We start from the raw sequence: 72,089 nt of genomic DNA, 5'->3' as shown, positions 1-72,089 counted from the left end.
AATAGCACCAAAATTAGCATGAGGGATGCTGTCTCTGACATGAGCATCATTAGTTCTATAGAAGTTTGGCGCCAGATTAATGAGGTAGCACACTCCAATAAACATAGTAAGATTAATTACTGGTGAATAATAGAACATAAAATTGCCAAAGCTACAGTTCACAATTTTACTGACACCATCAAATGTGCAGGCAACCATATGCATGTGAATGGAAAGTCATGATTTTTCTATGGTACACGAATAGCATATCTCAGACAATCAAATGTATGCCAGGAAATCATTTTCATGGCTTCTTATTTGTTACTATGTGTGAGTATTCCTTGAAAAATTTTATGTATTTCTTGTAGCTCAAAACAGAAAAGGGCTTCAGCAGAATCTGGAATAGTAAACTTTCTATTTTCTATTATAACAAAATTAATTTCAGAATTAAACTCAAACACCTTTAAAGAGATGGCCACATAAAAACTATATATGAAGATGAGTTAACGATCTGACCTAAATGCCGAAGAAGAAAGTTGATGATTTTGAAATAAATCTGATTTATAAGGACCAAAGGTTGTGATGCAATTGCCCAATTATCATATGCTTCCTTCAACATCAGCAAAGAAGGTATAATAATAGACATGCAGTTGAGCGAATCAAGCTACTTCTTTAACAAATTCTTCACTCTACACTTGATTTTAGTTGTCCATATACTTTGTTAGGTTGCCAAGAAAAATAAACAGTGCAGTAAATAGTGCATGTTTCCAAATCCTTCCAGTTATTCATATTCTTGGGCATGGGATCTTGAACAAGATATAATACACATGCCTAAACTAGCATTAATAGTGCCTCTCATAATTGAAGGTTGAGATCATACACTTTAGTCCAGCACAAGAAGCATATCTCCCTCAATAATCTTATTAATAATTGAAATCCTACATGTCGCAATTCTGTTTTGATGGGTAACCTCCAAGCGGGCACTCTCTGTCACCATATGCAATTTTTATTGATATACTATGACGACTCTCCTTGCCCTTGATACGAGCAATCTCTTTGGGAAAACTAATATTTTATCCTACAGATCCTCTAACATAAAAATAATCTCTTTATTGAAATGGAAACACTAAGTCTTCATGCTTTCTTAAATAACAGCGATCATGTAACCACAAGAATTCACTAATTTAATATTGTCCTATAAAGGATGCGAGAGATCAAATGCAAATACCAAGTCCAACCAATGAAGAAGAAAAGGAAAGTCTCAAGTTTACAAATGTGAAAGGAAAGAAGATTTCGATTTTTGTCCAACAGCACAGGATACAATAATACAGAAGCAAGAGTGCAGAAGTGGACTTATTGCAAATTTTATAAGAATAAAATAAGATTGCAAGAATTGATTGTAACTAGAATGCTTCCAAGCTTCCCAATGTAAATTTTATAACTGTTAAAATTTGTAACTATCCCATCAGGCAAGTTATGTGTGAGGTAGAATCAGCAGTCTGAAATGTTATAGGTTAGACTGGTTACTATATTTCAGCCGATCTTTGGGTTAAATCTTATTGATATAGGTTGGCTACATACTTTGTAAAACTCTATTATCATTTGTTTCCAGGGATCTTAAACAAATGGCAGGTTCTTCCGAAAACTTGAGAATCACATAATTTTTTTTGAAATTTTTTACATCAAAGTCATGAAAATACACAAATGCAGAATAAATTTCTCAACACTAAGATATCCACTATAAAGAATTAAACAAACAAAATTAGGAAGCTGATGGACCAATAGAGATATATTCGTATTTGGCATTAAACATCCATCCAGAGTGATATGAAAACTCACCCAATACTTTTAAGCGGAAGCGTTTATAGATGGGGCTTGTGGTATCTACTTTAAAACCCATTTCTTCAAACAATTTTAACTGCAATTATTTGAAGGCAGTCGATTAAAATTTCTGTGCAAGACTGCTCTTTATATTACTAATTCAGTATCAAAAGATAAGGCAACCTGATCCAGAAAACCATCATTTGGGCAAACAAATTCGCAACTTTCTCGCAAGGATTCAAGTGTATCTGCAACAAAAGAAAAGGTATGACACTAGTGAGAGAACTTGATCAGTATCAATCCACCTTTTCTGTAAGTTTAGTAATGTTCTATGCAAATAGCTAAACAAACAGGAAAAAAGATCCAAACCTTCTAAGGATCTTTGTTCTGTTCTCATCAGATATGCAGTAATGACAGCAGCACTGCAACAAAACACATAATGCAAAAAAAAAAAAAAAAGGAAGTAAACCAGAGATAGATAAACTGAAACAGGATGTAATGGAATAAGCAGACATAGTACTGATGAAATAAAACATTCAGCATGATCAACCTGAATAGCAAGCCAACATTAGGCACTGAGAGCAAAAGTGTTAGTATGGCACAAATAATACTCTTAAATGCAAGGTCCAAATTGTTTAATTTCTAATAGCTTCCAAAGAAACACTTTCATTGCCTTATCAGAAAAGCAACACTTTCATTAGCAAACTCTACTTTACATCAAAAGAAAAAAAAACTAAAGGGAATGTTTGGTTTAGGGGAGTTGGGCTCTGGAATAGGCACGGGAATGAATAACTCCTATTCCAGCTGTTTGGTTGGGAGGAGTTCTATTCCCATTCCAAACCCAATTACGGGGGAAATGGGAACCATCCAATCCCCCAAAATCCAATCCAGACTTTCCCTTAGGATTCAAATTCTATTCTAATTTTGCTTCTAGTCACGAACCAAATGCATCGGTGAATATGGCCATTCCGATTCCCATTCTAATCACTTTGATTCCGATTCCCAGGGGACTAATGGCCATTCTGATTCCCATTCTAATTACTCCGATTTCGAAACCGATTTGGGTCACGAACCAAACGCACACTAAATGGAATCTGATAACAAAAGATACTTCACACCATCTATGGACAAAGAAAGCCAAGAATCAAGTTCCCTAAAACTAAAACCAGTACTCAAAGAATTAAATTCTCTCAAAACAAAAGCAGTAACCAACATCCACTAGGTGCTTGCTCGGATGATATTACCTCTCACCCTTTGAGGGTGAGGAAGGGAGTTCAATTGCAAATGGCATCAGCCCACTCTTTGACCCTGATTTGCAAAGCGCCAGTTCTGGGGGCTTGACTCAAGTCTGCCTGGGGACCTGGGTTCCAGCCTAGGCAGCGTAGGGTCAGTACAGGTATGCAGGCGGGCAACTAAATGATGAGCATAAGTAGTTAACATCACAAGGAAATATTCATTCCTATTATTAACTTAATGTGCTATTCCAGGTACGTTATCGAAATGAAAGTTTCCTTCTCCTTCCTAACCATCTGGCAATTGTGGGATCAAGTGCTTTGCAACAAGAAGAAATCCTAATTCCATCAAAAAGAAGACGAAGAAATCTTATTCCTCCATGGTGCAATTTCTCAACATAATTTAGGTGTTTTCAACCACCCGTATAAGCAAACAGCCACAGAGCATCTTCAAGCAATATGGTTGCCATTTTACCAATCATGTTAGTAAGGAAGCAAGAAATAAAAACAAAAACCAATCTTTCATAAGCCTATGGATTACAAAACAACTGATTACTCTCCAGGAATCACAAAATGAGTGGATATTTAAAAAGGAGAAATCTTGACCACACCAAAGCATTTCGAATCCAAATCGAATTTATACTGCAAAAAGGGCAATACTAGTCAAAAGCAAATGGCAATATCTAACTCTGATCAAACAATTTCCCCATAGAACTATTCACGTAAACATCCATACCTTCTCGACACACCAGCAAAGCAATGCACCAGAACCGATCCCTCTTTCCTACTCCCATCAATGAAATCCAAACAAACATCCAAATAATCCAGCAAATCCTCATCTTCCGTGTCCCTGAGAGGCACCGCCATCCTGACCAGCTTCAGCTCTGGCCCGGCATACTCCAGCGAATACAGTAGCTTCTCCGGCGCCAAAGACTTCTTTGGCAGCGACTCATCCGCCCCAACAAACACTTTCCGGATCTCCTTGGTGGGGATCGAGAGGCCCGGCCGCCAGTCCGAGAAGAAGGAGATCGATGCCGAGCTTAGGAGCGAAAGGACGTGAGTGAACTCCGTTCTCGTGCCCTGGAGCACCTCCGACGCGTCGCTGATGTTGCCGAAGAAGAGCCGGTCCCGAACCAGATGCGGCATCGCCGGAGATCCCCGTCTCTTCTGTGCCCCGATCCTAAAACTCTCTTTGTTTTTGAGGAACTCCTGCCCTAACCCTGATACTCCCTAACTCTGATCCCAGACTTTGAGAAGAAAAGCAGAGAAATCTGATCTAAAATTGGGCTTCTCTGTGGGAAATGAGGAATTTTTTTTTTTTTTCTAACTCTACTTTTGATTCGGAAATACGGAGATTCTTTACTGCAAAAAGAAAATTCTCTTTTTTTTTGTCGTTTGGAAATTGATATGGGGAATCTATTCTCCAAAGTTCTTTGTACGATTTTTAAAAAAAAACAATAATTTTTACCCCCCTTGCTCCTATGCTGTGGACTAGGTGTTGCTTTTGGAGCTAGTTATAGGCCCTCGCACGTGTGAATAAATGTGGGAGAAGGCTCACACGTGTGGTTTGTGAGAGGCCATCCAGGTTGTGAGGGGTGACATGGCCTTGCGTTCAGGGAGTCCATACCTGCGTTGCAGTTACGGGTCTTTGGTTGGCTGACATAGGCGGTGTAAATAGACTGGATTATATTGGATTATACGTAAATTTAATTTTAATTCAAAATATTTTAAATTTGAGACTGAATTAAATATTTTATTAATCTAATCTAATCAGATCTGAAAAATATGAAATGGATTAAACTGAATTTTTAAATTTTTACATATATTATTATAATTTAAAAAAAAATTATATGAATTCAAAATATATACTAACTTATAAATATCCCATAATAGCGCCCTATATCTAACAGTTAATATTATAATAATAATAAATAAAAAATAAAAAATATAAATTTCAATATCAAAGATCTCAACAAGTCGTACTATAATAGCATCATATCAAAAATATAAATTTTATATTTTAAAAAAAAATTATATTGTTAAAATATAATAAAATTCATAATATTTAAAAGAAATTAAACTCGAACCATCCATACACACACATTGCCAATCTAATATATATATATATAAACGGAGACCTCTCAATGGAGAAGCCTCAGTCCGCCACGTGGCAGCAATACAGAGTTTCTTTGGCTATAAAATACATGTCCCTCCATCCGCCATGCGTGAAGGAAAAAAAAAACAAAAAAAGGGCTAGGGTTCCATCGTTTCAGTTCGATCCTTCTCTCCTCGCCGTCTCTGCTCCTGTCTCAACTCCTCTCTCTCTCTCTCGCTCGCTTTCTCTCTCTATGGTGGATCAAAAAATGATGGAGAATTCGGAGGAGTGGATTACGATCTTCTTTGGGCAGAGGCCTGGTCTCGACAGGCAAGAAGACCTCGAGCGGCAGATCGGGGAGGACGAAGTGGCCGTGGAGGTCGAGGACACCATCGACGAGGGGGGAGAAGTCGTTGGCAAGGGGGGGGAGTTCGCGGAGGAGGTCTGGGGAGGGGCCGAGGAAACAGAGGCCGACAAGGGTGATCCGGGAGGAGTGGCCCGGATCACGATCTTCTTTGGATGGAGGCCTGATCTCGGCAGGCAAGAAGACCTCGAGCAGCAGCTGTTCCTCTCACGGGATCTGGGACAGAGCCTTCACGAAGAATGGTGGAGGGAGAGCGGGCGAGGGGCAGCGTCATGGCTGTCGATCGGTGAGGGTGGCAGCAGCTTTGGGGAAGCGATGGCGCCGCAGCTAACCGGCTGCTTTTTTTTTGGGGGGAAAGGTTCTGATCGGAGAGGACGAAGCGGCCATGGAGGTTGAGGACGTCGTCGGCGAGGGGGAGAATTCGCGGAGGAGGTCCGAGGAGGGGCTCAGGATGCGGATGCGATCGCCATCGATGACGAGGGCGCCATCTATGGTGACTATCACAGCATTGTGGAGGAGAAGGATGCCAGATTTCTGGGTCTTCTCTCCACCGCCGCCGTCCATTTTCTTCGGCCCCGATCTTTGTCGGATTTTTAGATTTCTGGATCCTTTTGGGAGGCCTCTGTTTTTAATTTTTTCTGTCTTCCCTTTTGCTTTCGTTGATTTTTCTTTCATTTTCCCCCAATTTTTCTTGTGTTTTTCCATCCTCGGGAGCCTTGATCGGGTGGGAGATCCTGAGGTCGATGATGAGAGAGAGAGAATGGAAGAGAGGCAAAGAGATAGAGAAAGAAAATGGGAGGGAGAGAGAGACTAAAAGAGAGAAAAGAAGAGGGAGGAGGGAGTGAGAGGGAGAGGGAGAACGAGAGGACAACGAGCGACCCGTGAAGGATTGGGGAGGGGTGTGAAGGGATGGAGAAAAAGCCCCATCTCATTCCCATATTTGGTTCGAAACAAATCTTAAAAAAAAAATTATTTTAAAAAAATTAAATAAAAGGAGTGGATCATGATCTTCTTTGGGCGGAGGTCTGGTCTCGGTAGGCAAGAAGACCTCGAGCAGCAGTCGTTCCCCTCACGTGATCTGGGATAGAGCCTTCACGGAGGACAATGGAGGGAGAGAGGGCGAGGGGCGGCGGCGTGGCTGTCGACCGATGAGGGTGGCGGCGGCTTTGGGGAAGCGATAGCGCCGCAACTAACTAGCTGCTTTTTTTTTTGGGGAGGGGGTTTGGATCGGAGAGGACGAAGCAGCCATGGAGGTCGAGGATGTCATCAGTGAGGGGGGAGAATTCGCGGAGGAGGTCCGAGGAGGGGCCGAGGATGCGATCACCGTCGACTATGAGGGCACCATCTATGGTGACGATCACAGCATTGTGGAGGAGAAAGATGTCGAATTTCTGGGTCTTCTCTCCGCCGCCGTCATCCATTTTTTTCGGCCGCAGTCCTCGTCGGATTTTTGGGTTTCTGGATCCCTTTGAGAGGCCTCCATGTTTAATTTTTTCTATCTTCCCTTTGCTTTTGTTGATTTTTCCTCCATTTTCCTTCAATTTTTCCTGTGTTTTTTCATCCTCGGGAGTCTTGATCGGGTGGGAGATCTTGAGGTCAATGATAAGAGAGACAGGATGGAAGGGAGGCAAAGAGATGAAGAAAATGGGTGGGAGAGAAAGACTAAAAGAGAGAAAAGGAGGAGGAGGGAGTGAGAGAGAGAAAGGGAGGACAGCGAGCGACCCGTGAATGGTTACGGAGGGGTGTGAAGGGATGGAGAAAAGGCCCCATCTCATTTCCATGTTTGGTTCGAAATAAATCTAAAAAAAAAATTATTTTAAAAAAATTAAATAAAATAGATAAAAAAATTACCTTCTTCACTTAAATATTTTAAAAAAATTAAAAAAATTTTCCAACTCTCTGTGGATCAGTTATCGACTTCCTCTCTCTTTTTCTCTCTCATCTTTTTTTATCGATTTTTGATGTGAAAGTTTGAATCTTCTCAATATGAAGGATAGAGTCGTGCTAATCCACCATCTCTACAGTCTGATACATCCCAAACTAGATGATTTGAGATAGTTTATATGACGTCCACAAAAGAAGAGAAAAAGAATAGGGAAGGAAGAAAAAAAAAGATAAATTTGTTTTAAAAAAAAATAATAGTAAAGATCCTTTATTATAGAGAACTTTATTGTTGAGACTTTTGATTTTTTTTTATTTAAATTTATCTAAGCTTGATAGTTAAATAAGGAATTCAAGAATAATAATTAAGATTTAAAAGATAGTTATCTAATATATGATTAATTAGAAATTATTTTTTAGATAGTATTAATTAATTATAAATTTTTAATTATTTTTTATATTTAAAGAATAGATATCGATCATATGGCATTTCGTAGATTGGATACATCAATCTTAGGGAGAGGATCAAAGCAGTAAAAGAAGAGATGAAAAAAAAAATTAAAGTTTAGATTTTTTTATTTTTTTTAAATTTTTTTTATAATTTAGATCTTCAAAATTTTAATATTAATTTTTTTTATTTTTAAAATTTAAATATCTCATAACTCATTAATTGGAGGTACACTCACCAAGATCCTGATCAGTATCTCACAAAACTATCATTTATCATTATATTGCTATATTTTTGCTTCATCTCAAGCTCAAAGATGCTGCGATCATTGATGGTAGTGGTGGTCGACGATCGATATTGCTAATTTAACTATTGAAAGAGTTGGATGGTGTGCGAGAAGAAGATTAAAAGCGAAAGAAAATGAGAGATAGAAAGATTTAAAGAATAATTAAAAATAAAAATAATAAAAAATTATAAATTTATGGAAGAATTTTGTAGAATCAAAATTGTTGATTATCATAAAATTTATTTGAAAAAAAATAATCATATACCGTACATTATAAATTTAAATTTAAATTTAAAATTTTTTAAAATTAATTTTAAATTTAAAATTATAGTCAAAAAAATCTGATCCAACTATCTAATTCAGTTTGAATGGTTTGAATTTTGAATTTTTTTTTTAATCCACTTACACCCTTGGATTGATGGATGGGTGTAAGATGTGGACGGGGCCTAATGCTGTTGTGGAACGTCATCTTGGTTTTTTTTAAAAAAAATCTTGAAATAGTGACAAAAGATGACAAGAGGTTTGTTTTGATGTTGTGTAGGATGGAGAGTCTCTTTCTCAATCTCATGCAAATAAACAAAACTAATTTAATTATAATTACGCTAAGAATAAAGAAAAATTAATATGACTTCACGTGATCAAAAGGCAAAATTGAATTAAACAACCACAATTGCATCTCAATTTACAATTACACGAGCTTTATACAGTATGTGAATAAATGCATGATCTTATGAGGCTCATGTAGTCAAAAATCATCATATGATATACAAACCACCGGTCATAACAACGAGAGTAGATCTCTCCTGCAATCGCAAATTGAAAGAAGTTTTTACTTAGGGGATGATTGAATCAAAAGCCAATATGCAAGCAATCAATATTAGACCTCTTTAATCAAATCTCAATTTTTTGTAATAATTTACGATCTCATGCAAAATTTATTCAGAAGATATTAGTTAGAATTTTTTATTCTATACAAATAGTCAAAATTTTTTCTATAAATAATTAATATTGGATCAAATACACATCTACATGGGTCTTCATATTCCTCCTGTTTAAGCCCTGCATTTGTGCCAAGTTAAAGATTTAGATCTATCGATCTATGGTCAATCTCAATGAATCTATGCTACAGTATCTTCTATTCCATATAGATTACAAATTAAATTAATTTGAATATCATTTATAATAATTCAAAATTTTATTAAAAAATTAATAAAAAAAATATTATTTTTATTTTTTATTTTCATATAAATATTTAAAAATTTTAAAATAAATAATCAATATGAGACTAAATATATATCTCTATGAATCTTCAATATTAGAAGAAAGATTACATTTCTGTAAAATAAAATTTATTTTCTCCAAACAAAATATAATTTTTATGTAAATAAATAAATAAATATATATATATATATAAATAAATATATATATATATATTATTTTTTTTATTTTTATTTTATTTTTTTATGGAAATCCATTGATCAAGCACTCGCAGAGAGTTCAAAAGGTCTCAGGCAAGTTGCAACCCGGAATGGGGTGATATAGCATCCAAGGTGTACCAACGCCACTCAGACCTCCACCTGCAATGACACCAAATTTGAGGGCGACTCGCGCAAGACTCCAACGAGCAATTTATTAAGATGGAGACTCACAGATTCCCTTGAGGTGACGTAGAGATCGGAGAAAATAGATAGAGATGGAAGGGTGGGGTCAACAATCCAGTTCAAGACAGGAGACAGCCTTTTCCTTTCAGTAAGATTATGGACACTTGTCCAATGTGTGAAAATAAGAATGCATTTTATGCATGTGTTTGCTGAAATGCTGTCTGCTGTTATAGCTGAATCAGCCAAATCTAGCCTAGTCTAGTGGGGCCCATGCCATGTGATGGAGTTGGGGGCTAGGAATGTTTGCTAGCCAATTGATTGGGTGGCCCACTGATTGGACGCCACTTGCCATTTAGGACTTTAAGGTGGGAGAGAGGAAGAGAAGGCAATCAGTTAGTGGCATATGCTGCCAAAATAATAAGATAGGGCCTTTTACCAAAAAATAAATAAATAAATAATAAGATAGGGCGCACGAATGAGTGGGTCAATGGCAATGCACCAATGCAGATTCTTTCCTTGAAAGTATTGGGTCCGTCCTTTCGTGAGGATTTCTTTACATGAACTCAAAATCATGACATCCAATAATAAAAAATATGCAACTTATGTCCAAATAATAAAATGATGTCAAGTGCCAACTGACGGTTAAAAATTATATTTTAAAATTAATCATCAATTTATTAATAATTATATTTATTATTATAATTATATATAAATTATTAAATTAATAAATATTATTTAATTTTTTCATCACAGCGTACATCTCATTTTAAACTTCTGTTATATGATGAAGTCCTTAAGACTATTTGATTCGATATAGGAGGATATATTATTTAGTTCTTAAACCTTAAGTTCATGACTAAATGATATATTATTATTAGAAGATAGCTATATCAAGTAAAGATCGTTGTGTGCCACGTACGTTGGTTGTCCTCTTAATCAAAAAATGTGAAGACACTAGCATGGCATGTAAGTGAGACGTAGGAGTACATTTCACTAAACATGACAAATTGCTGAGCACTCTGCTGTCAAGAGTAGCTCGCAAAGGATATGGATATAAGTGTCCCTTCGATTTAAAATCACCACGATGACTTACAAGCAACTCACTATGCTTTGATGCCAGATTATCTGAATTTCTAATTCAGTGATGAAAGATTTCTAGGCATAGTCAAGTACTTGTGAAGTCGGTATGTGAGTCAAGATGGAATTGACCCCTCCGAATAAGTAGGAGTTAATGTATCAGTGTGTTTCAATTCAGTAAAATCTTGATCGAGGTAATCCATGTGATGAATTTTAAAAATTGAAATACAATATGGATGACCATATCAGGGTTGGCAGTGAAACCCTAGATCACCTTGAGTATTTGAGTCAAAAAGATGAATTATACGGTAACCATATGCCAATAGGTTCTTGAATCATGCTTTACAATCTTTTGACCTATCCGGACATCGGGTATCATTGTTAGATGGTCACTTTGATTGGTATAGAAAGATTGTTTCCATACTATCGACTTAAGTTTGAACCTATAGGGTCACACTCAAAAAAAATTTCTGACTGATCATATGGCTGATCAACGATTAAGAATCGTTCCAAGATAAAACAGTCAATTCGATTGATAATTAATCCTGTGTAAAAATTATAATAAATTAATTCGCTAATTGTTGATGAATTAACGGAGGATTGATTAGTAATTACATTGCTAATTAACTTAATTTGATTGAGCATTGAGGTTTGGATCGAATCTAATTGAATTGAATTCAATTTGGTTTGATCCGATTAGGTTATGAGATGACCTAATCGCTAAGGATGTTCGATTCCTGATATGATCAGGACTTCAGCTCGATTAATTTTTGATTTGATTAGAATTTGATCAAAACTATTTACTATCTAATTAGATTAGGTTTAATGGTCTAATTGGGTTTAAGCTAATTTGGTTGGATTAAGAATCTAATTGGATGAGAAAAATAATTCGAATTCGAATCTCTTGCACCTCCTTTATCTGTGCCTTCTTATTCTTTACATGAGAAATATTTTATGTGATTTTTTCTCATGTCCAAAAGCTTTTTTCATGTCCTCATCTGAGTCCTTTTGAATTAGAAATTGGTTTGTTTAAATTTGAGTTCAAATTGATTTGAATTTGAATGAAAATCTAGAGTCCAAATTGAGTTGGACTCTCCTCTTCACGCCACCATATTTCTCCATGCATAAAGTATTTTTGCATTAGATTTTTTACACCATTCTAATGTTGGTTGACCCCTCTCTAAGTTTATAAAATAAGGATAAAGTTTGGTTCAAAATTTAATTCAAATTTGATTTGAATTGGTGATAAGGATCAACCAACACTTGAATTTGAACCGAAACTACCTTATTCTTATCCTTATCTTCTATGGGACGCCAACCTTAAAAGGAGATCAGTTTTGTGAGAGATTAGAAGTAATTTTTTGCATGAGAAATCTAAGAGAGGGGATATAAAAAGTTGAGAGTAGGTTGGGCTTTCATGCGTGAGAAACAGAGGAAGTGTAAACAGAGGAAGTGTTCTTCCTCTCGGGCGTGAGCTGTGGGTTTTAGAGTTTCATCTCTAAGTTTTACGAGAAGAAAAATACAAGAGTGAGTCTTGTCCAATCTTTCACACCATCATTTTTTCATAAAGCTTCATCTTCTGATCCGAAAGAGTTCGGAAGATTCAAAAAAAAGAGCTTGGATCAGCCATCCAAAGCCTTTGACGCAAGCTAGCACTCCCACGAAAGAAGATCCAATCAGAGCTTCGAGTTAACGATTTGTAGAGATCGGACGATCTGTGCAGCTGCTCGACATCAGTGAGAGCTTTGTACTATACTTACTAACAGTGAAGATCATCGATCCGTGAAAAAGTAATGAGTTCTTAACTCTACCGACATAATCTAAAAGTTAGATCAGATTCAAGGCATCGATGTGATCGATGCAGTTTTTTTATTTTATATCAAATTTTATATGTAAATTTTTTATGTCATAAATTCTTAATGGTAGTTTAGATCTGATCTAAGATATATTTAAAAAATTAAAATATTTAATTTTTTATTATTCTGCTATAAAATTTTAAAAATACATGCTTTGAACTAATTATTTTTCTTTCAGATGGTATCAGAGTCAGTTTTCTTATGACATGAATTTTTTACATATAATCTGATTTTAATTATTTAGATTAGATCTAAATAGTTAATTTTGAATCTGAGTAGTATAGTAATCTGATGGATAGATCCTCATAGCCATCGGTCATAGGAGAAATCAGGATTTCACTATCTTATTTATCCATTCGATGGGATCTTCTATGGCATGTAGGGGTGCTGCACGATCTTTTCTATAATGATGAACAATAAAAAAAATTTTAAAATTTTATTTTAGATCTGAAATAATATATATTAGATCTAAAATTAGAGTCTTGATCATTAGATGATTGATTGTAAAAATATTTTATAAAATTTAAAACTATTTTCAAACACCGAATCTGAAACTATGTCAGTCCAAAACTTAATTGAGAATTAAGCGATCTAGATTTGAGAATCAAAGATCTAAGGTATTAATTTCATAACTCATGGATTAATGGGTTAGCTCGAGTCAAGTCTATTTAACTGGGTTAGACCTTGGGTTAGAAATCATTGATAATGGACCATATTAGTAATTGATCAAATCTAATTAAAAGTTAATTTTGATTGGATCAATTTCTTCTCTTGATCAATTTCAATAGATGTAGTTGGTCAAATTCATATATTTGATTAGACCAATACGGACTTTGATCGTAGCTCCGTGATCAAATTCAAGTCTATAAGTTGATCAAATTGAAAATGACTAACCAGTTGGTGTTTAAGGTCAGTATGGCAGCTTTGATCGGTAGTCATTAATTGGGAGCTACTTGCATAGATTGAGTCTATATCGAGTTAATGGCATATCCCTCCCATCGATCTCACTTATCTGACCAACATAGTGAATCATATTTTAATTAGATCACTTAATAATTGGAGTTGATCCATGCTAACTAAGAAATCAGTGTGACTGATTTAGGTACTCCTAGTTTGACTTATCTTGAGTCCTCTTCATGATTTGGTGAAGTCAATGGAAGGATTTATGACTGATTGGCTGGACCAATTTTTATCTAATCTTTTTTAATTTGACTTGGTGAGTCAGTAGGAGGATTAAGATTAACTGATCAAGTCTTTTCTTATCTCTCAATTCAACTAATTAAATCTTCTAAAATTGTTAGATTCTTAAAAATAAAATAGTTATGGCGATAACTAGATCATAGCCTCTCATTAAGTTGGGTGATAATGAGTCCAATGATTTAGATGATCATTGAAGACGCCACACGCCTGGTGCTCATCTGGCTGTCGAAATTATCATTCATAATATGTTATTTTAGTTGTATCTTTTTGATGATGGTTAGGTTGGCCGAGCCACACTCGGGTCTAATCATTAGTTTGTTAAATATACTAAATTCTGACATATTAATGGTTGGACCTAACCAAAATTTTCAGTGGAGGCGCCATATGCTTGCTGAAGAGGTGTCTAGGACAAAATTGAATACTAAAAATTGTTTGATGAAACAATTGATTAAGAACCTATTCATGGGTACATAAGGATTGATCGAGCCATACTCTGGCCCATGTGCAGTCCATGTGGATTCTAGTACCCACTAAAGAATTAGTGTAATTTCTCGAATTGAAGGTAGAGGCTATCAATTCGAATAAAATAGTGAGAGAACTTTTAGACTAAAATCTATGTCTTTAGACTTAATCAATTCATATACTAATTAGATTTTTATTTTTTTTTACAGTTATGGCCACCACCTTGTCGCTCCGATCACTATTAGATAGTGATAAATTGATGGAACCAAATTTTGATAGCTGGTATCGAAAGCTCAAAATTATCTTGAAGCACGAACGGATCTTGTATGTATTAATTGATCCGGCACCTGAGGAGCCAGCTCCAAATGGACGTAACTCGATCAGAGACACTTATCAGAAGTGGCTCAATGATTAGACTATAGTTGTTGTATTATGCTGGCGGCGATGAATGATGAGTTTTGCTGTTGTTTCGAGAATGCTCAGCCACAGGACATGTTGTAAATATTGAATGAATCTTTTAGCATACCCGACGATGTTGAGAGTACAAGACTAGTTGTGCTATCTTCAACACTCGAATGAGAGAAGGAGCATCAGTCATTGATCATGTATTGTATATAATCGAGATAATTGAGCACCTAAGCAAGCTCGACTTTTCCCTGCATGAGCAGTTAGGGAAAGATGATATTCTAAACTCTCTGCCCAAGTACTACCTCCCTTTCCTTATTTTTGAATGACAAAGCCTACAGTTAACTACCACGGTTTGCTGGGATTGCTGCAAAACTTTGAGAAGGATCACCAGCTCCAAAAGGAGTCGGTGAATGTTGTGGGAGGGTCTTTTTCTGGACGTCGATCTTTTAAGAAAAAAAAGAAGAATAAGAAAAGGATGCAAAGTGTTGGGGCACCCAAGCTCAGTCAGACTAAGAAATCTAAATTCGATCAGAGTCAGACGGAATGCTTCTACTGTAAGAAGCAGAGGTACTAAAAAAAGAATTATCCTCAATACATTGCCTCTCTAAATCCGAACAGGTCGAGAAAGAAGCAAGTTATTACTGGACAAGATAATTATATGATAACACCTTGTAATTTCTTAATTTGTAATTCTACTACCTATGTATTAGATACCGAAAGCTCTTTTAATATTTATAATTTGTTGCAGGGTCTGCAGGTCAGTAGGAGATTTAAAGAAGACAAAAGGTTTCTAAATGTTGGAGATGAAAGATCAGTTTCAGTTCTAGCATTAGAGACTATTAAGCTTGTTTTCAAGTCTGATGTAATTATTCTAAGTGAATGTCACTTTTGTCCTTCCTTTTTATTGAATATTGTTTCTGTAGGCCTTTTGGCCATGTACGGTTATAAAATTTTAATAAAAAAAAATAATTTTAATATCATTATGAATGGTATTAATGTGATGAATGGACAGCTAAATAATGATATTTACATATTGTCACAATCTGTTAGTGTAATGTACACATCTAACAAACATCCTAGAATTAGTAATGTCTCCGATATCTACCTTTGGCATTGTAGGTTAGGTCATGTTAACAAGAACAGAATAAACAGATTGACACAAGAGAAAATCCTCGAAGTCAGTGATTATGAATCACTCCCAACCTGTGAGTCTTATCTTCTTGAAAAAATAATCAAATCATCTTTTACTGAAAAAGATGAGCGAGCCAGTGAAGTTCTAGGTCTGATACATACTGATGTATGTGGACCAATGAACACTAGTGCCAGAAGTGGATATTATTATTTTATTATATTTACAGATTACAATAATGATGAATGAAAAAAAGAAAAAATCCTTTAGCTAGATAAGGGGCGGATGTAGCCAAGTGGATCAATGCAGTGGATTGTGAATCCACCATGCACGGGTTCAATTCCCGTCATTCGCCCATCACATTATTTCAAATTCCAAAAAAAAATTGATTTTCAATATTTCTATTTACGACGATGAAGAATAAAACTATCACTATATTTTTTTCTTTTCCTACTTCTTCTTCCAAGCGCAGGATAATCCCAAGGGGTTGTGGGTTTTTTTCTACCAATTGGGGCTCTCCCTTCACCACCCCCATGGGGATGGTCTACAGGGTTCATAACTACTCCTCTTACTACAGGACGTTACTGAATCACTTCCCAACAGTATGTTCTGGGTCCGTTTAGATAATGAAGATCTTATTCTAGGTTATGCTTCAGGGAGGATCCGGCGCAGTTTTATACGGATACTACCAGGAGATAGAGTAAAAATTGAAGTAAGTCGTTATGATTCAACCAGAGGACGTATAATTTATAGACTTCGCAACAAAGATTCGAACGATTAGGTGATTTTTTAAACATTCCTTTCATGGGGACACAATTCGAAGTTAAAAAAAAAAATTCAAGAAACTTATTTTCCTCAAAAGAGTAGATTCAGAATTAAGGTAAGGAATAAGAAATATGAAAATAAGGACTTCTGTTCGTGAAATTTGTGAAAAATGTCGACTGATCCGTAGGCGCGGATGAATTATAGTGATTTGTTCCAATCCGAGACATAAATAGAGACAAGGATAATCTTTCTAAAAAAGAACTTTCTTTTCTAAAGGGGAGGACCCATGTAAGAATAAAAGATCTGTTTTAACATGAAATGGATATCTCCGTATCTTTTCTTTCTGTATATTTCTGACTCATATTTATGAGATGATAAAATATGACAAAAGCTATACCAAGAATTGGTTATCAAGGTATGGGCATGTCTACTTAATGACACATAAGTCAAAATCATTTGAAATGTTCAAACGATTCCGTAATGAAGTAGAGAAACAAACTGAAAAGAGTATTAAAACTCTTCGGTCCGACCGAAGAGGAGAATACCTCTTCAGTGAGTTTCTGATATACTTAGAAGAGAATGAGATCTTTTACAATGGATCCCTCCTGAAATATCACAGCATAATAGTGTATCGAAAGGGAGAAATCATATCCTGTTAGACATAGTTTGGTCCATGATGGACTTTGCAAGTCTGTCGATTTTTTTTTAGGATACGCACTCGAGTCGGTTTGTTATATTTTAAATAAAATTTTGAGTAAGTCTGTAAGTAAAACACCACATGAGATGTAGATAGGGCATAAGCTAACACTCTATCACCTTAGGATTTGAGAATGTCCGGCTTATGTCAAACGTTTGAAAACTGATAAGCTTGGACCTAGGTCTGACAAATATCTATTTGTAGGGTACCCAAAAGAGATCAAAAAATATTACTTCTACCTTGCTAACGAACAGAAGGTATTTGTCAGCAATATGATAGTCTTTTTAGAAAAGAAGTTCCTTGGTGAAGGAACTAATGCCTCAAAGATTGAACTTGATGAAGTTCGATCGGTAGAAAAATTGACACAATCTAGTAAACCCATAGAGTCGGACTTGATTAGATCAAATCTGAAATATATTGTAGAAACATCTTTAAGGAGATCCGATAGAGTACCGTATCACGCATCAACTGGATAGATACTACGGTTTCTTAGTCTGAGATGGAGATCCAGTTGAACTCGATGAGAACAATGAGGATCCGATCACTTATATGGATGCGATATAGAGATCTAACTCCGATAAGTGACTGAAAGCCATGAAATCCGAAATGAAGTCCATGAGAATCAATAATGTATGGATATTGGATGACCCACCTGAAGGGGTAAAATCCATAGGGTGTAAGTAGATCTTCAAAAAGAAGAAGGGCACAGACGGGAAGGTGGAGACCTATAAAGTTCGTCTGATTGCTAAGGGTTACCGTCAGCGTTATGATATTGACTATGATGAGATATTTTTTTCTGTGGCAATGCTAAAGTCTATTTAGATTATGCTTGCGATAGCAGCATATCTGGACTATGAAATCTAGCAAATGGATGTGAAAACAGTCTTCCTAAATGGAGAGTTAGAAGAAGAGATGTATATGATACAACCTAAAGATTTTATATCTACAAATGAGTCTAAGGTGTGCAAGCTTCAAAGGTCTATCTATGGACTTAAGCAGGCATCTCAGAGTTGGAACATGCATTTTGATAAAGTGATAAGAACGTATGGCTTCATTAAGAATAGAAAGGAATCTTGCATATACAAATGGGTTAATAATTCTATGGTAGTATTTTTTGTTTTGTATGTCGATGATATTCTCTTAATCGAGAATGACATCCCTGCATTACAGAGAATAAAAGTTTGGTTGTCATCACAGTTCTCCATAAAAGACTTGGGAGAAGCATCCTTCATCCTTGGGATGAAGATCTATAGAGATAGATCAAAAGATTGCTTGGATTATCTCAGTCGACGTACATTGATACTGTGTTGAAAAGATTCAGCATGAAGAATTTCAAGAAAGGCTATCTTTCGATAGGTCAAGAAATTTTTCTCTCGAAGAGTGATTGTCTGACAACTCTTCAAGAGAAAGAACGTATGAGTAGAATTCTATATGCTTCGATAATGGGATCTGTTATGTACGTCATGACATGTATGCGATCGGATGTGGCATACTCATTAGGAGTAGTGAGCAGATACCAGTCCGATCCAGATGAGAATCACTAGAAGGTCGTAAAGACTATCCTTAAGTATTTGAGAAATACTAAGGATCAGTGGCTTATCTATGGAGAATCCAACTTAAAACTTATGGAGTTTACAGACTCTAATTTTCAGTCAGATCATGATGACAGTAATAGCATGTCGGGATATATTTATATCCTGAACGATGGAGCAATCTGCTGGAAAAATTTCAAACAGCACACTGTGGCCGATTTTATTTGTGAGACGGAATATATCGCCGCATCCGATGCTACAAAGAAAGCTGTATGGCTACGAAAGTTTATCAACGAGCTCAGAGTGGCACCTTCCTTTGATGGCCCCATCTTGTTGTACTGCGACAGTACTGGTGCCTTTGCTCAAGCGAAGGAACCAAAGTCACATTAGCGGATCAAGCACATTCTGCACCGCTATCACTTAGTCTGAGAGATCGTGGATCGAGGTGATGTCAAGCTTCAAAAGATCGATAAAAAGAAGAACCTGACCGACCTATTTACTAAAGTCTTTGGTGTCAAGGAGTTCGAAGACTATAAATCAAAGATGGGTATACGATTCAGCATCGATTGGCTTTAGTCTAAGTGAGAGTTGTTGGGAATTGTGTCTCAAAGTCAATCATCAGCCTGTTGACGGTTGTGCTTATCATTATAATTATATATGAATTATTGAATTAATAAATATTATTTAATTTTTTCATCACTATGTATATCTCATTTTGAACTCCTGTTATGTGATGAAATCCTTAGAACTATTTGATTCGATATAGGAGGATATATCGTTTAGTCTTTAAACCTTAAGTTCATGATCAAATAATATACTATTATTAAGATGATAGCTATATCAAGTATAGGTCATTATGTGATAACCCAGTCCGATGGGCCAAAAGCCCACTAAGCCCATTAAACAAAAAAAAACAGGGAGGAAGACTCCCGATCGGAGTCTTCCTCTTCTCCGGTTCCGATCAGGAATCAGAGTCCTAAGGCCATTAAAAGACCCTAGGACGAGCTCTATAAGAACTCCCCTCCTCTCCTCTAAGAGTAGACCCATCAGTCACCGACGATCGTCGGAGTTCCTCTCCGATTTTTTCGATTGAAGCCGTGGCCCCTCGACTCGTGCTCGCCGCGATTTCACGCTGGTGGGGGTCATCGGAGGCTGTGGTAAGGCCTTCTTCCTCTTCCTCTCTTCTCTCCCTTCTTTTTCATGCCTGTGGGCACGATTGCCAGTGACAGGTATCGCCGGATTTTGTCGGAAAAGAAAACTCCTGTTCGGCCTCTTCTTTTTTCTGATTTTTCGGCATCGACGGTCACCACCGACCGCCGACCTTGGCCCCTCCAAATTCGAAAAGCTCTCTCCTCGCCGTCGGCCACCGTCATGATCGGGGGTGGCTACGAACAGCCGGTCAAAGGGTATGGGGACCTCTAGGTCCCCTGTTTCGACCAAAGAAGGCCACGGAAAGAAAAGAAAAAAAGAAAAGAAAAGGAAAAAAGAAAAGAAAAGGAAAAAAAAAAGAAAAAGAGAAAAAAAAAGAAAAAGAAAAGAAAAGAAAAATATATATTTATATAATAATAATAATAATAATAATAAAGAAAAAGAAAAGAAAAGAAAAATATATATTTATATAATAATAATAAAAATAAAAATAATAATAATAATAATACACATGAAAGGAAGTTTCTCTCATCCCTCTCTAAAATCTTTCTCTCTCTAGAATTGGACTCTTTCTCTCTCTACTTTCTCTCTCTAAAAAATTTTCTCTCTCTAAGAAGCCCTATGAATCTCTAATTAGGCCACCTTCTCCATTCCTAGGGACCTATGACCTTAAGTCGATTTAGAGCCGAAGGGAGAGATTTATTGGATTGATCATCATATCGGTCATTTCTTTATATTATGAAATTTTATTAAATATATGAAATAAAATTTATTGATGATTTAATATTTTAAATAGGACTGTCGATTCTTTTAAGAAAAATTAAAAGGTCCAGGACGATCGAGGTAAGTAGATCTTATGCTTCTTATTTATTTTTAAATGATCGTATTTTTATACAAAGAATTACTATTGATGAAATCATAATTTTTCATAAAATAAGGATCGACATATGTGATATGAAAAAGCATGTTTTCTTATGAGCATTGATTTCATGAATAGATCTTATGAAAATAGCATGATTATGAAGCATGAATTTTATTGTTTTTCCATCTATGTATATGTATGCTTTAAGAAAAAGATATAATAATTTCAAAGGCTCTCAGATCGCTATGAATGAATCCTTTCGGGAAGGTCGACATCCGGAGCTAGCATCCATACGAAACATGGCCCTGCCAGCGGGTATAAAGTTGGCACATGAATTAAAAACTCTGTTGATTAAGAAATATGGCCTTATTACGGGTACAATAGTGACCTTAGCACGTGTTGGTGCAAAAATCTGCTTGCGCCGGAGAAGCTGGAGTCGGAGAAGCCGCGGTCGCCGTCGGGACCTGCAAAGGAAGTCTAAATCGGAGGTGGAGTTGCTCCGGCAAGACCCTCCGACGCTCAAGTCAGTTCTCTGCCTCAACAAGAATGGAGTGCTCGAACGGAGAATTTAGCAGAGTTTTGAGATAAGAAATGAGCTTATAGAATAACGTATCTGGGTCCCCTTTTTATAGGCGGAGGAAGCAACGGATTGATGGCGACGTTTGTAACCATCTGGCAGTGGACTGCCCGGGGTCAGGCGGAGTTTGCTGCGAAGAGTAGTGGAATGGACCCGTGGCTATCACTGGGGCGTGCCACGTGGAGTTTACCGCGTGAAGTGGGGCGACGTTTGTTGTCGTGACTTGCCAGCGGATGGAAGAATCGCGCGGTATCCGTTGCAGGAGGTGGAGCAGGATCGCGGCCGTTTATCGTGGCCTGTCAGGTAGTAATGGAGCCGCGTGGGATCCGTCGCAGGGAGTGGAGCAGCGCTGCGATCGTTACTGTGGCCTGTCAGGGAGTGGTGGAGCTGCGCGGAATCCGCCGCAGGAAGTGTAGCAGAATCGTGGTCGTGATTGTGGCCTGGGAGTGCAGATTTGTCGGCTGAAGTTCGGCTGTGGTCGGAGTCTGACCCCACGTAAGGGTCCAGGCGGAGTCCTCCTTGCGATTGGGGTAGTGGGTGGAGCCCGGCTCCCGTGGGAGTCCGGGTGGAATCCCCTGCAATCAAAATCAGATGCAAAGTCCGGCTCCCGTAGGAGTCTGGACAAGGCTTACCGGCAGTTGACGTCGAGGGCGGAGCCTGGCTCCCATCGGAGTCCGGGCAGAGTCCACTTGCGGTTGAAGTTGTTGACGGAGTCCGGATCCCGTAGGAGTCCGGACGAAGTCTGCTTGTAGCTGTTGGAGTTGAGGACGAAACCCGGCTCTCGTAGAAGTTCAGGCGGAGTCTCCCTGCGATCAAAGTTAAAGGCGAAGTCCGACTCCCGTAGGAGTCCGGACGGGGCTTACCAGCAGTTGACGTTGAGGACGGAGCCCGGCTCCCATAGGAGTCCGGGCGGAGTCAACTTGAGGTCGGAGTTGTCGGCGGAGTCCGGCTCTCGTAGGAGTCCGGACGAAGTCTGTCTTGCAGCCGTTGGAGTCGAGGACGAAGTCCGACTCCCGTAGGAGTCTGGACGAAGCTGCCCTGTAGTCGATGTCGGCGGCGGAGCCCGGCTCCCGTAGGAGTCCGGGCGGAGTCTGCTTGCAGCTGAAGCTGTTGGCGTCGAGGATGAAGCCCGGCTCCCATAAGAGTCAGGGCGAAGTCTCCCTGCAATTAAAGTCAGAGGGGAGGTCCGGCTCCCGTAGGAGTCCGGACGAGGCCTACCAGCGGTTGATGCTGAGGGCGGAGCCTGGCTCCCGTAGGAGTCCGGGCGAAGCTGTCCTGTAGTCGATGTCGGCGGCGGAGCCCGGCTCCCGTAGGAGTCCGGGCGGAGCTGTCCTGTAGTCGATGTCGGAGGTGGAGCCCGGCTCCCGTAGGAGTCCGGGCGGAGTCTGCTTGCGGCTGAAGCTGTTGGAGTTCTCGGTGACGGAGCCCGGCTCCCGTAGGAGTCCGGGTGAAGTTGTCGTGTAGTCGATTCCACTGAGGACTTCGGCTGTGGGTATTTTATACCCAACACCAGTCTCCCTACTTCTGAGTTTAAATTTCAAACGAAGAAAGTACAGAGAGAGAGATGGGCACAGCCGAAACCGTCCCTTCGAATCCTGCGCACTGCCGCCTCCGGATATTTTGGCGTTAAATGTGTGCGTGCCGGAGTCTTTTCGAATTGGAGCGGTATGAGGGGATGCTTCGAAATTTCCACAGGTACTCTGGCCTAGGTACGGTGCAATTATGATCCTGCCAACCGTCAGCCGCTTTTAGCCGTCTGCCAGGGGGAGTGGGACACGTGTTGGATGCGGACTGGCCTGGGGGATTCGCGATCATTATGGCGCCGGATCCCAGGATCTATTTTAAACCCATCCTCCCTCCTTTAGACGTCCTACTCCATTCCTGAGTTTTCGCTGGTGTCTGTCTTCTCTTCGAGAGCCCTGCTTTAGTGAGCGTCTTCTCGAGCCGTAGACGCCTCCCGTTTTTCGTCCCCCAGGTCCCTCAGAGTAATATAGGTTAGTGCCAACCTTCCTCTCACCGCCTAGGGGCTTCTTTTCTCATCATTACTTTTGTGTATCCCTCCGAGTTAGTCTTCGGCCTCTCGTTCCCCTTTCGGTCTGTCTTTTTAGGGTCCTTTAGATCCTCCCTTCGAAACTACTCAAAATGTCCTCTGGCTCTTCTGCCCCCGGCAGTTCCGAGAGTTCTTCTGCTTCAAACCCCCAGGTCCCTGTCTCTGTGGACGAACCCGCGTCCGGGGCTGGGCCTCGCCCGGTTTTCGCACCGGGCGTTATTCCATGTTCCTCGACTTCGGAGGAACTCCTTCTGATAAGGGTTCAGTATGGGATTCCTCCGGAGTACGACCTGGAGCTACCTGACCCCTCTGACCGGGCCAGCACTCCTCCTCCCGGTCGCTTTTGTTTGTATCAGGAAGCATTCCGTGCCGGACTCCGGCTTCCGCTTCCTGCCTTTGTCGCTGCCTTCTTCCGCTTCTTGGACATCTCTCTCGCTTCCGTGGCCCCGAATTCCTTTAGGTTTTTGATAGGGTTTCTCTCCCTCTGCCACATAGTCGAGGTTCAGCCGTCTCTCTCCTTGTTTAGGCATTTTTATACCTTCAAATGCCATCCTTCGATGAAGGACTGGTGGTACTTCTCCCCCCAGTTTGGTAAGAAGGGGTTGCTGAAAGGCGCCCCTTCTTCGATTCACAATTAGAAGGGGAAATACCTCTTCGTCCACTGTCCGACCTTGGAACTGGGCCTGCCCCCTTGGGGTTCTCTGAGGGATTCCGTCCGCCGGGCTCCCAGCCTGGGGGAGGATGACCTCCAGGCCGCCCAGAAGCTTCTAACTTATCCCACTCCTTCCCTTCCTAATCTTCTGAGGGAGTAGCTTCTTTTCAACATCGGCCTGAGCCCCCAGGATCCAGCGAGTATTCGTCTTATCTTTTCTTTTCTTGCCTTCCTCTTCTTCTTCTCTTTACTTCTTTTTCCTTCCCACTCTCTTCTTTCTCTTTCTTTTTTTTTTTTTGACTCTTGATTGATCGGTGTTGCTTTTTTTTTCCCTTTTTCTTCTTTCTTCTCTTTCTTTTCCTTTTTTTTTTTTTTTTAGCAATGGATGCCGAAGCAACGCGGATGCTCGCCAGGGGCATGAGAGCTCAGAAGAGAAAGGGTGCGGCAGCCTCCGGATCGGCGAAGAGGGCCAGGGCGGAGGAGACGAGCTTGGCTGCGCCCGTCCAGGCGGCCCCGGCCATCGACATTCCTTCAGATGCCGAGCCAGTGGCTCCCCGGGCCTCCTCGAGGAGCCCGCCGACTGGGGCCCCCGCTCCGGGGGTTCGCTCCACGGAGGCGCTCGCCGCGGGGAGGAGGAGGAAATCGGTGGCTCGCAGGGCGAGTAGCCACCGAGCTGCTGTAGACGAGTCCGTCTGCTCCGAGGAGGGATCGGAGAATCCCTTCAACGATAGGGACTTGATCAGGCGGTTGATCGACGGCTGCATCCTGTCCGACGTCGTGGGGAGGATCGACCGCGCCGATCCTGAGCAGCGGGCTTGGGACTCTTTGGGGTCCTTCCTCGAGGTAAACGGATCTTTATTTACACAGTCACTCGGCCTCTGTCGTAATTCTCTATCCGTCCTTGCAGATTGGGCACCAGCTCTTTGCCTATATCGAGGTGGTGAGCCGCATGAGGAGGGACATCCTCCAGGTGGAGGAACGCTGCCAAGCCAAGGTTGCCCGCCTCCAAGCGAAGTCGGCTGAAGTAGCCGCCCTCCAGGAGGCCCTGAAAAGAGAGAAGCAGGCCCGGGAAGAGGAGAGGCAGATCCTGGAGGAGTCGGTGAGGAAGGCGGAGGCCGAGGTCGCCCATTTGGTCGAGCAAACTCCGGTCCTGGTCTCGGAGGCCAGGGCCCTTGCGGTGGAGGAATTCAAGGCCTCCGTGGAGATGAGGGACCTGAATGTCCAGTTCGGCCAGGAGGCATTCACCAAGGGGTTCGAGCTCTGCCAAGAGAAGGTGGCTAGCAAATTTCTCGAGCTCGACCTCGACTTCCTCGAGGAATCCGAAGACGAGGCCGGCCCCTCGTCTGCTGCCACTGCGGTCGCACCCCCCGCGTCGGGTTCTCCACCTTCCGCCCCTGAGGTCTGAGACCTCTGATCTTGTGCCCTTATTTTGTCGCAATATTTTCTTTCTGTTTGTCTTCACAATTATTCAATCAATAAAGTCGAATTTCTTGTTGTGGATGGCTTCTCCTTCCCCCTCCTCCTTCTTTCTGCTTTTCTCTTTGCAATGAGTCGTTCCCTGATGCTTTTGCCTTCCGATGGCAGTGCCCTGCAGAAGCACTCCCCTTGCCCCTGGGGGTCCCATTGAAATCGACAATCCAGCGGTTGAAAAAGGAGGTCCTTCACCTGACGAAGAAGTTGAAGAAGATGGAAGGCGTACTCCGCAAATCGAGAGAAGGCCATTCTGAAGCCGCCGCTGAGGCCGCCCACTTTCGGAGTCTCCATGTGAAGGCGATCATGGATTACAGCCGGAGGAAGGCGAACTTCGCAAAGGAACTCGAGGAGTGCAAGAAGAGCACCAGCGACCGTATTTGGGCTCAAGAAGCCAGGATCAACGCCCTTAAGGTGGAACTGTCAGCTGCGAAGAGGAAGATCGGCCAGTTGGAAGAAAATTCATCCCGGCTCCTGGCCCGGGTCGATGATGAACAGAAGTGGTCGCAGAAGGTCTCCGACCTTCAGAAGCAGCTTCAGGACGTCGAGATGAGCCATGACGTTCAGCGGGCCAGCTGGCGCCGGCAGGTGGAAGAGTATAAAGGAAGATTCCGGACGACGGCCGACGAAGTCGTTCGTCTCCAGAGGCAGCTGGCTAACAGGGCGCAGCTTACTTCCGCCCAAGATTCTGAAGAGCTCCAAGCCCTGAGAGGCACTGTTGAAGGGATTTCTGTCTCCCTCGGGGAGAAGTCAGTCGAGCTGCAACAAGTGAAGATCCAACTGGCACTTGAGCGGCGGGCCATCGCAGACGCGGAGGCGGAGTCCGAAGTTTTGAGGAAGAGACGTCGAGAAGCGGAGGCCGAGAGCCAGCAACTTCGTCGGGCGCTCCAGGACGCACTGCGAAAGAGGGAAGAGCTAGAAGGAGAAATAGAGAATCTGAGGCAGTCCTGGTTGAGGGACGGAATAGATAACTCTAGGTCGGAGGGAGCAGGGCCTCCTTAGAGCTCTTTTTGCCTTTCTGTCTTATCATGTAGTTACTTCCTTTTTGTCATTTTGCCCTCCTTTCCTTGGCCTTCCTGGCTTTGTAGTGTGTATATCGAAAATGGAATAAAAAAAATATTTTGCGTTACCTCGTCCGCGCGCTGCACTAATATCGCTGTCTGCCGAACCTTTCTTGCCATCTGTCTTGCCTGATGTTGACATCGTTGGGAGGGAGCTTTTTCCTTTCATCTGATCTTGTTAGCCGGCCAGGTTTCGCCACCATTAGCCCTCACTGCAGAAGTCATGGATGGAGCCCGACTCTCGTAGGAGCCCGGCTGAAGTCTTCCTTGGGGGGCGAAACTCGGCTCCCGTAGGAGTCCGGGTGAAGTCTTCCTCGCGGGTGGAACCCGGCTCCCGTAGGAGTCCGGGTGAAGTCTTCCTTGCGGGCGAAACCCGGCTCCCATAGGAGTCCGGGTGAAGTCTTCCTTGCGGGCGGAACCTGGCTCCCGTAGGAGTCCGGGTGAAGTCCTCTTTGCGGGCGGAACCCGGCTCCCGTAGGAGTCCGGGTGAAGTCTTCCTTGCGGGCGGAACCCGGCTCCCGTAGGAGTCCGGGTGAAGTCTTCCTTGCGGACGGAACCCGGCTCCCGTAGGAGTCCGAGTGAAGTCTTCCTCGCGGGCGGAGCCCGGCTCCCGTAGGAGTCCGGGTGAAGTCCTCTTTGCGGGCAGAACCCGGCTCCCGTAGGAGTCCGGGTGAAGTCTTCCTTGTGGGCGAAACCCAGCTCCCGTAGGAGTCCGGGTGAAGTCTTCCTTGCGGGCGGAATCCGGCTCCCGTAGGAGTCTGGGTGAAGTCTTCCTCGCGGGCGGAACCCGGCTCCCGTAGGAGTCCAGGTGAAGTCCTCTTTGCGGGCGGAGCCCGGCTCCCGTAGGAGTCCGGATGAAGTCCTCTTTGCGGGCGGAACCCGGCTCCCGTAGGAGTTCGAGTGAAGTCTTCCTTGCGGGCGAAACCCGGCTCCCGTAGGAGTCCGGGTGAAGTCTTCCTCGCGGGCGGAACCCGGCTCCCGTAGGAGTCCGGGTGAAGTCCTCTTTGCGGGTGGAACCCGGCTCCCGTAGGAGTCCGGGCCTTCCATTTTGCTCGAGCCGGTGTGAGGTTCTCCCCTCGTTACCAGCCTGGCTGTGGGGGCGCGTTAGGGCACTGTAAGGCCTCTCCCCCCATCCGGTCTAAAAGAATCGGGCCTTCGACTTTGCTCATGTCAGGACGAGGTTCTCCTCCTGTTCCTGACATGGCTGTGGGGGCACATTAGGACGTTGTAAGGCCTCTCCTCCCATCCGGTCTAAAAGAACCGGGCCTTTGACTTTGCTCATGTCAGGACGAGGTTCTCCTCCTGTTCCTGACATGGCTGTGGGGGCGCATTAGGGCGTTGTAAGGCCTCTCCCCCCATCCGGTCTAAAAGAATCGGGCCTTTGACTTTGCTCATGTCAGGACGAGGTTCTCCTCCTGTTCCTGACATGGCTGTGGGGGCACATTAGGGCGTTGTAAGGCCTCTCCCCCCATCTGGTCTAAAAGAACCGGACCTTTGACTTTGCTCATGTCAGGACGAGGTTCTCCTCCTGTTCCTGACATGGCTGTGGGGGCGCATTAGGGCGTTGTAAGGCCTCTCCCCCCATCCGGTCTAAAAGAACCGGGCCTTTGACTTCGCTCATGTCAGGACGAGGTTCTCCTCCTGTTCCTGACATGGCTTCATTTTTGGAGGGATCGTATCCAGTCATAATAAATCCACGCCAGGTGGGAAGGGCATGTTAGGTAGAAAGGAAAGTAGATTCAAGGTGAAATCGTAAGTGATACATTTACAGTTTTTTCGCTCCTCCTTGAGGCCCTCCGGTGATGGAGTCGATGGTCCCGGTGGGAGGCCGGTCCCCGGGTTGCTCCTCCCTTCTCTGCGGTTCAGGCTGTGGGAGGGCTCTTGGCCGGTCTCCTCTACCCTCAGGCCTGCGGCGGATGAATCTGTCGAGTCGACCTCGCTGAATGAGCTCCTCGATCTCATCTTGGAGCTGGATGCATTCCTCCGTGTCGTGGCCGTGGTCGCGGTGGTAGAGGCAGAACTTGTTGGGGTTGTGCTTCCTGGGGTGTGTGCGCATCCTCTCCGGTCTAGGGAGTTGCTCCCTGACCTCCATTAATACCTGGGCCTTCGAGGCGTTGAGGGGGGCGTAGTTGCGAAATCTCCCTGGTGGGGAGCCCCGCCGAACCCCGCGGTCCGGGCTCCTCTGCCTGCGTGCCCGGGGTGGAGTATGGGCGCGCTTATGTCTAGGAGGGGATCGGGAATGTGGCCGGGCTTCCTTTGACCTTTTCTCAACTGCGGGCTTACTCGAATCTCCCGCTTGACGCTCCCTTGCTGTCTCTTCGTCCTTCATTTTGAAGGCTTCTTCCGCTCGGGCGTATCCTTCAGCCCGAGCCAGTAAATCGACAAAATCTCTGGGGTACTTCTTCTCCAGGGAGAATAAAAGATCATTCTTCTGAAGGCCACCTTTCAGGACGGCCATGGCAACTGATTGGTCCAAGTTCCGGACCTCCAACGCCGCGATGTTAAAGCGGTTGACGTAGGCCCGTATGGACTCTCCTTCCCTCTGCTTGATGTTGATGAGGGACTCCGAACCCTTCCGGAGGCCCCGGCTGCTGACAAAATGGGCCACAAATTGGTGGCTCATTTGATCGAAGGAAAAGATAGTGCCCGGCTTCAAAGCCGAGTACCAGTTCCTCGCTGCTCCCTTCAAAGTAGACGGGAAAGCCCGGCATAAGATGGCGTCAGGAGCACCGTGAAGCAGCATCATCGTTCGGAAGGCCTCCAAATGATCAACCGGGTCCGAAGTCCCGTCGTAGCTTTCGAACTGGGGAAGCTTGAAGTTTGGCGGGATCGGTTCCTGCATGATCATTTGAGAGAAGGGAGGGTCAGTACAAATATCCTCACCATGAGCGGGGGGCGCGTGGCGGAGTTCTTCAATCCGCCGGTTCATCTCCTGGAGCCTCCGGTCCAGGAAATCCTCTCGACTTCGAGTCTCGAGGGTCCTCTGGCAGAGCGGGGGCAGGGATCTTCCAGGGGTAGAGTCGTGGTCCGATTGAGGGCTTTCTACCCTCGGATTTGTTTTCCCGGGAAGGACGGGGCGGCTGGCCCAGGTGGCCCACCCCGCCGTCGGGTTCTGACATTCCGGAGATGCCCTTTTCGGATGCGCCGACGCCTGCGGTTGCTGCTGCTGCATTGCTTGCACAGCTTCGATGAGGCCTCTGACCTGCTGTGCCAGCAAGTCAAATTGCTCCACGCCGACCGCCGCCGCCAGAGGAGGAGGAGGAGGCTGGGAAATAGGAGGGGAGGCCGGAGCCTGAGATCTGGCTGCGGAGGCCGTGGACCGTCGTGTGGATGCCTTGCGTGGAGGCATCGAGCGTGGATCTCGCGGGGGAAAATTAGGAGTGGGTGTCGGAGAGACGATTGGAGGCGGCTCCGTTGAACACTCCTTTAAGAATAAGGGTACCGCGAAGGCTCAGACCCTTCCTCTAGCGCCAATCCTGTTGGTGCAAAAATCTGCTTGCGCCGGAGAAGCTAGAGTCGGGGAAGCCGCGGTCGCCGCCGGGACCTGCAAAGGAAGTCTAAATCGGAGGTGGGGTTGCTCCGGCAAGACCCTCCGACGCTCAAGTCAGTTCTCTGCCTCAACAAGAATGGAGTGCTCGAACGAAGAATTTAGCAGAGTTTTGAGATAAGAAATGAGCTTATAGAATAACGTATCTGGGTCTCCTTTTTATAGGCGGAGGAAGCAACGGATTGATGGCGACGTTTGTAACCGTCTGGCAGTGGACTGCCCGGGGTCAGGCGGAGTTTGCTGCGAAGAGTAGTGGAATGGACCCGTGGCTATCACTGGGGCGTGCCACGTGAAGTTTACCGCGTGAAGTGGGGCGGCGTTTGTTGTCGTGACTTGCCAGCGGATGGAAAAATCGCGCGGTATCCGTTGCAGGAGGTGAAGCAGGATCGCGGCCGTTTATCGTGGCCTGTCAGGTAGTAATGGAGCCGCGTGGGATCCGTCGCAGGGAGTGGAGCAGCACTGCGATCGTTACTGCGGCCTGTCAGGGAGTGGTGGAGCTGCGCGGAATCCGCCGCAGGAAGTGTAGCAGAATCGTGGCCGTGATTGTGGCCTGGGAGTGCAGATTTGTCGGCTAAAGTTCGGCTGTGGTCGGAGTCTGACCCCACGTAAGGGTCCAGGAGGAGTCCTCCTTGCGGTTGGGGTAGTGGGTGGAGCCCGGCTCCCGTGGGAGTCCGGGTGGAATCCCCTGCAATCAAAATCAGATGCAAAGTCCGGCTCCCGTAGGAGTCTGGACAAAGCTTACCGACAGTTGACGTCGAGGGTGGAGCCCGGCTCCCATCGGAGTCCGGGCGGAGTCCACTTGCGGTTGAAGTTGTTGACGGAGTCCGGATCCCGTAGGAGTCCGGACGAAGTCTGCTTGTAGCTGTTGGAGTTGAGGACGAAACCCGGCTCTCGTAGGAGTTCGGGCGGAGTCTCCCTGCGATCAAAGTTAAAGGCGAAGTCCGGCTCCCGTAGGAGTCCGGACGAGGCTTACCAGCAGTTGACGTTGAGGACGGAGCCCGGCTCCCATAGGAGTCCGAGCGGAGTCAACTTGAGGTCGGAGTTGTCGGCGGAGTCTGGCTCCCGTAGGAGTCCGGACGAAGTCTGTCTTGCAGCCGTTGGAGTCGAGGACGAAGCCCGGCTCCCGTAGGAGTCCGGACGAAGCTGCCCTGTAGTCGATGTCGGCGGTGGAGCCCGGCTCCCGTAGGAGTCCGGGCGGAGTTTGCTTGCGGCTGAAGCTGTTGGCGTCGAGGATGAAGCCCGGCTCCCATAAGAGTCCGGGCGAAGTCTCCCTGTAATTAAAGTCAGAGGGGAGGTCCGGCTCCCGTAGGAGTCCGGATGAGGCCTACCAGCGGTTGATGCTGAGGGCGGAGCCCGGCTCCTATAGGAGTCCGGGCGAAGCTGTCCTGTAGTCGATGTCGGCGGCGGAGCCCGGCTCCCGTAGGAGTCCGGGCGGAGCTGTCCTGTAGTCGATGTCGGCGGCGGAGCCCGGCTCCTGTAGGAGTCCGGGCGGAGTCTGCTTGCGGCTGAAGCTGTTGGAGTTCTCGGTGACGGAGCCCGGCTCCCGTAGGAGTCCGGGTGAAGTTATCGTGTAGTCGATTCCACTGAGGACTTCGGCTGTGGGTATTTTATACCCAACAGCACGAATGTCTGTGAGCAATATTTTGAAACATGACATGAATACATGATGAAAATGATTTACGATTCATAATTGTGAAATATACATGATTTATGCATACATGATGAGCTTATAACTTATTTTATTATATGCTCTATGAAATATTTATTTTTACAATAATTGTTATTTGTTAAATGATGCATTATCATAGAAAACTTATGCTTGATCCGGTAAGGAAGCGGAAGTCTACTTACTGAGCTGGTGTAGTTCATATTCTTTTTATTTTCTTTTTCATGTACAGAGAAATAAGGCTAGGACTGATGGAAAGAGAATTCAGGCTTGGGGATCAGCAAAGCAAGCTTGAAAATTTTACACTAAAAATTCAGTTTATGTTTATGGATTGTAGTCATTATGAATTTTAAGACTTGAATTATTTCATCTTTAGATTTAGATGCTCTGAACCAGTTTTGGTTTAATTAAATATTTGAATTGAACTTTATTATTACATTTATTTGTGATACACCTGTTATGATATTTAAGAAGATGAATTTTGGCTTCGTGTTATTGTGGGTCCATCCCTCGGTAGCATGGCCATGTTATGTCCCGAATTTGGGGCGTGATACATTGTGTGCCATGTACGTTGGTTGTCCTCTTAACCAAGGAGTGTGAAGATACTAACATGGCATGCAAGTGAGACGTAGAAGTACATCTCACTGAATGTGACCAATTGCTGAGCACTCTGCTGTCAAGAATAGCTCGCGAAGGATATGGGTATAAGTATCCCTCCGACTTGAGATCACCACGGTGAGTTACAAGCAACTCACTATGCTTTGGTGCTAGACTACCTGAATTTTTAATTCAGTGATGAAAGGTTTCTGGGCATAGTCAAGTACTTACGAAGTCGGTGTGTGAGTTAAGATAGAATTGATCCCTCCAAATAAGTAGGAGTTAATGTATAAGTATGTTTTAATTTAGTAAAATCTTGGCCGAAGTAATCTATGTGATGGATTTTGAAAATTGAAATACAATGTGGATGACCATATCAGGGTTAGTTGTTAAACCTTAGGTCACCTTGAGCATTTGGGTCAAAGAAATGAATTATACGATAACCGTATGCCAATAGGTTCTTGAATGATGCTTTACAATCTTTTGACTTGTCCGGACGTCGGGTATCATTGCCAGATTGTCACTTTGATTGGTATAAGAAGATTGTTCTCATACTACCAGCTTAGGCTCGAACCTATGGGGTCATACTCAAAAGAAATTTCTGACTGATTATATGGCTGATCAACGATTAAGAATCGTTCCAAGATAAAATAATCAATTCGATTGATGATTAACTCTGTGCAAAAGTTGCAATAAATCAATTTGCTAATTATTGATGAATTATAAGAAGATTGATTAGTAATTAGATTGCTAATTAACTCAATTTGATTGAGTATTGAGGTTTGGATCGAATCTAATTGAATTGGATTTAATTTGGTTTGATCCGATTAGGTTATGAGATGATCTAATCGCTAAGGATGTTCGATTCCTGATATGATCAGGACTTGAGCTCGATTAATTTTTGATTTAATTAGGATTTGATCAAAGCTATTTGCTACCTAATTAGATTAGGTTTAATAGTCCAATTGGGTTTAACCTAATTTGGTTGGGTTAAGAATCTAATTGGATGAGAAAAATAATTCGAATTCGAATCTCTTGCACCTCCTTTATCTGCGCCCTCTTATTCTTTCATGAGAAATATTTTATGTAATGTTTTTTCATGCTCAGAAGCTTTTCACACATCTTCATCTATATCCTTTTGAATTAGAAATTGGTTGATTTAAATTTGAGTTCAAATTGGTTTGAATTTGAATGAAAACCTATAGTCCAAATTGAGTTGGACTCTCTCCTCTTCATGCCACCACATTTCTCCATGCATAAAGTATTTTTATGTGAGATTTTTTGCATCATTCTGATATTGGTTGACCCCTCTCTGAGTTTATAAGATAAGGATAAAGTTTGGTTCAAAATTTAATTCAAATTTGATTTGAGTTGACGATAAAGATCAACCAACACTTGAATTTGAACTGAAACTACCTTATTCTTATCCTTATCTTCCATGGGACGCCAACCTTAAAAAGGGATCAGTTTTGTGCGAGATTAGAAGTAATTTTTGACGTGAAAAATTGGAGAGAGGGGATGTAAAAAGTTGAGAGTGGGTTGGACTTCCGTGCGTGAGAAACAAAGGAAGTGTTCTTCCTCTCGGGCGTGAGCTGTGGGTTCTAGGGTTTCATCTTTAAGTTTTGTGAGAAGAAAAATTCAAGAGTGAGTCTTGTCCAATCTTTCACACCACCACCTCCTCGTAAAGCTTCATCTTCTGATCCGAAGAAGTCCAGGAGATCCGAAAAAGGAGCTTGGATCAGCCATCCAGAGCCTTCGACACAAGCTAGCACTTTTGCAAAGGAAGATCCGATCAGAGCTTCAAGTAGATAATCTGTGGAGGACGGACGACCTGTATGGCTGCTTGACATCAGTAAAAGCTTTGTACTATACTTGCCAGCAGTGGAGATCATCGATCCGCAAAAATGTGATGAGTTCTAAACTTTACCGACATAATCTAAAAGTTAGATCAGATTCAGGGCATCGATGTGATCGATGCAGTTTTCTATTTTATATCAGATTTTATATGTAAAATTTTTATTTCATAGATCTTTGATGATAATTTAGATCTGATCTAAAGCATATTTAGAAAATTAAAATATTTAATTTTTTATTATTTCATAATTAAATTTTTAAAAATATATATTTTAAACTATCCATTTTTTCTTCACTGACAAAATCAATGAAGTCACTTGTTTTGATAAAAGAGATCTAGATTTAATTTTCATCAACTAGGTCCTTCATATCTTAGTTAGAAGAGAGAAGGAAAAAAAAATGTTGCTAGACATATTATATATACACAATTAATCAAATATGATAACTACATTGATTGTTAAAAGAAAAAAATGCATCAAAAGCACTCGAAATGGGCCTAGCATCCCAAGCAACTCTTGCGAGAGAGGTACCATCTCCCATGGCAATATTCCTAGCATTATCATTTCTTAAGAAGGATGGATCTAAATTTTAAATAACTCGAGGTGTGAGATTGCAAAACTAAGGAATGATGGAGTTGGTTCAAGTGGTGGATGGCATTGCTATGTATGAAAAACCATGACTCAGTCTGAGAGCTTGGAGCTCAGGAGGATACACTATCGCCTCTTAGATGAGAGATCGAGGCACTACAGAGAAAATGGTCATTAACGATGCTATTAATGTTATTTTACGACGCTAATAAGTGTCGCTATTTAGCTTTACGATGCTTCGAAAAGCGTCGGCAAAGCATCGCCTATGTAAGAGTGGAGATGAAAAGCGCCGACGCTTTTTAAAAGCATCGTTATTTTTTAACGATGCTTTAAAGCATCGTAAAATTTAACTATAACGGCGCTTATAAGCGTCGTTAAACTTGTCTTAACGACGCTTATAAGCGTCGTTAAATATATTTCTAACAACGCTTTAAAGCATCGCAAAATATAATTTTAACGGTGCTTTTTAGCGTCGTTAATGACTCCGCGTCATCCACTCTACCAAGACGCTTTTCGAAGCGTCGGCTTTTTTATCTTTAACGACGCTTATAAGCGTCGTTAAAATAATTTTAACGACGCTTATAAGCGTCGTTAAAGGTTTTAAGAGAAAAAAAAAATATAGGTATTATCTACAAAAAAAAAAAGAATACATACATTCCTATACGAAATTATATCAATTATTCGAACATAAACCTGTACAATCACCACATTCACACCTGTACAATCACCACCATTCACATCAAAAGCAAACTTAAATAGAAAATTTAACCAAACCAAAAGATAATATTTTATATAAATAAAAATAAAGTACTAATCATCCATTACAATCAAGAGTAATATAAATAAATATTAAAAATATAATAAAAATAAAATAATATCAATCTGCAGGCGGATGGTCGTCGTTGTCTCCACGTGACGTACCGCTATCTCGGCGGGTGCCTGATGTGCCAGGAGCCTACAAGAAACATATCAAAAGCATGATTTGCATATCTATAAATAAAAATATATAAATCATTAAATTAATACAAAAATATATATTTAATATTATGTGTTTACCTGAGATGAACCATACATCTCTAATAAAGATGTAAGGTGATCAATCTGTCCCCTCATGGCCTGCATCTCGGCACGGCTCTGTCGCATCTCCTCCATCTTAGTGGCACGACTCTGTCTAATCTCCTGTATCTCCGCCTCGAGTCTGCGAACGCGTGAATCCTGAGCATCTGCTGCAGCATGCTGCGTATATCTACTAACCTCAAATAACTGAGTGGGGGTGACTCCTACTCCATAACCCCTCACTCGGCCGTAGCGCTCTGGTCCCATCAACTCTGTGAACACCTCGACCTCGATGCGGCTCTACTGCGTAGATGCTGCGGACTCGTCGTCACGCTCCGCAATGAGAGATGTAGCCCTCTCCTGTATTTTTTTTGAAAACAAGAGTTATACATTAATAGCTAACAAAATTAAATTTAAATCATTGCAAAAAATAGAATATTAATAATGTCGTACATATAAATCTCTCGACTCATCTCGAACAAAAGTACCATCCTGATGAGTATGAGTCATCCGGTAAAACTCCACTTGTCCGGGTTCCCTCCCATGCTCATCCACCTACACAAATAATTTCAATTTTAAGCAAACAATTATAATAATTTAAAAAAATATATGAGTATCATGATACAGACATGGTCCATGATACATAATGATATTAGTTATATAAATATTTTAATATAAAAATTAAAAGTTAATTATGAAAGTTTAAGAAATATACAAACTCCTGTCGGAGTCGTGCATAACTCTTCGACCCCGATGTATGAGGAACAGACTGAGCTGCTCGTGCAGCTCTACCAATAGCAAAATAAGTCTGTAAAATAAAGTAAAGAACTTGTTATATATATAATATATAATAAAAATCAATATTTTTATAAAATATTTAGAAAAAAAGATAATAAGCAGATAATATACCTGTGCCCTCTCGGAGAACCAATAATGAACCAACTCCATCCACTGATGAGGGGGTACATCAGGAGGATAATTCCTAGCAACCTCCTCCTCTGTCATACCCTGTCTCATATAGTCCTTCTTCAATTGTGCTCTATATTCTTTCCATTTGCGGTTGAGAGACTTCATTACAAAATCATGAGTAGATGGAGGGAGAACAAACTTGCTCTATAAAAAAAAAATTAAATGAAATAAATTATATAAATGATTAACAATTAATATACAGTATGAACATCAATTCATTACCTCTATAACTCGGAGGAGCTCAACTTTGTACGTTGGAAGCATGTCATTCCATTTTGCATAGCCCAACGGACATAGCTGAGGCCTCCGAGCAACAGTCTCCAAAAATGAAGTCAATAAGCAGGCAGCTTTCTTAATTGGCTGACCTAGCTGATTGCACTCCACAACAATCCTCTCGCCCTCACGCATCTGCCACACATCTCGTACTACTGTGGGTCCGCGTCTGGGGCGTACTCTCCCGGATCCGTCTGCAAAAAATACATAAAAGTAACTATATCATAAATATACATAAAATGAAATAAAAAAAAAATTACATGAAAGACAATATATACCCTGCACGTGTATCTCATCATCTGGCTGATGAACAGGAGGATCGTGCTATGCTGATGATGAAGGACAGGGCTCAGAATGCTGTGCAGCTGAACTGGCCTCAGGCTGCTGTGCTGAAGAAGACGTACCGGCCTCTGTCTGTGAAAACTGGAACTGCACACCAGCATATCGTCCCCTGCGACGCATGATGTCACCTAGCATTTATATAAATAAAAGGTAGAATCAGTTAATATATGGAGTAAAATAATACAATAATTAATGTAAAATATATACATCATAAATAATTATTACCAGTAACAATCAAGCAGTAGTGTTTTCTTCGAATTCTGTTCTAACCAACGTCGTCGTAGCATTTAAATCATCAGCTGGCACAAAATTGTAGGGCATACATTGTGTATAAGTGTCATCGTCATCATCCTCCACTTGGTTTCCCATATCATATAAGTCTCTAGATTTTGTTTTGATGACAGTAAACCAATCTTTATCTTTTGCGTCTTGTACATAAAATACTTGACGAGCTTGAGATGAAAAAATGAATGGGTCATCCTTCAATAACACACCAGTGTGTATCAACCTTGAAAAATTTACAAGTGTAAATTCATTTGCATCTTGTTTCAAACTCCTTGGTGAGTTTATGTCTATCCAATCACATCTAAACAGTACTACTTTAAATTTTTCATAATAATCCAACTCATAGATATCTTTAAGTGCACCATAATAGGATTTTCCATCCGCTTCCACCATAACACCGCTATTCTGTATTTTTCTAAATTTCTCCCGTTCTCTAGTATGAAATTTAAAGCCATTAATTATGAAACTGTTATATCTATTCACAATCTTGTTAGGTCCTCGAGCAAGAGCTATTAGTTCATCTGAATTATTTGTCTCCATCATCTTTGATACCTAACAAAAAATGATATGACGAAGTGCAGTTGAGTTATCTGATATTAAATATGTATCAAAAATTAATATATCCCATAATTAAATATAAATCACACCTAATTCGAAAGCCACATAGAGAATAACTCGACCAACCATCGTTGTTCAATCCTTGCATTAGGATGAATGTTATGATTGGCTCGTCTCTGATAAATTAAAAATTCACTGCATAAAATATAAATATATCATTTAGAACATTATATCTAATATAAAATTTAAATTTTGATGTCATTCCTTAAATATACTAACCTGCGATGGTCAGATATTATGTCACTATAAAGTAACACATAACGATGTGCTTGTGCTAAGGATTTTTGATCAAGTACAATACTTTCAGCTCTTCCCAAGAATTTTCCAGCAGTTAAGAACTTATACAGTTCTGCATTCTCCACAAAGTCATTATGTCATTGAGGTCGACTAAAAATAGTCTCTACACCTTGAAGATATCTTGAACAAAATGTCAAACATTCATCCGCAATATATGCTTCAGCAATCGAGCCTTCAGGATAGGCTCTATTTCGCACATAATCTTTAAGACGCACAAGATACCTTCAAGAATTAAATATTTATTAAAATATCAGTATGCTGTTGTTTCTAATAAAATTATCAAAAGATTTAAGGTTTGTAATAATACCTCTCAATAGGATACATCCATCTATAATGTACCGGTCCACCAACTTTAACTTCTGAAGCTAGGTGAATGAGCAGATGTACCATAATAGTGAAAAATCCAGGAGGAAAAATCTTTTCCATCTGGCAAAGTGTAATTGCAATATCGGATTCTAACTGATCATGTTTCCGAGGATCAATAACTTTGGAACATAATGCCTTAAAGAATGACGATAATCGAAGTACAATTGTAACAACTTATTTCGGCAATGACGATCTTAAAGCTATTGAAAAAATATCTTGCATCAATATGTGACCATCATGACTTTTAAGATTTGAAAGTTTTCGATCCTTTAGATGCACACATCATGAAATATTTGATGCATATCCATCGGGTACTTTGATACTTTTCAAAACTCCCAAAAAATTATCCTTTTCTCGAGCAGACATTGTGTAACATGCAGGAGGCACATAAATTCTATCATTAGCAAGCATTTTAGGATGAAGTTTCTGTCGGATATCCATTTCTTTTAAATCAAGACGTGCCTTTATGTTATTTTTGCTCTTTCCATCAAGGTTTAAAAATGTTCCAAGTAAATTATCGCAAACATTCTTCTCTATATGTATGACATCAAGATTGTGCCGAATAAGATTATGTTTCCAATAAGGTAAGTCAAAAAAGATACTTCATTTTTTCCATAAATGTTTACTTGGCTGTTGTGTAGATGCTATCTGTGTGTCTTCCTCATTTTCATCCTCGAAATAATTGTCTGGATCTTGAAACACCTCTGCATCTATAGTACTGATACTGACTTCCTCTGGTAACCCTTCGTGCACTGAGCTTTCAACATCATCCCTTCCTCTTTTTTTAGAGGACTTTGAGTGCTTACCATAGCTGTAATTCATGCCATCCATTTGTCTATGAACATCAGTTCCAGAAGGTGGAATAGGGGCACATCCCAATTCTATAGTACCATCAAACAAATCTTTCTGAAATCGAAACGGATGATTTGCTTCCAACCATCGACGATGTCCCATGTAACAAAATTTACCTCCATGTTTTAACCAAATTGAATGTGTTGAATCTCCACAATAAGGACATGCGATCCGTCCCTTTGTACTCCAGCCAGATAAATTGGCATATGCTGGAAAATCATTAATAGTCCATAACAAAGCTGCCCGTAGTTTAAATGTTTGGCCGTTGGAAGCATCAAATGCATCAACACCCTCCCACAACTGTTTCAATTCCTCTATCAAAGGCTGTAGAAAAATATCAATATTATTACCTGGACCCTTATCTCCTGGAATAACCATTGACAAGATAAGTGATGATTGTTTCATGCACATCCACGGTGGCAAATTGTAAGGTATCAAAACGACTGACCAAGTGCTGTAGGTAGAACTCAGGGTCCAAAATGGATTGAAGCCATCAGAAGCTAAGTCAAACCTAACACTGCGAACATCAGAGGCAAAATCAGGATGCCTATCATCAAATGCTTTTCATTGAAGACTATCTGCTGGATGTCTCAACATTCCATCCTTTGTACGTCCTTCATGATGCCATCTCATTGATGAAGCTGTTTTTGATGATGCATAAATCCTTTTCAATCTAGGTATAAGAGGAAAGTAACGCAATACCTTGGCCGATTTCTTTTTACTCCGCGTTGCATCCAATTCATTCAGTACATCATCTCGATCTTCTTTTTGTGTTATCCATCTTGAAGATTCACATACATTGCATGACTCTTGATTAGCGTTTTCACCCCGATATAACATACAATCTTTCGGACAACTATGAATCTTTTCATATCCAAGATCCAATTCCTTTACTACTTTCTTGGCTTCATAATACGATGGTGGTAAACGTGTGCTTTCTGAAAATGCATCCTTTAATAACTTGAGCAGCATGGTAAAACTCTTTCCAGACCATCCATTCAAATATTTTATATGAAATAAATGTACAAGAAAAGAAATCTTAGAAAATTTTGTACAACCCGGATATAATTCTTCGTCTGCATCTTTCATTAAGGTGTGATAACGAGCTGTCTCATCATTAGATGTATGTATGGGCTCCTCAACATGCATACGTTCCGTATGCGTACATCCATCAAACATCCCAACTGTTTCTTGTATACTACTGGATTCTCCTAAATTTTGAACATCAAATCCAAAAGCATCTGTGATCAAACCCCTTATATCATCATCTCTTGCAGAATTGTCTTCTAGGCTAGTGGATCCAAAATGAGTCAGGGGTTGGTTACATGATGATGGCAACATAGATTCTCCATGAAAAATCCAGTCGGTATAACCTCTTAAAAAACCATTCCATACCAAATGTTCTTCAACATTTTGTGGATCTAAAGAAGAACTATTTACACATTTCCGACACGGACATAAAATCTTTCCATTCAAACTACTTTTCTCCATACCAAATTTAATGAAGTCATGAACTCCATCTAAATATTCTTTACTATTCCTTGGTTTATTTATCCAACTTTTATCCATTGTAGGATAAAAATGACCGAACTTGTAATTTATCTAAAAATAAAAAAAATTATACAATCTATATTAATGCAATGAGTAAAAAATATCAGTCATTTCATAAAATCTAAAAAAATAACAGCTAGATAAAGTTTACATAGTAAATGCTTGCTATCATCAACTAATAGATAAAGAAGGTCCTATCCCATTCAGAAAATGCATTAATTCTATAGGTCAATTACAGAAATCAAATGATATGCAACAAGAGCCAAAAAAAATTTCGGCAGCATTTCCCCTTAGTTCTTCCGTATAGGAAGAACAAAAGGAAAATACCATCCGAAATTTTTTCCGAACCGTCAGCATACCATTTGATTATGGTAATGACCTATAGAATTACTCATATTTTCCAAACTGTCCATACTGGACAATCAATTGATCAATGTACATAATTCTTTTACCCGTATAAAAATAAATAAATGTACGGATACAATAGAATATGTACATTAATCAAAAGACGGGTCTATATTTCTATGCAATGTAATTTTTTTTAAAATTAATTCATAATTAACTTGATTTAATACCTGATATTAACTTGGGGAGTAGTGGACAAAGAAACTTGGCCCAGCTTAATCCAGATGCTTAGTCTTCATCAGTCACGAAGATAAGGATAACGTAGGCCACACGATATCAGGGTCCAGCCACATAACGAGCGCCACATGTCAGATAAGCAATCAATCAGGATTCATGAAACTATGAAATACTATATATATAGAGAGAGACAAAATTTAAGTAGAAAGAGATTGATCGTAACTGGATTTACGTTCAATTAAATCAAAACTTTATAATGAAGATTCTATATTGATGATTCAAATAGTTGGACGCGATCTACTATCTCAAATTTGTATGTACGTAAAAAATTATATGATTTAGAAAGTCCTATTCTATGCATTATGTAGTCAAAAATTGGATAACCTAAATTAAATTAAATATATTTTTTAATCATTTGATGTATAAGTTAGGAATCTTCAAATCATATAATTTTCGATGTTTAAGTAGTTTTAAGATAATATATCATATCTAATGGCTTAAATCATTAATGTATAATCTTTATTGTTCAATTTTGATTTGATCGAATCGAATCCAAATCGGTTGACTTTACCTAAACCTATCCCATATATCAAAGCATTATATATGTAAAAATATTAATATACATTGAACATTTTACTTCATTATATATTGAAGTACAGTAACTTTTTTCATCTATATAAGACGTCAATGATATAGTTGATGCAGTAATTTCAATACTACATACTTCAATTTGATTCTTATCTTCTCCTAATAATGATGATGTGGTAAAAAAATCAAGTTAATGGATAATGAGTGGGATTGAGAGGACCAAGTGAATTAAATAGCTGGTAGTCACTGTCAATGTCGGTTGGGCTTTCAATATCAGCACCCAAAATTGGACTTATATAATTCAGTTTTAACATGCATTGTTATGAGTAGTAAATCAGTGCCTAATGATTCCTGACTCATGATCCTTCACGAATATTCCTTTTCCTAATCTGACAGATACATGTTTATAATCTGACTATGCAAAGAACTTGTCACAATTTTTTTCGAAGAATAATAATAAATACACCATCAATTAGTTCTATTATATCTGTAAAGTGATGTGAGAATTGTTGAGATGAACATCTTTGAGGAAGCATCTCCCAAGTTTTGAGACATTAGGAACTCTCTACAATAGACATTTCAACATTAATGTAAATAAATAACAAAGTGGGAGTAGCAGTACTGAGAAGCTATTGTTTCTCTTCAATTGAAGCTCTCCATATAGTATATCCATCTTACTAAAAAAAATGCTCTGCTTTAAAATGGAAGGTTGAGAAGCATGCATGGTATGCTAATTTACTTAGAATTATTTTTTCTGCCTGCCTCAAAGTTCTACCTTCCATGCACAGGTTCAAGAGGGAAGAAGAAAGTTGAGCCCAGCTGCACTCATCATATACAATTGTATCCAAAGTACAAAATATCATAATCAAAAGCATATATTTATACACCCATGTGTCTCTCTGTCATGATGGTCACTCTATTGATACCTGTCATATGGTATTGTGGGCATCTGTATATCATCATGTGCACTCAATTCATGCATGTCCTCAATAAGATAGGGCCATCAATGGGAGATTGGATGTATGGACAAGAGAAAATAAGCAATGATAAGAAATAATAAAACCATTCTTAATACCATAGAAATGTTTCAAGAAAGAAATACTAATGTTTATATTAAATCCAATGGAACAAACAGTAAGAGAAACCTATTCTCAGATGAACATTCAAGTAAGAATGCATAAATTTTTTCTTACAAGAGAAATCAGTTATTTTATTTTATTAAAAAAACTAAAATCTAAAGCCTAAGAATGTTGTTTCCACAATTGTTTCACAAACTATTGAATTAACATATGAAAAAATTTGGACAGATTCACAGAACACTTCCTTTGAGTAGTTTAAGACAAGTGCACCTCTTTTTAGTAGTTGAAGACTTTAGGGAAACAATATTAAGAAATAAGAACCAGTACTAAATCCCTCAGGGATTATCTAAATACTACTAATTATGGATGTATATATTTCATCAGTATCATGGAGAAGAAATGATCGCTAGAGACGTAAACAAGCCAAGCTCGAGGAAGTGAAGTCTGGCTCAAGCTTCACCTGTTTTATAATCATGCCAAGCTTGAGTAGCATATTCAACTGAGACCCAAACTCAAGTCATTCACAAACAAATTGTTTAATGAAGTTGACAAGAGCCTCAGGTCTGCCAAGAATTTCATATGTAAATTTCGAGCTAATCTTTATAACTAGATCCCAGACTTATGGTTAATCTGTTTATGTATATAATAATCTGACAGGGAAATGGGGCAGTGTGATATACCTATGTACATGTATATGTATGCAAACATGTAACTGATAGAACTTTTTATACATTTCCTGGTTTCATGCATGTACATATGTGCTTAAGCTGTGAGAACAGAGTAACAGATGGTCCAAAGTTAAATAATTTATCACGTTACATCTGTGGAGACGGAAAGTTCAGGCCCTTCTCCTCAACGAAACCTAAGAAACCCCTCACACAAACCCCAACCGAAACCTAAGAACTCCCCCTCTCCCTCTCTCAGGTGTTCTCCTTCCCATCAGATCTCTGAAAAGAAGAATGAATGAAAAGAAAAACAAGTGAAATGGGGAAAACATTTTACCTTTCAAAATTTCTGTGGAGCGGCCGAGCAGGCTTTGTTTCCCTTCGATTTGGGGTGGCCGAATGGCGAAGTGGGATGGTGGGAAGCTTGGAGCAGCCGAACAAGGGAAGGAGGAGGAGGAGGGCCGGTCGGGTGGCGAACGGCGTATGGCTTGGACCGCGCGGGCGCGGCGTCGACGGACGCGGTAGCAGAGGAGAGCGGCGGACGGAGGTGAGGCATGGACGGCGGGTGCGCGTGGACGGCGGGTGCGGTGCCGGCGGCGGAGATGGGCCGGGGTCGGCGGAGGAACGGATGGAAATTAAAGGGGCGGCGGTAGATAGATTAGGGCACGGGAGGAGGGGGGTATTAAACGAACCAACCGACGCTTTTTAGCGTCGTTAAAAAGCGTCGGTATTTTATTTATTTAACGACGCTTTTTCTAAAAACGTCGGCGTTGACACGCACAAAGTTTACGACGCTTTTAAGCATCGTTAACGAACGATACTTTTTAAAAGCGTCGGCAGGTCAGCGCAACCTGCCGACGCTTACCAAAAGCGTCGGCAAAAAAAAATCGGTAATTACGTCTTTTTTTGTAGTGAGGGTATTAAAAAGTGCTGACCTTCAATTTTCAGTCATCAATAAAAAGTTATTGGTTTTGCAAGCATAGACTTGATCTACTCGGGAGCATATGTGCAGTGGAATAGCTCTGGATTTGCTAATCTTCAATTAACCAAAAAAAAAAAAAACCTTCAAGTGTCTGTAATAGCTCGTCCAGTCAAATAAAATGTCAGCCCACAAGCTCTTATGGCCATTAAAAGTGTTGGGTGGATGTCTGGCCAGGACACCACCTCCCAAGATCCTTTCAGTACCACGCGATGCAGCAGGAAGAAAGAAGAAACAAAATAAAAGGAAAAACAATCAAAATACGTGGATCAGCCACAAAAGGGCTCGCCTCCACGGGGCATGCAAACTTCACTATGAAAAAAAAATTTTACAAGAGGAGACCTCACCCTCAACCCTTGTACACCCAATTCTCTCTCACATAAAGTTTCCCTCACAAAAGCTCTCTCTCTCTTGGAGACCCCCCTGAACCCCTGAAGAGCCTGGCGACCGCTGTCCAGGAGCCTCCTGCTCCTTCTCTCACAGCGCCTCATGCCTCTCTCTCTCTCCTCTCGGTTCGTACGGCGGCGAGAAAACCGAAAATCACCCGCTCTCTGTTTCGTCTCAGGGCCTTTTAAAGGCATAAACTGACTTTAAACCTTGATTAGAGAGGGTTTAGGAATCCTAAACAAAGCCAAAAATCCCCTGGACCGTCGGATCAAGATCGGGAATCACCTGGGCCCTCCGATCGCGCTCCGGTCCACGAAATAGGGCCGTGGACCGCGAGAAACGCGTGGGAAACGCCCACGCCGTCCACAGACCGCTCCGTGGACCACCCGGTCCACGGTGGACCGGGGTAAGGGCCAGCAGCTCGCTGGCCTGGGCCGGCCCGCGCGCGCGGGCCTGGGCCGCACCTGCCCGCGCCCGCACGCGCCTGGGCCGCGCGCCCCGCTGGGCCGCGCGCCCGGCTGGGCCGCGCGCCCGCCTGGGCCGCAGGCCCCCCCGCGCGGGCCTGGGTCGCGCGTCCCGCGCGGGCCACCGCCTGCGGCCGCGCCGCTGCCGGTCGCCGGTGGTCCTCCGCCGCCTCATTTCTCGTGCCGACTTCATAAGCTCGTATCTCCTCCATCTGAGCTCCGTTTCAGGTGATCTTGGTCTCGTTGGACTCCATTTTTCATCGCGAACCTCGCTGTGGGCTCAATGTGGGCTGAATCTCGAGGCATCAAATCCTAACAATCTCCACCTCGACTCGATATTCGGCCTCCTCCAAACTTTGAGAGCTTCTGGATCTCCTCGCCCCCATGCCCTGGGGCAATCGCCTGCTGATCATGGATGGGCAAACATGGGAGTCGAGCCAGGCTGCTCGATCCCATCTCCGTCGCATGCTGTGCTCCTCCTGACCTGAGACCTGCTCGGGGCATCATCCTGCGGCAATAGGAATCTTACCTTGCGACGTCGCCTCTCGTCCTCCCGAGTCTCTTGTCTCGTGCCCGATCTGCCTCCTGGAGCTCCACCTCGCTCTGGGCTCCACCTGGCTCCCGATGCTCCACCTCGCACTGGGCTCCCTGCCAGGTAATAATGTCCTCTGCTCCCCTTCTTTCCCTCCAGCACAATCCTATCGCTGCGTAGCACCCTCAGGATTCTTCCACCAGCTACTGTCCTGTAGCCTCTCGAATCCAGTCTGCTAAGTGAGATAAGATTCCGCCTGAAATCGGGTATGTATCGGACCTCCCCCAATCTCCTCACTGCACCGTCATGTGTCCTCCAGCTGACCGTCCCAATGCCTCTGATCGCATAGCTCGATCCATCCGGCAGATATACAGTGCTCTCACTGTTCTCCAGGGAGTCAAACTGCTCCTCTCTGCAACACACATGATAGGGGCATGCAGAATCTAATATCCACTACTGGGAAGAATTAGATACCTCGTCAGATATCTCCAGGACATCTCCATCTGAATCACTGCCGGCCGTCGCTACAGCAGCCACCGTCTGATTTTTCAGTTGAGGGCAATCTCTGGCTAGATGCCCCAACTCCTCACATCGGTAACACCTGATTTTGCTCAAGTCCCTCCTGGACTTAGACCGCCCTCGATGCGATCTCCTGTCGCTCCGTCTACCGCCTCCTGTACCTCCAGAAGTCACCAAAGCTGAGCTATCGACACTTGAGCTCGAAGCTGGGTTCTCCCTCCTGAGAACCTCGTTCTGGAGTATCGCCGCGGTGACCTCGTCCATCTTGATAGTGCTCTTCCCCACTAGAAGAGCAGTCACCAAGGACTCGTACGAAGAGGGAAGCGACGCCAGCAAAACCAACGCCCTGGTCTTCTCCTCAACGTTCTCGCCAACGCTGAGAAGGTCGGTGAGGATCTTCTGGAAGTGGCTCAGATGCTCCTGCACACTCTGTCCCTCAGTCATCCGCAGTTGGTAAAACTGCCTCCAGAGGAAAAGAGTGTTGGTGAGAGACTTCGCTATGTACAACTCCTCGAGCTTCGACCACAGCACCGTCGGAGAAGTCTCGCTCAGCACATGGATCACCACCTCATCCGCCAGGTACATGCGGATGGTACTCACCGCCTGTATCTGTAGCCGTTTTCAATCCCGCACCTCCATGGTGGTCGGCTTCTCATCGTACAAGAGAGCATCGATCAACCCCTGTTGGATGAGTACGTCCTTCACCCGTGCCTGCCACAAGGAGAAATTGCTCTTACCATCAAACTGGTTGATCTCCATCTTGATTGTTCCTGTTTTCTCCATCTTCAGTCTTGCTCACCACCACTGCAATCTGCGTCCTTGTACCGTCTTGCTCTGATACCACTTGTTGGGTGGATGTCTGGCCAGGACACCACCTCCCAAGATCCTTTCAGTACCACGCGATGCAGCAGGAAGAAAGAAGAAACAAAACAAAAGGAAAAACAATCAAAATACGTGGATCAGCCACAAAAGGGCTCGCCTCCACGGGGCATGCAAACTTCACTATGAAAAAGAAATTTTACAAGAGGAGACCTCACCCTCAACCCTTGTACACCCAATTCTCTCTCACATAAAGTTTCCCTCACAAAAGCTCTCTCTCTCTTGGAGACCCCCCTGAACCCCTGAAGAGCCTGGCGACCGCTGTCCAGGAGGCTCCTGCTCCTTCTCTCACAGCGCCTCACGCCTCTCTCTCTCCTCTCGGTTCGTACGGCGGCGAGAAAATCGAAAACCACCCGCTCTCTGTTTCGTCTCAGGGCCTTTTAAAGGCGTAAACTGACTTTAAACCTTGATTAGAGAGGGTTTAGGAATCCTAAACAAAGCCAAAAACCCCCTGGACCGTCGGATCAAGACCGGGAATCACCTGGGCCCTCCGATCGCGCTCCGGTCCACGAAATAGGGCCGTGGACCGTGAGAAACGCGTGGGAAACGCCCACGCGGTCCACAGACCGCTCCGTGGACCACCCGGTCCACGGTGGACCGGGGCAAGGGCCAGCAGCCCGCTGGCCTGGGCCGGCCCGCGCGCGCCTGGGCCGCGCGCCAGCCTGGGCCGCGCGCCCGGCTGGGCTGCGCGCTCGCCTGGGCCGCGGGCCCCCCCGCGCGGGCCTGGGTCGCACATCCCGCGCGGGCCACCGCCTGCGGCCGCGCCGCTGCCGCCGGTCGCCGGTGGTCCTCCGCCACCTCGTTTCTCGTGCCAACTTCATAAGCTCGTATCTCCTCCATCCGAGCTCCGTTTCAGGTGATCTTGGTCTCGTTGGACTCCGTTTTTCGCCGCGAACTTCGCTGTGGGCTCAATGTGGGCTGAATCTCGAGGTGTCAAATCTTAACAAAAAGAACATAATTTTTTCCTCATGGATAACAGTACACACATGATCTGATTCAACACTGTGAGCCATGACGTAGTAGCAGACCCTTTTCTCTTCTTCAACACCATGCGTCTCTGCGTGAGCCGCAGGGGGGCAGACTCTGTGAACCCTTATATAGAAGTAGTTTTTTTTTTTTTCCTCCTCTCCAACACATTGTGTTTCACCGGTTTGCTTCTCTAAGTAAGACTCAACATGACTAATAACTAGAACAGGTCAGAGTAATTGCCCGCTGCATAAGTAAACGATGATAGTATTTCCAGAATTTCTTTTGATGTTTCCAGAAAAAAAATAAAACTTAGAAATGATTAATATATTCTTCAGTATAATAAATCATTCAAAATAATAATATGCATTACACGTAAAAATCTATTTATAGTTTATGGTTCTGGAAACAACAACCTCAACCTCGACCATAACTTTCAAGGAATCTAGTTATAGCCAGTCATCTTAAGTGAAAAGAGAGAGATGCATCAAGTTGTTCTTTAGCCTCCTCAGATGGGAGCTCCGCGGGTACTGCCAGAGCGAAGAGCATTGCAGTGGCGAGGTGTAGGATGCTGAGGAGGAAACTCCTAATTTGGAGCCATGATGTTCTTATGAAGGCAGGATATGAATAAATATCTGTTAACAAAGAGTTTATCGGTTTGATCCACTTGCACATCCAATAAAGACCTCTACATGTCATGCGATTATGAGCACATAGGGGTTGCAATCGGATTAGGGTGGACCAGATATGAGTTAAGTCCGATATAGAATAGGTCAAAGATTGTCAATTCGAACTCATCCTGTTTATTAAGCGGATCAAAAATCCAAATCTAATTATGTCCACCTTATTCAACAAATAATTCAAGCTAACTTACAATAGATTAAACCAAATTAAATGAGTTAAACAAATTAAGCATTACTAGCCCTTTCTGTACATGCTAGGTAGCCTACAGTCTGGTCTACACCGAGGATATCCGCTTTGGTTTTGGACCTCTGCAGGCAGCAATCTACATGGTACGCAAAACATCCTTGGCTGAGACTACGTCATACCTTGAAGATGGGTGAATCAACATGGGTTTGAGTCCAACTTGGCACGGCCGGTTAGAGCTGGGCAAAAATTATCCAAAGGTTCACCATGGTTCAACAACAGTTTTCGCCTGATGCCAGCTCGTTTAGCCTACATGGCCTGCTACGTACTTCTTGGTTTGTGCAATAAGGTACAAAGCTACAAAGTCACAACCACATGCTGATGCAAAATGTGTGAGGTTACATGGGTGTTCGGTTGGGATGATTCAAGCACTCATAGGTTTTTAAGTGCAGTATACTTCGAAATCCTTCTGAAAGTTTTGCTAATGTCTCAAATATCACTTGCTCCACTCGTGCCATTTTCTTCTTTTGCCAAACATTTGGATGTCCACTGTCAAGCTTAATTTGTTGTAATTAACCGATGATCAGAAATTTCATGTAGTGCAGCTCCCTGCAGATAACATAAACATGTACATGTACCAATTTAAGCTTAATGGGCCAGATCAGGCCCATCTCGGGCCGGGATAGGTTTCCCTCTCTTTGTTCCCCGTGAATATTGGAGCGATGGGAGGATTGAACCAACTCTCCTGCTTGTTTCAGCCAACAGACTTTGCCAACTCGGTAATCGGCATCCTCGAATACACGCTGTATGTTTGCATGTTGGTATATTTACAAATGCGACAAGTTACCTGATGTCATATCGAAATATGAAAAGCCCGGAGACAATTTGGACCTGAACTCCTCAGCGCCGTTTGATTCTAGCCGGAATCAAAATGAAAATGAGAATGGAAATAGCTTGGAATCGAAATCAAAATGGTCAAACCTTCTAAAATATTTGGTTCGTGATCGAAATCAGAATCGAAATTAGAATGAAAAATTGAATCCATAGAGGAGAGTAGGAATTGAGTTCTATATAAATTGATCCATTCTCATTCCACTCGAGAATCTGAATCGGAATGGGACTCTTTCCAACTAAATAATTGGAATAGAAGTCATCCATTCCGATTTCGATTCCAATTTCAGACCCCCACTTCTTTCAACGAAACACCCCCTTAGCTTCTACGCATTGGCTTCAATAGGAAATTCTTTGTGCACTGCGGGCGGCGTGGAAAATCTGATATATAGTATACAATCTTATCTGATTGATCCATGTAGTTATTACTTTTCAATACGTATTTAATACTTGCAGCTTTACTTTTTCATTTAAAATTTTGAATGATGAAAATACCCTCGTTCTTCGAAAAAATTGATATACTGTGTCCATATTATGACATCCCGCATCCAGAAAATCATAATTTTTATCCATAAGATGTCACAATATAACGCAGGATGCCATAATTTGTACAGGATGTTATAAATTTTTTCAAAGAATAGAGATTTTTTTATCATTTAAAATTTTTAAACAAAAAAATAAATTAAATATACGTTGGAAAGTGATTGGACAAAAATATCCCTTCCATATTATGATATCCTGGGCTATATTATGACATCCTGCATGCAGAAAGTCATAATTTGACGTAGGATATCATAATATGTACAGGATGTCATAATTTCTTGGATCATATTATGACATTTTACATATAAGAAGTTATAATATGCCACAGAACGTCATAATTTTTTTTAAAGAACAGAGATATTTTTATCATACAAATTTTTTAAATAAAAAAATAAAATTATAGGTATTAAATATGCATTGGAGAGCGATGGCTACATGGACCAATAATATAAAGTGGTGCGCTTCATATTTATTTTCTCTGAGAAAGTCGACTCACCAAATAAGGATTAGACTCATCTCTATCCATGAGTCAACTCACCTTGACCATAAGTCGACTTGAGCAACTGTACCAAAAATTCAGTCTTTTATTTTACTAAGAGAGTCGACTTGTGCCACTTGTGAGTCAACTCACAGGCTTGCCAATACTACATACAAGTGCCAGAATGTGCCAAAGTCGACTCGTTCAAGCCATAAGTCGACTCGATTTCTGCAATTTGACTTTTCTCATTTGATTCATTTTTAAAAATCGAAATCGAAATCGAAACGAAAATTTGAATCCACAAAGGAGAGTAGATATTGAGTTTTATATAGATTGGACCATTCCTATTTCACCGCAGAATCGGAATGAGATCCTCCCAACCAAACGGTTGGAATAAGAGTCAAGCATTCTGATTCCGATTCCAGTCCTCCATTTTCTCCAACCAAGTACCCCTCAAGGATTATTATTATGTTTCCTTATATCTCACATTAAATCATTCTTCTCATTTGATATGCTCCCATATATATATATATATATATATATATATATATATATATATATATATATATGATGAGGAACGATGTGAAAGAGAAAGAGTATGGGTTGTCTATGGATGTTTGAAAATTGCTCTTGGCCGTACAACACGTAACCACTATCTAATCTAATCTAATATCTAATATATATATTATAAAGTAAAAATTGAAAAAAAATTTCTTAGTATTTGAGATTATCCACGTAAGCAATTTTTTTTATGCCATGTGACCTCCTACCTTACAATCCTTCAAGCATTAAATTCAAGCCTTAGATTAATAAAAAACTACATTAAATTTTATTTATATAAATTAAATTATATTATTAATATATGGTATTATTACATTCTTACAATTAAAATTTATTTATATAGGTAGTTGAGAATATGAAATGGTACTAAGATTTTGAATGAATATTATTTTATTATTTATGTATAATTTTTTTTCAATATGATTAGATCTAAAATCCATGCATAATGTATGGGCTCAAAATTAGTCTATATATAGAAAAGTAGAAACTGAGAAAAAGTATGTTAGTAAGTTAAGCTGTCTATATAAGTATAAACTTATGACCAAAGAATGCCATATGGATCAAAAGAAATCTACAAAGTATTATTAAATTAAATGAAAAGAAAAAGTATTATAGTATTAAATGACTGAATTGAAGTCCATGTATGTAAATTAAATTTTGTGATTAAAATATAATATTATTATATTTTTATAATTAAAATTCACTCATGTCTGTAATCGAAAATATGGATTGATATCAAAAATTTAGATGGACATTATTTTATCATACTGATTTATTATTCTAAAAAATAATTAACTTTAAAAATTAATCAATGATATGATCTAGAATCCACACATAATGTGCGGACTCAAAATTAGTATATATATATATATATATATATATATATAAAGTCAGAGTTTGTAGTTTTCTATTGGCTACTCCTAGCACGCCGAGTAGAGTTGAAAATAGGTCGGACCGTATCCATATCTGCAATTGAATTGGGGCAGATTTGGATATATATTATGCAGTCCGTTCGGATGCGGATATTTAGTTCAAAAAAATGTCGGATATAAATTCAGATATGAATTTATCTATTTTTTTGGATTCGGATATCGTATTATAAAACATCCAATCGGATCCGTATCCATTAACCGCTGATCCACATCCACATCCTTTTTCCCTCTTTGTAATCCCAAACCCGTCGCGATTGATCCCCATCCCACCGGTGATCGGTGGTAGGCGACTGTTCCCAACCGGTGTTCACCGTTGGACGATAACCGTCCTTCCCAACTTGTGTTTGGCAGCGGATGTTCTTCTCAACTGGTGTTTTACGAGTAGCATCACTCTCGGCATGCATCCGGCGATGAGTCTTTCCCAACCGGCAAGCAGATATGTTCTTTAAATATCTATTGCATTTTTTTCCCTTTTCATTTCTTCCTATGAATCTGTGAACCTAACTCCCATATCCCCTCTTTTTCTCTCTCATTAGTTATCTCCATATTCCTCTCCTTATGGAACATGAAACATGGCTGAAGCATCTCTTCAGCTCTATCTCTGGATATATGTTTTGAGTTTTATACATGAACATGAAACACGAAAAGTTGGGTTTTTATACAGGACTCAGACCTGGTCTTAAGGATTCTGTTCTAATTTCCAAATCCAGGTTAATTTACTTGCTGATCCTCTTTGGTTGAGTTATTGAATATTATTTTAGTTCTTGATCAGAATTTTTTTGTAATTTTTTAAAAACATGCTATATCTTAAAGGATATAATATTTTACATGATTCATCCATGTTCTGTTACCACTCTGTAAGTTGATGCTGGCTAGGTGAGTAACCATCACCTGCACAATTAATTTTAAATGAACACGGCATGTGTACGGATTTTTTTTGGTGCTAGACCAACGAGCATTGTTGAACGTGCTAAGTATTCACCTGAATTGTTTAGCACGATTATGTTGCTCGTATGACACCTTGACTATGTTATAATGACCTTTTGTCACCTATAGCCGGAACATCTAATTGATCGTTCTTTTTTCTTTTGAAGGAACTCATTAATAGTTTTTTCAGCTAAATCATAAGTTTGAACTTGGGTCCAGCATTAAAATCACAAAGAACTGGATGACAAAGAGGCAACCTTGCAGCTTGATTTCTGAGATTGTCAATTGTTTTCTCAATTTAAGTTTTTTGAGTGTGTGCTTATGCTGCATGTGAGTTGGCATGCAGGCAGGAATGCAGGCAGATGTGCGTGGGTTTGTAAGCCTTTGAAAGATGGCAATTAAGAAAATTTAACTAAGCTTCAATTTAACCATGGCTGAAAAGTGCATCAGATAGTAATGCAACTCCCTGTATAAAACTGTCATCATTCCTCTTCATCTAAATTCTTTCCGAGGAAGGGTCGTACACTGTTGCATGAGCTTAAACGGCAAAGGATAAATTAAATCCACCTACCTGCATTTAAATTTTTACTGTTATATAATTTATCTTATGAGAATTATGTTATTTATTTAATTTATTTATTATTTAAATTTTTATTTTTTTAATATTAAATATTATAGATCTAAAATAATATTATAGTTTTGATGAGAAAGTAAGTATATATTTATTATTTTTTGAATGATTATTGTTTAGGAGTATTGATTCATCTTAGTTGGCTTCTTATTTTCTTATATTTATATTTAAATATTTTTATTACAAATATATATGATGAGTAAATATTTATGTTAGCTAGATAGAGTATTGATGATCATTTGAATTTTCAATATAAGTTACATATTATTTTTTTATTAAATATTTTAAATTTTTATAATTTAATTTTTATTTTTAATAAAATTTTAAATTATAATTATGATTATATCATATTATGGTTATGATTTTTTATAATTATATTTTTGTATTTAATTTTTTATTATTAAATTTTATTTAAAATTTAATTAATATTTAAAATAATATCCAAATTATATCTTTAGATGAACAAATATATATGCTTGATATTTGATTTATATCTGTATTTATTTATAATAAATTTAGATATATTTGATATCCGATTTATATTGATATTTATTTATAATAAATATAGATATATTTATTATTCGATTCATGTTTATAATAAATATAGATATGATTAATATCGATTCGTATATGTATCTATTTAAAATAATTAGCGATATTAATTTTAATATCTATTTAATATTTATATTTATATTTATATTTATTAAAAAATATAAATATAAATACGAAAATATCACTATCCGATCCATTTCCAGTCTTAATGCCGAGCTCTGGACTCTCGCGAGGGTTTTTCTTCACACGCCAGCAGCGGTCTTGGTTTTCGTCGAACCCTTTTCAAGCCCTGGGACGCCCACCTCCTCCCAACTCTCCTCCCTGTCACTGCCCTACGGCGCGTTTCTCTTCATCATCACCGGCGTTGGCCTTCCCCCTTCACCTCCCTGCTCTCCTCACCGCTTCTTCCCACCGGTCTTGGCCGTCACTTTCCCCTCCGTCGTCACCGGCGTCGGCCTTTCCGTCCGATCTCGCGAAGGTGCTTTTAATTTTTTCACCTTTCCTTTGTTTGATTTTTCTAATGTTTTGCCTTGGTTTATCTGGTGGGAGGCTTGGAGTGGTCGAATAGGGAAGTGAGGTGCATTCTTAGTAGTCTCAATCGAGCGGAGGCGATGGCCGGAGGTTTGTGCTCATGCACAAAGCATGTGTGAGCAAGCATGATTAAGCATAAATAAGTCATTTATAAACTATGAATTTAATTTATGCGGGAAAAGTCTTGCCTTTTAATTTTTTCACAATTCCTTTGTTTTCGTTGAATTTTTTTTTCTATGTTTTTAATTTGTAGTAGGAGGCTTGGAGCAGGCTTGGAGTGGCTGAATAAGAAAGTTCAGATTTTCTTTAAACTTCATATCCTCATGCATTAACGATTTAGTAAAAACTATGAATTTAAGGTGAAAAATATTTGGCAATAAGATATTGGAGAAAATTGAGAAAATTAATATGCTAGTTTATTTAGGGTTGCACTGCCTCTTTGGATCTTGACTCCTAAATTAAACAACCATATAGCCATTGCTCTCTTCCGTCTCCTCGCCTCTCCACAAGTACTCCAATGAAGCCTTCTTCACCCTGTCCGATTCTGATTCCTTCTTCTTCCATGGCGGGCAGCGGGCAGCGGCAGCAAGGTCTCTATGCCTCTGAGGTCGCTCTTAGCTCCCCCACCTCCGCTGGCAAATCCCTCATCTGGTTATCTCTCTCTTGCCCGTCAGTTTTCTTCCTTGTTGATTTGATTAAACTAGTTGATTTGATTAAACTATGCGGTGCTCGGTATGCTCTAATTTGGTCGTCCTTTCGACTACTGTTGTATTTGTTTTGGTAATTCGTAGTTCAAGAAATTCATGTCTGAAATCGTGCAAATTAGCATTCTTGCTTGCTTAAGTTCTTGTTCAAGAACAACTCTTTTTTTTTTTAAGCACGCCTTTATGTCTGAACTAAATCATCATGTGGTTAATGATTTTAGTTGTGGTAGTAAATCTTGATTTAGTTTGTAGAAATGAGAGGTATGGTTTTCGGGAAATATTGAAGCATAATTCCTACAGCTTGATGTGAACGTTCTTTAGAGCTGTGGTTATGCTTATCTATTGAAAATTGGAAGTCTTTGGCATTGCCTGCATGCCACCACGAATGCAATATATGCTCGATATATCATAGTTTATTTGAAGCAGCTCAGAAGAGGGAACTGATATAGAACTAGATTCAAGTGCATATGCTAGTTTGATACCTAGCAATGAAAAGGAAGCTAAAATGGCATAATTTTTTTTTTAAGTGGATATGTTGAACTAGGAGTATTGCTTCTTGGCCATCGGTTCTCCATTCTGAAGTCAAGCCAAACCAACATGCCACCCTTCTAATATTAGGAAGTTTTCACTAAAACCATTGTATATAGTGTTAGAATAATTTTAGATGATCACATGACAATTCATAATACTTTTTTTTGTTGATGTGACCTCATAATATTTTCTTTTGTTAACATTATTCTATATCATTTTTCTTTATTAGTATAATTCTGTATCGATTGTTATTATTTTTCTCTATGAAGTCTGTATACTAATGTAAATAATCTTTGAGATATATTGAATGAAATTAAAATAGAAATAATAAAGCTGCTTTCGTCTCTCTATCTTTCTCTATTGTTTTCTTCTTCTTTTGTAGATATTTTAATATGGTATCAAAGCCATTGATCTCTGTTTCTCTATAAATCCTTTGCTTTTCAGTAGATTTGTAGATTCTCTATTTTCTGATAGATTAATATTCGAAGATCCCTTGTGTTCTAATGAATCCACAACTCCTCTCCATCACTTTTCTCCTTAGCTTCAGATCTTCGATTGTCTTTTCTTATCATCGCTTGGTGAATTTCTCTCCATCATCGGTCTTGATTGGTTTTTTTTTTAGCATTGGCCTTCTCTTGTGTTTTTGTCTGTGAGGATCATGGGCATTCGGATTTCTTTTCTTTAAGCATCGGCATTCTCTTCTATGATATTTTTATCTGTGAGGATCATCTGCCTTCGGCTGTCTTCTCTTTGAGCGTCAGCCTTCTCTCCTGTGACTTTTTTGTCAACAAGAATCATCGACTTTCGACTGCATTCTCTTTGAACACCAATCTTACTGTGACTGCTACTTTCTGTCTTCTCACAGTCACGTCATCTAAATTAGCTACACCAATAGACACGTCAATTTATCATGCTAGCTTCTGAGTATATTCGTGATTTAATTTTCAAACTCAAGTTGGCACTTATAATACCACCTTGAGTTTGAGGGGGAGTGTTAGAATAATTTTAGATGGTCACATAATTTTAGGGATCACATGACAACCCATAATATTTTTCTTTGTTGATGTGACCTCATAATATTTTTTTTGTTAATATTATTTTGTACCATTTTTCTTTATTGGTATGATTTTATATCGATCATTATTATTTTTCTTTTATGGAGTTTGTACACTAGTATCAATAATCTCTGAGATGTATTTAATGAAATTGAAACAAAGAAAATAAAGCTTCTTTCTTCTCTCTATTTTTCTCTCTTATGTTCTTCTTCTTTTGTAGATATTTTAATATATAGAGTAGGGCAGATGAGCACCCTAAGGTGTAGGAGGATGAGCACTGTAGCAACTTTCTCACATATTATAGTGTAGGATTCATTTTTTTGTTTTATTTTTGTTTTCTCTTGCATATTAAACAGTTGTCATTTGTTTTGAAATGGGAAAAGTTGGTTGGTTAATATATATGATAACATGACTTTAGTCGTGGAAGTAAATCTTGATTGAGTTTGTAGAAATGGGAGGTATGGTTTTTGGAAAAAATTGAAGCAGAATTCCTGCAGCTTGATGTGAACATTCTTTAGAGCTATGGTTGTACTTATCTTTTGAAAATTGGAAGTCTTTTGGCATTGCCTGCATGAATGCAATATATGATCGATATATCGTAGTTTATTTGAATCAGCTCAGAGGAGGGAAGTGATACCGAACCAGATTCAGGTGCATATGCTAGTTTGATACCCCAGTGATGGGAAGGAAGCGAAAATGACACATAATTTTTTTTAAAAGAAAATTATATGAGAACAATTAATATATGGCTATACATGAACTTCTCCAATGTACTGCCAGTGTTTGTTGATATATTGGATATTTGGGTTTATATTGATTGAGAAATATGATCTATTCTGCAAAACATTGCCATGGGCGCAAGGAAGACCAAGGTAAAGAGGTATATAGGTTGAGTGATTGCTATTGGGATTTGTAAATTGACTAAACATCCGCATTGTCATATTTGAATGGAACACCATTTGTACACTTGATGATGACATACAAATAATCTTCGTGCATATTAGAAGATAATAAATTCCTGTGCTATTTTTCTTTATCCACTGATTATCTGCTTTAAGTGGCCCTATCAATAAGAGAACAAATGAACCTAGACTGTACTACAGACAAATCCACTTATATTAGTAATTACTAAAGGCCCTGTTTCTATGAGATGAGTTTTCATCGAGTATCATTATATTGCATTTTGATTAACTGCCTTAACAAAGTTCCTCTTTTTTCCAAGTGATATTTTAGATCAATGACTAAAGAGTTCCATATATATTCTTCAATTTCTTTTATATTTCTGGCGATAGCGTAAAGAAAATTTGGCTTGCTTTCATCTGGTGACTTTGTAACCACAGGCTGTATACCAGAAAAATGGCAATATCTTCTTCCATAAAAATAATAAGACAGCAACAGCTTGTGAACAGAGTAAGCATATATTGATGCCTACTCATGGTACTTCATTGTTCTCATGTAGTCTTTCTGTTCCTCTTGCATTATCTCACTATATTAGTTATATGCTGGCCAAAACAACTTGACTTGGCCATGCACCAGTCATTTTCGTTCTGTAGGGGGCTGTTTATACTTTTGAATCTTGAAGTAAAAGGGTTTATCTGGTTGTGATGCTTTCAATAAATTATTTTGCTCTACTCTTGTCTATTCAAGCTTTGGTGAAATTGGGTGCCATTGTGGCTAGTCTTGTCTATTCAAGCTTTGGTGAAATTGGGCGCCATTGTGGCAAGGTCTTGGGTCTAGTATGATGAAATGACCTTGACATTTTTGGAAACTTCCTTGTGTGCCATCTGTTGACTTACATGCCACCTAGATTCTTACTTGTATTGCTATTTGTAATACTGGAGATTTTGGAGGAAACCTTGATGTCTATATGCAGATAGAAATGGAGACTGTTAGGTCCTTTTTCTTCAGTTAATCCGGACCGTAGAGAGGGCTGTAGAGAAGTTCTTCAGTTGTATGTAGGTAGCATCCTGTTGGCCTTCTTCTTTTAAATTCTTTGTTTTCTTTTTATTAAAATAGTTGCTGAAGTTATTTTCTGCTCTTTTTAGTACTACGTATATATTTTTTTTATTTTCATGTAATATTAGCAGATTAAACTTTTGTTACATGGGATTTGTGCTTCTACTAGAGTGTAGTAGATTTTATATCAGTCTCTGTTGTTGCGTTTCTATTTGTTCTATATTTTGTTTGTTCCTTTTTGATTTAGTACAAGTTATTTTTTTCTTTGTAATATCAGTATCTTAAATTCTGTTTCATGGTGTTTGTATTTCTGTAAGAATGCTGTAGATTTTAAGTGCTTATAAAGTATTAGATTATTGTTGGCACTTCATGAATTTTTTTTGAATAACTATGATGCACATTCTACTATTTCTTTCCAAGTACCAAGAAAATGAAACCTCAAAATGAAAGTTTGTATCCCTTCCATGATTAACCTTTGCTGCAGCCACCTTCTGCTGTAAGCATCCTTGAGCAGCATATACCATTCAAAAGGTAACTGTTTGCGGATTCACAAACTATTGGCTATTTTGTATTTCAACATCTAGTTGACCTTGAGACTAGGACAAACTAGGGAAGTGTAAGTGGTGGGTTTTCTAGGAGGGAGTTAATATTTGCAGAAGATCTTGCTATAATTAGCTTGGTCTTAAGTTCTTGAACTGATAATTTTTGTTCTTGTATGATTGCCTTCCCAAGTTGTACTTTATTTTATGTTCCTTATTTTTTTTAAAGATTAGGTTATTGATTGGTGCTTTCTTCTGTTGACACCTTGATTTTTAATTTTTTTTTCCCCTTCTCCTTGTTTAGCCACTGTACTAATGGATCCTTGAGTTGTAGGCATCATCTCTTATCTACTTGACCGCGTTTAATAAGTTGTTGCAATACGAATACAATAGTTCTCCTGGTAAGCAGCTGGCCTGCTTGGTTCCAAGTTAATCTTCTTTCTTGCCCAGAGTTTCGTTGGTAGGAATTCAGCACCAACACATCTGGGGTTGTACTTTAGGTTTACAAACAATTGCGAATTGTTTCCCAACTTTTGTGGATCACAATTTGATATTATAAGCCTTCACCATTTTAAATGTCATATGGCTATTCTGTTACATATCAGGGTTAATAATTAATTGCATTTTTGTTGTTCAGCAAAAGTATTAAATAATTTACTTTCAAGCCAGAAACAAGAGCCATTGTACTCAACTACTCATTTTTTTCTGCCATGAGATCCCCATTTAAAACTGATATATCTCTGTAAGCTGCTGACAAATTCGAGAAAGCTATCTTTGTATGTGTAAAAGTTTTGGCCATGAAATGAATATTAGACGTTGGATCCATCGTGCCTCATCCCTGCAAACGTTTTAAGTAAATCTAGGTTTGTACCTCCGAGGCATTCAATATCCAAGATCACCCCAGATTGGGAGCTGAAGCAGACAAGCCCCAGAGGAGGAGTATAAGTTACCTGATCTCCTCAAGATCCTCTTAGCTCTCTCTTATTAGGTGCATGGCAGTTGATTTCTCATTATTAGTGTTTCCATGTAGAATAAAGGGAATGAATTTATCTCAGGCCGGTGCTTTTAGATTCTTTGTTTATTGTGGTGGGTTATACATTCATACTTATTGATCTCCTGTTCTTTGCAGGCCAACGGCTGTAGCCCTGATGGTTATTCCTCCACCTGTTAGGCCACCCAGAATCATCAATTACTTAAAACCTTATGTGCTGAAAATGCACTTCACAAACAAATTTGTGAATGCCCAGGTGGTCCACACTCCGACGGCCACAGTGGCCTGCTCTGCTAGCTCTCAGGAGAAGTTGCTGCGGCCGAGCATGGAGTCCACCCGAGATGTTGCAGCCGCTGCTAAGATTGGGAAGATTCTCGGTGAGCGGCTCCTGCTCAAGGGGATCCCTGCCATTTCTGTGTTCTTAAAGAGGGAGCAGAAGTACCATGGAAAAGTGAAGGCAATAATAGATTCCATGAGAGATGCTGGCGTGAAGCTGCTGTGAGTTTGGTTGTAAGTCTAGTCCTGGCGTTGTTGATGCAGTAAAGCTAGTATCCTTTTTGAGGCAATAATTATCAAACACTCTGCTATCAGTTCACAGTGAGTCATTGGACATTTGATTAATGAGGATGGAAAAGATGGAACTTAACCTGATCAACATACATGTTCGTATGTTTTGTCATGTGGAAGTGTCACCGGAACCGATGTGATTTATAGCTGAATGCTTGAGTCTTGTTTTACATGAACAGAAATAAGGAAACCCTTGCTGATGATGTTGGTTACTAGCTTATTGCGACTGGTTGATTGTATGGCATCTTGTGGTCTGAACCATCAGTTCCATATGTAGTTATCGTTCCATCATTCTACCTAAATTCCACTAATAATCTGTGTGTTAGTTCACCTTATTAGCAGATGTTCCTTCTGCCACAATTATTGTGTATTCGTTTCTAGTAAATGAGGCATGAGCCCTTGCAACCAAAATTAGAGATGTCGTTGGGTGTTCCTCATTCTCACCAACCAAAGTAGTGTATTCGCAAAAATATGTGCATTATATGATGAATGGAAGTGGTTGTGCACAAGTTCTGTTTTAATGGTAGGCATTGTTCCATCTGAGTGGTCGAGATTCTAGTCCTTCAATATCCTTCTTTTCTTTTTTGCCAATTTGGCATTGCAATCATAAGGATCTAATCTCAAGAGTCAAGCCAAAACAGAGTTCTGCTAAACTGAGGCTAGATAAGTCAAGATGTTGTCTCCTCTTTGTTAGATTTCATTGTTTGCCATGTTAAGATGTATGGATCTGTATGACTGGGTTTGGGTCGCAAAGTGGTCTTCTAGAGAGTTTTGTGTGTGTCGCTGTGGAAATAGAATAATCTCTACTTTTATCTTCTGATTTTTGTGGGTTTTTTTCTTTCTGGCAGTCTCTAGCTCTAGGAAAAAGGGGGAAAAAAAAAATTGAGCTTTTAGGAGAAAATCTCTCGATTCAAGAAAAAAAAAAAAAAAGATTTTTACAGGGATGAGTCTTCTCTGGCCAATTCTTGGAATCTTTCTTCCTCCTCCTCTGTTCTTCTCTTCCATAATTTCTTGCGTCCTTGGCCAGAAAATATGGCAGGTTGCCAATTCTCAATATGGCTTATCTCCATTAGCTTCTACTATTCCATTGTGGAAGGCCTTGGAGCGAACTGGGGGATGTTGGCACGCACCCACTGCCACCAAAAGTCATGGTTCAGCTCCTCGAGGACAATGTGATCAATAAGGTCAAGCTGTTCGTTGCCGATGCCAACACGATGAGCGCACTAGCTGGGAGTGGTACTGAGGTGATGATCGCCATCCCCAACAATCAGCTCACTGCCATGAATGATACCATTTCAATGGAGGAGTCAACATCAAGTGTGTCACTTCTAATGATTCCATTTGTTTATTTCATATGAGAGGTCATCTTAATTTCTCTTGCATGATCATTAGTCTCAGATTCTGATTGCTTTATGGAGTTTTCTTAGCAACATCTATTATGTACAAGTTTCAGGAAGATTTTTTCTTTATCTTTGCATTTATAGACTTTTGGTATGTGAAATGGAGCTACCACATGCTGCTATTTTTCTTATTCACTGTTTTTTGTTGATTTTTTGAATTTCTGACTGAAATATGTATTCAAGAAGAATATTTGGTGTTACTGTAACTTCCTGTTTGATTTAAAATGCATTTTTTCTTCAAAAGATCAATGATACAAGAAAAAAATATTCTTTAGAATGTATGGCTGTAAAAGATTTAGCTGTCTATTGGGTAGCTTGGATTTGGCAGGTATGCAGTTCATTTGTTGATGGTGTAGGTTACATAGTTTTAACTAATGGATTGTATATTGCTCTTGTTGATTCGAAGAATTGTTGGGGGTTTCTTTGTAGACAAATCCTTGCAATTGCTCTCGAACTCATTGACCCACATTTGATTAGAGGACCCTTCTTGTGATGCACTAAAGTGATCATGCTTATGATATGTTTCTTTAAATTGTCAGGATGTGAATTTTTGAATTTCCCTCATCTTTATCCTTATAATAAAGTGATGCAGCTTTATGAGGTAGCACTATTTAAATTACAGCATTTGAATTCAGGTTTATGAAACTATTAAATTGTTTAGCTTTGTACTCTGTTAAGAGACATCTGAGAGTTTCTCATTGGCCCATCTTTGTTTAGATAAAAATAAACAGATTAAACACCGTTGTAATACAGTATGGTGCGAAATAGATTGCCATTATGAGACTAAAATGATTAATATCCAGATGTTCTATGAAAAAAAGTCCAGGTCTCCTATCAACTTAAAATGGTGAACTGTTTAGCCAGTTCAAGGGGAGCATATTGTGATAGCAAGTTTTCGCATTTGACATTAAATGGTTTAGATGTAATTTCGTATGCTTAAATCTGACTCTTCTTCGAGCTTCTGTGCCCTCTTTTTCCATTTGGGACTTCGTTATCGAAAGGATGGATGATAAGTATTTCTCTAGGAAGAAATTTTGTCAATGGGAATACCTCAGCTCCTAATAGTTCTAATCCAACTATCCTACTTATTAGTGTCTTTCCTAGATATCTGTGCACATGGTAGGTATTGGTCTTCATGTGGACTATAAGAAGGTTTGGAGGGGGATATGAAATTCTACATTTTCTATCTGTAGGACAGTCAGTAAGGGTGGCTTTATAATTGGTGTTATAAGAAAATTGAGCTTTCTTTACTGAAATGTGTGTGAAGGTTTGGGTAAAAGAGGGAAGCACCTGTGGGCTGTGGCATCAAACTTCTGTGGAAAGGTACAAGGCCTCTTTCCCCTTCTAAAAGAGAAGAGATAAGAGTGCAAGACAAACATATTGGAAATTCATTTCCCTACTTAAATGTTTTTATACTAATATAAAGTGAGCATTGCTACTTTCTCCTTGGTTGGTGGGGAGTTAATGGCAGGGTTGTATACAAGAAACCTTATAGAGATGGAGAAAGGTTGACTTTTCATTCTTTTCATTGTCTTCTCTGATGTAAATGTCCATATTGTTAGTGAGAACTTACATGTTAGGCGCTAAAACGTTCAGGACTCTCTTCTCACCCTTCTTAAATAGCTTATAAGAAATGCTGATCTTGGGAACTTGGTGATTCTTGCTTGGGGAGATGGGAGCCTGCCATGTATGCTTTTTGTAGCCTGGTGGAGATGTTCGTACGGGGCTCGAGGAGGTACCTCTCAATGAAAATTCCTGCTTTTCTATCGCACTTCATGGACATGGTTTTTAGCTATTTGGGGACGAGGGAACAATCAGATCTCTTTATATGAAGAAGATTGTAGCATATGATCAAGTTCTTAAATTTCAAGAATGCATGCTTTCCTGATTGCATATAATGTACCACAGAACTTGATCCCTTGCACAATCTAATGAGGTGATTATAAAGAAAGATATAGAAATCACCCTACTCTGACACCATTATCAATAACATCCAGAAAAGTATTTTTCCTTTCTCTTGCACGATGTCTTGAGATAGCATGCGTTTTATAGCCCTATTGGAATCAGCATTTGAGGTTGATTGGGATCCTTATCAGTCCATTCTGTCCTAAATTGGTTAGAAACCTCTTCCCTTTGTTCCCACTAAAGTGAAATTCTTTTTTTTTTTTTTCTTCCTGCTTTTTATTTTGGTAATTCAGGTCTCTCCACTTTGATCAGCTGATTTAACAGCACAAACTTGACATTTATTGGTTATCTCTGAACTGTTTGATGAGAAGCGTTCAGTTCATGGGATGGGGTAATTTCCTGATGAGGTTTTCAAGAAGAGTTTGGCACATATCTACTTTGCTTTTATTATGGATGATTGGTCAAGTAATCTCTTGGGCCAAGATGGAGAGGGTGTCATGGAAGCATTATTACGCATTTAATGAAGTGTGACATTGTTCATAAAAGAGAGGTCTCTTCCTTCTGTATGAGCCTGTATACTAATGCAGATGATTTATTAGGCGACTCTGGTCTAACCTTCTATATGAGTCTGTGTGATATTACCACCTGCCTCTATCTTTCTTCAATAATACAAGCTAGTTATTGAAATAAGAAAATGTAGATTTTGAGGGAATTCCTTAACAGAGGTAAAGGGAAACAAGCACCTAAACTCTCTTGCTGCCTAAGAACTTGAAAGAGTAGATCAAAAAAAATTCTTGCTATGAAAACATTTTGGTTTCTTCCAGCGTCCACAGCTGCAAGTAACTTAGACCAAGTACTAAAATGCTTTTTCCCTGATTCATTGGAACTTTGAAGTCTTGAAGTGAGAAGGGTTCTAGTAGCAATTTATCAATTCCTAGGAGTTCTGAGGACTTAATGCACTTGTTTTTCTCTCACCAGAATGTTGACCTTATGAGTCTTAATCTTAAGACCATAACCTATTGAGGGACATATAGAAGATCTACCTAATGTGAAAAGTACTCAGTGGTGATGGATACTAACATATCTTCTGTGGTTTGACATCAAGCCTGGACTCTTCGATTTAGCAAATTGTATCAGCTCACGGAAATGAAAACTTAAAATCCAGTTGTTTACATATTTTCTTCATTGACCACGGTTACATATCTCAGTAATTTGAGGTATTTAGTGTTTCCATAAATGTGGATTCTCCGTTAAATTTGAGCACAAATTAATGAATTCTTCTTCCTTCTAATTGTTCCAGATATGTAGCAGTTGGAAATGAACCGTTCTTGAAATCTTACAATGGTTCGTTCTTGAATGTGACTTTTCCTGCACCGCACAACATCCAAAATGCACTCAACGAGGCAGGGGTTGGTGACACTATAAAGGCCACTGCTCCTCTCAATGCTGATATGTATGACTCCCCTGCAAACAATGCAGTTCCATCAGCAGGAAGATTCCGATCAGATATCCACGATGTCATGACTCAGATGGTCCAGTTCTTCAACCAGACCGGTGCTCCCTTCACCGTTAACACATACCCTTTCCTAAGTCTGTATGGCAATGACAACTTCCCTTTGGACTTTGCTTTCTTCGATGGAATGAGCCAACCTTTTATTGATAATGGGCTTACATACACCAATATATTCGATGCCAACTTCGATACTCTGGTCTCTGCTCTGAAGGAAGTTGGACTAGGTAATCTGCCAATCATTGTTGGAGAGGTTGGATGGCCAAATCTAAGTATGTCCATCTTATTCAACAAATAATTCAAGCTAACTTACAATAATTTATAGGTCTATCGTTCTAAAGTTGTTAAAGTCACTCATGATAAATCTCATGGCCGCCTCGTTATCTTTACTAAAAGCATCTTTTAAAGCAACCCAAAATTTCTTTGTAATTTTATATTTTCTATAGGTTTCATATAGGTCGTTTGATAGACAATTTAGAATCCTAAATCTACAATGAAACTCAATTTCTTTAGATGATTTATCAATTCTGAAGGTGTCTGGAGAATTAGATGATCAGGAAGAGGATCTTAATCTAGATGAGAAAGAGGGCACATCATATGGTGGCCTTTTTTTCAATGGCAGTTGTTGGGTGTAAAATACCCCCAGCCGAAGTTCGTGTCAGGAGTGACCTCTCGGAGATTCTACAGGCAGACTTCATCCGAACTCCCACGGGAGCCGGATTCCGTCTCCAACTTCTACTGCAGGTAAATTTCGTCCGGACTCCTACGGGAGCCGAACTCCGTCTCCAACTCCAACTACAGGTAAACTACATCCGGACTCCTACGGGGGCCGGACTTCGTCCCCAATTTCAACCGCGGGCAAACTTCGTCCGAACTCCTACGGGAGTCGGACTCCGTCTCCAACTTCGGCTGCAGGCAGACTTCATCCGAACTCCTACGGGAGTCAGACTCCGTCTCCAACTTCGGCTGCAGGCAGACTTCATCCGAACTCCTACGGGAGCCGAACTCCGTCTCCAACTCCAACTACAAGTAAACTACGTCCGGATTCCTACGGGGGCCGGATTTCTTCCCCAATTTCAACCGCGGGCAAACTTCATCCGAACTCCTACGGGAGTCGGACTCCGTCTCCAACTTCGGCTGCAGGCAGACTTCATCCGAACTCCTATGGGAGTCAGACTCCGTCTCCAACTTCGGCTGCAGGCAGACTTCATCCGAACTCCTACGGGAGCCGAACTCCGTCTCCAACTCCAACTACAAGTAAACTACGTCCGGACTCCTACGGGGGCCGGACTTCGTCCCCAATTTCAACCGCGGGCAAACTTCGTCCGAACTCCTACGGGAGTCGGACTCCGTCTCCAACTTCGGCTGCAGACAGACTTCATCCGAACTCCTACGGGAGTCGGACTCCGTCTCCAACTTCGGCTGCAGGCAGACTTCATCCGAACTCCTACGGGAGCCGAACTCCGTCTCCAACTCCAACTACAGGTAAACTACGTCCGGACTCCTACGGGGGCCGGACTTCATCCCCAATTTCAACCGCGGGCAGACTTCGTCCGAACTCCTACGGGAGTCGGACTCCGTCTCCAACTTCGGCTGCAAGCAGACTTCATCCGAACTCCTATGGGAGCCGGACTCCGTTTCCAACTTCGGTTGCAGGCAGACTTCGTCCGGACTCCTACGGGGGCCAGACTTTGTCCCCAATTTCAACTGCGGGCAAACTTCGTCCGAACTCCTACGGGAGTCGGACTCCGTCTCCAACTTCGGCTGCAGGCAGACTTCATCCGAACTCCTACGGGAGTCGGACTCCGTCTCCAACTTCGGCTGCAGGTAGACTTCATCCGAACTCCTACGGGAGCCGGACTCCGTCTCCAACTTCTACTGCAGGTAAACTTCGTCCGGACTCCTACAGGAGCCGGACTTCGCCTCCGACTCCAGCTACAGGTAGGATTTGTCCGGGCTCCCACGGGAGCCGGACTTCCGCCCTGAATTCCTGCTGAAGGTCTCGGCCGAGGTTCCTCGACAAATGATCCCCATCCGGGCTTTCGTGGAAATCAGACTCCAACCGAACTTCAGCCGATAAGTCTGGACCCCTTGGCAGGCCGTAGTAACAGCCACGACTCTGCTCCACTCCCTGCGGCAGATCCTACGCGGCTCCATTACTCCCTGGCAGGCCGTAGTAACGGCCACGACTCTGCTCCACTCGCTACGGCGGATCCTACGCGGCTCCATTACTCCCTGACAGGCCGCAGTAACGGCCACAATTCTGCTCCACTCCCTGCGGTGGATCCTGTGCGGTTCCACCACTCCCTGGCGAGTCGCGACAACGAATGCCGCTCCACCCCCCACAACTGATTCCACGTGGTGAGCCATGATGACAGCCACGACTCCACCCCATTACTCTTCATGATAAATTTCTCCTGGTTCCGTACGGCCCACGACGAGGCGATCATAAACAGTCGCTATCAATCCGCTGCTCCCCCGTCTATAAAAGGGGACCCCAGATATGTTATTCTCTAAGCTCTCATTTTTACCTAGAAACTCTGCTAAAATTTTCGTTCGAGCACTCCATTCTTGTTGAGGCAGAGAGCTGACTTGAGCATCGGAGGGTCTTGCCGGAGCAACCCCACCTCTGGTTTAGACTTCTTTTGCAGGTCCCGGCGGCGACCGCGACTCCCTCGACTCCAGCCTCTCCGACGCAGGCGGATTTTTGCACCAACAGGATTGGCGCTAGAGGAAGGGGCCTGTGTCTTCGCAGTATCCTTGTTCTTAAAGGAGCGCTCAACGGGACCATCTCTGGTCATCTTCTCCGACATCCGCTCCTCCTTCCCCCACTGGATCCTCGCTCGATGCCTTCTCGCGAAGCATCCACACGACGACCCACGGCCTTTGCGGCTAGATCTCAGGCTCCGACCTCACCTCTGGTTTCCTAGGCCCCACATCCTCTGGCAATGGTCACCGGCATGGAGCGGTCGGACAATCAACCTCCGACGGATTTCGCCAACACCATCTCGGGAGGATCCCGACAGGAAGCAACCAACGTACTGACTGTACCCCCCAAGCGACAAAAGATTGAGGAGCCCATAACCTTTACTGAAGAAGATGCTCAGGGAGTCCAATTCCCTCATAACGACGCGGTTATGGTTTCCTTGAATATAGCAAACTACGACGTCCGCCGCATTCTTGTCGACAATGGAAGTTCGGCCGATATTTTGTTCTACGATGTCTTTTCAAGAATGTCCATCCTTGATGGCCATTTGAGGCCGATTACCTCCCCTCTAGTAGGGTTTACCGGCGACGCTGTCCCGATGGAGGGAGTGATGACTTTGACTGTAGCTGCGGGTCGATATCCAAAACAATCCAGGGCTCTGGTGAATTTCCTGGTGGTGAAGGTGCCGTCAGCCTACAACGCAATCCTCGGCCGACCTGGCCTCAATGCTCTCCGAGCCGTTGTGTCAACTTACCATTTGAAGTTGAAATTCCCTACCAACCAGAGGATCGGAGAGGTCAGAGGAGACCAAGCCCTGGCCAGACACTGCTACAACATAGCCTTGCAAAGAAGCGACCAATCCGACCCCTGTCCAGTTGATGGGCTGGATGCTCGCGATGACCTCACTGAAGAGAGGGGCGGCCCAATCGAAGATCTGGTATCGATCCCTTTGAACGACGGAAATGCGGGGCATGTGGCGATGATCGGCTCCAACCTGGGGGAAGAGGTGCGGACGCGTCTCATCGCTTTTCTACGAAAGAATGTGGACGTCTTCGCTTGGATTCCGACAGACATGCCGGGGATCGACGCGGAAGTCATGGAGCACCGTCTAGCCGTCGATCCAAGGCATCGACCGACGAAAGAAAAAATCCGAAGTCATGCACCAGAGAGGCAGAAGGTGATAGCCGAGGAAGTGGACAAACTCCTGAAAGCCGGATTCATTAGAGAAGTCAATTATCCTGATTGGATTTCCAACGTTGTCCTAGTCAAAAAGGCAAACGGCAAGTGGAGGATGTGTATAGACTTCAAAAAGCTGAATAAAACCTGCCCAAAGGACAGCTACCCCCTACCCAGAATTGATCAACTGGTGGATGTGACCTCGGGCCATGAGCTCTTCACCTTCATGGATGCATTCTCCGGCTATAATCAAATCAGGATGGCGCCGGACGACGAAGAAAAGATCGCTTTCATTACTAACCGTGGCCTTTACTGTTACAGAGTCATGCCTTTCGGCCTCAAAAATGCAGGCGCAACCTACCAGCGGCTGGTGAACAAAATCTTCAAGGAGTAGATCGGCCGCAACATGGAGGTCTACGTGGATGACATGCTCGTAAAAAGCAAATCTTCCATGAACCACGTCGCCGACCTCGAAGAGGCCTTCAGCGCCCTCCAAAAATATAAAATGAAGCTGAACCCGACTAAATGTGCTTTCGGAGTGACCTCAGGAAAGTTCCTGGGCTTCATGGTATCGGGGCGTGGAATTGAGGCCAATTCGGAGAAAATTCGCGCTATCCAGGAGATGGCCGCTCCAAGGTCGATAAAAGAGATTCAGCGCCTTACAGGGAGGGTAGCAGCCCTGAATTGCTTCGTCGCAAGGTCAGCCGAACGGTGCTTACCCTTCTTCCAAACCCTCAAGCAGCCGAAAAACTTCTGTTGGACCCCTGAGTGCCAACAGGCATTCGAAGAACTAAGGAGCTACCTCGGCTCACCTCCGCTGTTGGCAAAGCCAGAGCCTGAAGAGGAACTATTTTTATACCTGGCGGTCTCTCCGATGGCTCTCGCGGCAGTCCTTGTCAAAGAAGAAGCAAAAGTCCAACGACCGATCTACTACGTCAGCCGCGCATTGAGAGACGCCGAGACCAGGTATACTAAATTAGA

The 72,089-nt window shown here is 41.2% G+C and overlaps 2 protein-coding genes, 2 long non-coding RNA genes and 1 pseudogene across 8 annotated transcripts in view; 2 read left to right on the top strand and 3 right to left on the bottom strand.

Annotated features, from left to right (window-relative positions):
- LOC105052424 (uncharacterized) overlaps nt 1-4,327 on the bottom strand; it is a 5,540-nt gene extending 1,213 nt beyond the window's left edge. Inside the window, exons 1-4 of the mRNA XM_010933220.4 lie at nt 3,769-4,327; nt 2,170-2,222; nt 1,984-2,048; nt 1,819-1,897 (exon numbers count right to left, since the gene is read on the bottom strand). Coding sequence (XP_010931522.1) covers nt 1,819-1,897; nt 1,984-2,048; nt 2,170-2,222; nt 3,769-4,178 — 607 coding nt within the window. The 5' untranslated portion in view covers nt 4,179-4,327. The remainder of the gene's footprint in view (nt 1-1,818; nt 1,898-1,983; nt 2,049-2,169; nt 2,223-3,768) is intronic.
- A 31,686-nt stretch (nt 4,328-36,013) lies between these two features.
- Nucleotides 36,014-36,774, bottom strand: LOC140851909 (uncharacterized). The gene is made up of 3 exons (XR_012134668.1): nt 36,677-36,774; nt 36,415-36,516; nt 36,014-36,321 (listed from the first exon to the last, which is right to left on the bottom strand). It is a non-coding gene; the product is annotated as an uncharacterized lncRNA (long non-coding RNA).
- Nucleotides 36,775-36,869: 95 nt separating this feature from the next.
- Nucleotides 36,870-42,221, bottom strand: LOC140852085 (uncharacterized). Its single transcript, XR_012134979.1, has 4 exons — nt 42,090-42,221; nt 37,482-37,673; nt 37,153-37,397; nt 36,870-37,074 (listed from the first exon to the last, which is right to left on the bottom strand). It is a non-coding gene; the product is annotated as an uncharacterized lncRNA (long non-coding RNA).
- A 13,512-nt stretch (nt 42,222-55,733) lies between these two features.
- On the top strand, nt 55,734-62,622 carry LOC105052425 (uncharacterized). Of its 5 annotated transcripts, none has more exons than XM_029266829.2 (3): nt 55,734-56,014; nt 60,231-60,316; nt 61,982-62,622. In XM_029266829.2, exon 3 carries the CDS (start codon nt 62,001-62,003, stop codon nt 62,343-62,345), a length of 345 nt encoding a protein of 114 aa, XP_029122662.1. In that variant the 5' UTR covers nt 55,734-56,014; nt 60,231-60,316; nt 61,982-62,000; the 3' UTR covers nt 62,346-62,622. The 5 variants fall into 5 exon arrangements, with proteins under 5 accessions (XP_029122662.1, XP_073100498.1, XP_073100497.1 ...); XM_073244397.1 differs by lacking the exon at nt 60,231-60,316 and adding an exon at nt 56,324-56,718; XM_073244396.1 differs by lacking the exon at nt 60,231-60,316 and adding an exon at nt 56,321-56,718.
- Nucleotides 62,623-62,760: 138 nt separating this feature from the next.
- LOC109506330 (glucan endo-1,3-beta-glucosidase 8-like) lies at nt 62,761-67,523 on the top strand (annotated as a pseudogene).
- Nucleotides 67,524-72,089: the final 4,566 nt, after the last annotated feature.

This window comes from Elaeis guineensis, chromosome 10, assembly GCF_000442705.2.
Source record: "Elaeis guineensis isolate ETL-2024a chromosome 10, EG11, whole genome shotgun sequence".
NCBI classification, from domain to species: Eukaryota; Viridiplantae; Streptophyta; class Magnoliopsida; order Arecales; family Arecaceae; genus Elaeis; species Elaeis guineensis.
Note: the sequence above shows the minus strand (reverse complement) of the source record. Positions and strands in the feature narration are given on the sequence as shown.

What these genes read in the sequence shown, in the direction of transcription:
- LOC105052425 (XM_073244397.1), top strand. Translation starts at nt 56,585, where the DNA reads ATGAAGCCTTCTTCACCCTGTCCGATTCTGATTCCTTCTTCTTCCATG. An exon ending in GCTGGCAAATCCCTCATCTG is followed by an intron (nt 56,719 to 61,981) that starts GTTATCTCTCTC and finishes TGTTCTTTGCAG; the next exon opens with GCCAACGGCTGTAGCCCTGA.